We start from the raw sequence: 72,089 nt of genomic DNA, 5'->3' as shown, positions 1-72,089 counted from the left end.
ACGATTTATATCATAATCTGGTTGGCAGGCAGTGGCGGTGCGGTCATGGGGGGTGGTGAAATGACCGCACATCCAAACTCGTACTAAGTCCCAATGTACATTAGACAGACTGACAGCTATTGTTTTGAAGCAAACCTTGGATCGATACATTAACTGCCCCATATCCACTCAGCCTCCAGGGCATCGGTCGGTCCACTGTCACTCCATTCTACATAGGTCTGACAGGGACACCTCTGATGGAGGATCAGTCACCCCTGAGACAGATTGCAACAGCTATACCTCAGGTAAGTGGTAAATATGAGGGAATGCTTAGATGTCATACAAATGGCTACAACCATTTAGCCATGACACTTACTTTCCACCTTACTATCCCTGAAACTGTCAACTTTGGCTTGCGTGAATTCTCAATATCCACCTACAAAACAAAAATGGAGAAATTGCTTTAAAAATACAGAAACTACACACACTTCTAAATCTACCAGTATCATTTCACATTTAGATACCCTTACACACATATGTATGCATTTTCAGACCATGGAACACAGCTAGTCACCTAGCAGGTTTGATCTGCCTGGAGGTGAAAGGTTAGAAATGTTTCACAACATATTTCCAAATCAGATGCCATACATGTGATGTTTTGCAGCATAACAGAGGGATGCAAGCATTGGTACTAGGCAGCTAAAAGTGTGCCTGCCCTAGAAAAGGAGAAGAATGCACTGTAATACATTACATATGACACATTCCTGGCCTTTCACTTTCATGCAGCACAGCAAGGTGACTTGCTATGCAGTGCTCCTTGAAGCATTGATAAATGTGTCCCTTGGTACATACCTAATAGCCATGCCACACAGACATACCGTATACTTTGTGCAGTGTGGATAATGATCTGTATTGTGAATCTAGGTGTAGGGGCTTATATAGCAGTATATTGTGCAGTGTTTGTGCCATATGAGTGAGGAAAAACAGAAATAAATGATTAATCCAAATTACTGCTATGCATTACTTAGAGTCATGAGTGCTAGTTCCCTGTAAATTAATGCCAGGTGGACTGCGTTGTGTGACAGAGTGATACATCTGCCATCTGGTGTCACAAGTCATCCACATATTGCAACTATATTTTGATATTGACATGTACCATACCTAAGTTATCTACATTACTACATGCTGATGGTACATTAATACATACCTATGGGTCCTCCAATCTCCAAATCCAACAGGCCCAGCACATCAACTTCTCGGGCAATTACGTCTGCCCAATGACGTTTCAGTTAGGAGACGGAACACTCCTCATCAATCACCTTGCCCATGCACCACCGCACCCGCCCCCATCGATTCTTACAATATTTGAGTCTGTAGCCTTTCCTGACCTTGGCTCCTACAGCCAGCAGCTGTGGCAGGATGGGCATGACCATCCAGATTCAAAGATTCAACTCCTACATCCGTGAAATTCTTCCTTCTCCCCTTCCCAGCCATAAGCCCAACCTATCCTTAACTCGTTAACAACAAAAAACACTCCTTAAACCCTTAACTATACCTAATTTACAATTACCACAAATTGGACGAACAACCAAGAATACAAATACAAAAAACAACACTTAGGCACAAAGGCTACCCACAATATTATTCACACGGTCAGAACAGACACAGAATCTAACAAAAACAGCCAATTAACCACCAATCTCACATAGCACTCCACAAACCACTAGCACCAACCAACAGACACTAGCAGAATGTGAAAGTAGCATTTGTACTTACTGGTATGCAGCCACATGGGTGTGACAGCCAGGTTTCGACATTTGCAAAACATTTTTTGATGCATTCCTACACAAATGTACATTGCATGATGCAGTACTATCTCCCAAACAATGCACGCTCTGAATCTATAACAATGTATCTAGGCAGCAGCATATGTAGTGCCCTGCATAGACATGCAGCACATATGTTCGCTACTCAGTGTCCTATATAGTGCAATGCACAGAGCCACACAGTTGCACTTATTTAGGAATTATAAGGGCTATGCAATGGCGGCGATGCTTTGATGCTTATCCACGTAACAGAGGTGATGCACCAATTCTGATCCACACAACAGAGACAATGCGCTGGTTCTGATCTGCGCAGCAACCCCAATGTGTCAGTTCAACAGATGATGCATGCCTTCTGCTGGTTCAAACTTAGGGCCACTTCCAATGGTCCAGGACTGGGGTAGCAGAGTCCAGGTGCAGAAGCAGGGTGGTTGGAAATCTTTTGTGTCCCTGAGACTACAAATTTGGAGGCCAGCCAGCTAGCCCTTGAAGTCACTCTGGGTTCTAGTGATACAGACCCAATTCTTCATGCCCAGGCAGAGGAACAGAAGCCAGCAGGGCAGCACAACAAGGCAGCACTCCAAAGCTAATTAATCCCACAACAAGATTCATATGAGTTACCAGGGTACAAACCTGGATGTCAGTCACAGTCACATGTGCATTAAAAGGTTGATCCTGGGCCCTTTGCCCAACTCTTTTTGATTACCTTTTCAGCCCAATCCCTCTCTTCCTAAGATGCATCCAGGCCTCTTGTGATCTATCACTGAATCAAAAAACAGAGAGCAAGGACACAGCTTAGCTCTCCTATCCTCCAGTGTATGTCCCACCAATCTTGCAGCTTTGCTGGAGTATAAAACTCAGACTGATGGGATTCCTCTTCTCCTCATGTTTTCCCTAGGTAGGCATGGCCTTACCCAAAAAGGAACCCAAGGTCCTCCATGTTAAGTAGCAGTGTGTGGGAGGGCGGGTTTGATAAACAGGCAAGGAGGCTGAATATATTTTCCAAAACCACGTTGTTTATTGTCAGAAAAGGATTTTTGAATTTGTGCAGAGTCTATATCTCCCTGTTCTTCTCCAGATTCCCTCTGGGTTGAACTGGATGGGGCTTCCAAGGTAGATGTTCCGGGCTCCTCCTTGGTCTTGATGGTGTGTCCCCGGAGACTCGTAGAATAGGAGAGAAAAGGGAGCCGTCAGGTACTCTGTTTAAGTAGGAATTCAATCGCTTACCATCACCACACCGATAAGTGATTAAAGGTCGGTATAGAGCGTGTGCCCTGGGATAAACTTAGGATATGGTGATTCAAAGGGGGGGGAAAGAAACGTCTTATAAGCTGGAGTTTGAACATATGCCGAAGAAGGGAAAAGGGAATGAAAATTGTAAGTGCTCTCTGCCGGTATTGGTGCCTAAAAATACCACATTTACAGGGGAAAAACAAAACAGAACGTTTCCCCTGACAAAGACCTCTGTCACCCGAAGCCTCTCAACGCGCTACCCCTGCCCTTCAGCCGATACACCTCCCTTCTCCCGCTCACCCTCTCCCTTGTCCCCTGACACGTTAGGACTCACCGGCTCCGCCGCAACTCTCCTGTGTTGCGGCCGCTCTTCAGCCTCCTCCGGTGGGCACCACCACTCCTCAGTCCACTGGTCGTTAGGATCCTCGTCTTCTTCCCGGTCCTCATCAGTTTCCGCGTCTTCCTGGGTCGCCGCGTCGTTCTCGCCGGGTCTTCCGTAATCTCTGCTCTCCTTCCCTCGAACTGCTTCACCGCTATTGGACACCACCACCTCTTTCCTGGTTCGTCCCCCTTTCATTGGGACAGGAGAATCCCTTCCAGGTTCATCTCCACCCTCTTCCGGTTTCTTCTCGTCGTCTCTCTGTGAAGAGACAGCAGGCCCATTGGTTGTTGTCTCGATTCAGACTTCCGATCCCAGGATGCATTATGTTGATCCAGGACGTCGGAGTGTTCTGTCCAGGGTGACCCGAAGGTAAGCCCGGTGTCGTCCTCCTCACACAGTGCAAGTACTTCTGCCCTCAGTGTACAGTCACAGCACATTCAGTGTCCAGTACTGTAATCCACATGTATTATGCTACCCCAGCATACTCACATGCAGAATACACGCTGTCTGCTGACACTGTTCAGTATTACAATCCCTTTGTACTGTATGAGAGTGTGACACTTTGAACAGACACTACCAGCCCACACATTTACCATGGGTACACTGTCCTATATTTCACCCTATGTGTAGTGTATGTCTTGCATTGGCTCATGCATTCGGCACATGATTATATCACACACACACTTCTAGATCTACCTGTCCGGCTGGGGTGAGCAAATACACAGCATAAGAACTTTAGAAGAGGTGAGTGAGCCTGTAGGCCTCACTCCAGTAACCCAGGGTAGAATGGTCATGTACAGTACTACTGATCCCTACACGGTAAGCTGCCATCACCATGCTTGCACTGTTTTTCTCCTGGCGAAGGCAGTAGCATTCTACAACTATGAGGGTAGCTCTTTGGGTGCCCCCCTCTTGGACCAACAAGGCTGCGATATATGACGCAGGCCTATGTAATGGCGCACACACATATTCCATATGGGAATATACCAGCATTAGCAATCCAGACAACAATACAGTTGGGCATCCAGGGCAGGGGTACACAACTCTTACCATGCAGGGGAATTATCCAACCCAACCCCACCATTACACCATATCTCAATCATTTGTGTATGTAGACAACCATTTCTGCTTGCATTAAGACATGTGTGCTTAACACATTACACATCTCTCAAATTCTGAAGTGATGAAATGCTTGGAAAACCGCTTCTTTGTCTTACTCTTCAGATAAATGCTGCACATTGCTACTTCAGCAGTTTTGAGATGGGCCTTGAACCTCCTTGCATTGCTCTCCAAAGCATGGTAATGTGTAATGTATCAAGTGTGGGCAAATGTAGAACTTACATCAATCAGCTCTGGGAAGGTGTTACATGTGTGCTTTTTGTAGATCACCACACATGAATGAATGCAAATTTAATAAATGAAATTTTGATATCAACATCTGAGGCTAGGGCTTTAGCCATGGCAGATGTCTCCCATAATCTGTGATGATATGTGCTGTCACATTTATTACAGCAGAATTCTGCCACTGTGCCTGCTGGTCCACACATGCAACATACATCAATTTGAAGATTGACTCATTGACAGACTTATTGGGAGAGTTGTGATCCATAATACACTGAAGGCCACATTTCCCAAACTTTCATGCAGCATAGCACAGCAAGACAGCTTGCTGTGCTGCACTGCACTACGTAAGAGAGGGAGAACAGGAAGGCCTCCTATCTCCCTATAAATGGTGTGTTACCACCCTCTATCTTTTGTGAATTGCATTTCATCACATTTGCTTGCTGCTTTGATGTGTCCTTAGTTTGAAATATGCCCCATGTTTATCAACAGCTCGGAACTCAAAACTCATACATGTTGAGGCCTATGTCTAGTTGAAAAGATGTGAGTGTCAATATATGTATCTTGACATTCTCACAAACAACACACAATGAATGTGTTCAGACAAATATGTATTGGATGATAGGTTTACATATTTTCAGGTCATTATTACCATCATTTTAATGTTATTATGAAAAACAAATTAGCTACTAATTTATTACGTCTCACACAACTTGTCATTGTGTGCTCAATATCTGCTTTTGATTCATCATCCTCGTCATGTAAAGATGTGATTGCACACTCTCAGTCCCTTGGTACATTTGTCTTCAGACCAATGTCATGCGATATTAGACTAAAACTACATTACAAACCATAGGAGGTGAGTACATACCCACATCTCAGACGTTTCTAATATTGAAATGTTCATCTTATATTGATAATAATTAGGGACCACATAATTTGTCAGGTGATGTATTCAACATTGCAAAAATTGTAGTTCTGTCCACTCACACAGTGCGAGATTGCACAATACTTCTCACTGTGGGATTTTTCTTACTTCCATTGCAGAATCAGTGAGGGTATCACACACTGTGACATAATTGCCTACATGTTAGAGTAAGATACTATGACTATCTGCACATGACACAAGTGCCATACACAAACAAAGAGAAGGCTATAATGTCATACCTTACAACTTATATTGAATGGTTCTGCTTTCATTACCAATGAGTAGGCCATTCCCATATCTGCCATTCTGAAACTGCTCATTGATGGTACTGTGACGGAAGATGTATACATCATGTGCACTTTCAGGAAGTTTTGCAAGGAAATTGATGAACATGCCACAATGGTCTAATTGTGCTTACGGTTCCTATACAATGCAAAACCAAAGGGGATGATGGACGGAGTGTTGAACATTGCAAGCACTCACCCCCAGTCAACTGATCTGGGTTTAATCCATCATCATTCTTTAGCTCACTCCGACACCCCAGTTCAGACATGGCCATATGCAAATCAGTCTGACTCTGTGCCTCATGGGACAGTCCAGCCCGAACTGCCAAGCCATGTCTTCCCTGGCCCAGAAACAAGCATCCTGGGACCAGTTTCTGGCTAATCAGTCGTCATCAACCAGGCTAGCTTGAATCCAGTGGCAAAGTGACATAGGGACGCACGTCTGGGCATACCCTGCCAACTTAGGGGGAACAAAGCAAAACCAAAGGGGATGATGGACGGAGTGTTGAACATTGCAAGCACTCACCCCAAGTCAACTGATCTGGGTTGAATCCATCATCATTCTTTAGCTCACTCCACCACCCCAGTTCAGACATGGCCATATGCAAATTAGTCTGACCCTGTGCCTCATGGGAACAGTCCAGCCTGAACTGCCAAGCCATGTCTTCCCTGGACCGGAAACGGTTCCTATACAGCTGTGATATGGCTGCAAGGGCCGCAAATTGCACGTGTGGAATCAATGGTACCAATCACAAAAGGGAATCCAGTAATGTTGTAGACGCCTTGCTCGGTTTCCAGTTGGTGTTGGGTAGTTTCAAGGAAGAGAAGGTACTGGTGTGTGAGTTTTATTATGGCACCCAACACAGATAGGAGAAAGGCAGAGAATGCTCCCTGTGGAATGTCTACCAAGCTGACTGATGAGATTTGAAAGGATCCTGAGGTAAACATGTGTAGCACAGACAAAAATTCTATCTTCTCCAACAATTCCATGATGCACTTCCTCTTCAGCCTGTAAAGCTGTACAACCTCCTCCTCCTCGAGGACAATAAGCAATACTCGCTGAAGGAAAACATGCCTCATTTGCTGCCTATGTGGTTGTCTCCTAGCTACTCCCCACTGCAGTATTACATTATAACGAATTCCATGGTGTAGTTGAGCTTGCCATAGTGTACTGTGATGGTGAGGAATTTCTACTACAGCCATTGCTTTATTTACTACCCCTAGTTTGGTGATGCAGAGCAATTCTGATGCATTTCTATTGATATGTTTCTCTACTCCACGATGCATGGCACATGTACTGTTAAATATGGCTGCGTTATGATTGCTTTGGATTTTGCATGGGAACGCCTACATTGCATATATTAATTCCTGTATGTCCCAGCTGGATCCAGCGCAGCTTTTGCACCATCAAGTTCTAAAAGAAAAAATGATGCTCTTGAGCACTTGCGTCATTTCCTAAACTTGACTTATTTCTTGCGTCACCCTTGCATCTCAGTGCATAATGCAAGGGCAATGCAAACCCTTGATAAATATGCCCCAAAGTACCTAGTGCTGATGGCCATTACACTTGGCTTTCTCTTCTGGCAGGCTGTGGTACATGCTGCAGTATGATACTCTACCACTGCTCTTTCACCCAAACTTACACAGCAGGCCGCTCCTTCCTAGAGAGTACTTTAAGGTCATGCCCGACTCTATTCCTTTATAGCAATTGGATATGTTACATCATTTGTTGGGTCACCAACACCTGGCTTACTTGAGGTCTTGCATCCCTCTCAAACCCCCATGGCACTAGGAGACCTGCATCTCATTTAAGAGAGTATCAATTCCTGAATGAGGATGACTCTGTGTTATTCTTGAGCTGAGCACATGCCTCCCTGTTCTTGGATACCTCCCTGTTTTTGTTGATTTGACTCCTCTCAGTGACTTGTCTTTGGATCCTGAGACTTCCTACTCGAGCTGTTTTACGTCCGTTTAATCCTGATGTTGATACCTCATCGCATAAGTTTCTAAACATCTTCGACTACCTCCAATACGCTATATTTTGATTTATCAATTAATATCTTAGTGGCCGTGTTGGGAGCTATTTTTGATCTACACTGAAAATATTGACCCTCAGTGTGTACCACGTAGGAGCATCAAGTGCTTTCACTATTTAAAAATGATTCCTTTTTAAAATTGCTAGTTCTCTGATGGATTAACATTTTCTCTTTTAGGACTTACTTTCTCACTCCGTATTTTCTTTTTCGACTATTTGAACATTGAGTGTTTCCTTGTTTGTTTTCTGTATCAACTTTGACAGGGACCATTGTTTCTTATATTATATCTAAAGTAAATAACAGAATATAACACCATTACATACACAAAACAATATAACAACATAATTAAAACAGCAGGGATCAAATCAATGAAATAGTGAAACGGGAACACAGGAGCGACAGTACAAAACAATGTAACATTGGTATAATTAAAGACAAATACTTGGCAGGCAAAAGGAACACGATAGAATACATTACCATCACAAAGACCATATACCATTCAATGAACGTACACAAGGATTCCTGTCATGCATTACCGCCTCCGGGAGCCTGCTTTCATACTAGTGGGAAAAGGTGCTTGCACGAAGCACTAACTTGACTTACCAAGGACACGAAATGCCGCCAGCGAAAAATGTTTTGTGATCCGGTCTCAGGTATCCAGAAAGTGTGGTGATGTTCCTTTACCAGTATCCTTCTATCGAGGAAACTGTACTATTTTCATATTCTCGAGCTTTGGTATCAGGTCTTTCTTTGTCCTCTAAGTTACTACCATTTGATAATTAATTTCACATGCCTGTACCTTGAGCTCATTTCATTAACTGTGTTTGATGGTTTCATTGTATGTGTACTGAGTCATCCCCCGCCATATATATTGTGTATGTTTGAGCAGTGTTATGCAAAACACATTGACAGATGCAGAAAACACGACTTAATTGTCATAAAATGGCATTCAATTCATTGCGACCTCGATTTTCCACAACTGGGATTGGTATATTTATAGCAGCCTTATGTAAAGACATCGTATAACCCCCTGTTCGCTATGGCATCCCTTTCCAGAGCAGATGGGCTTCATTCGTTTTGATCATCCTGCATTGATGGCTCATCACAAAGAGATTCTCCCCGCTATTCAATTAATTGCTCTACACCTGCTCCACTCCTCGCAGTGGGTAGACAGAGACTATATGGATATTTCGAGAGGGGGAGCTGAAACAGTGCAAGCAAACGTCCTATTGAGGCATGATTTACGTGGTAAAATAGAGTCACGTGATAACAAAGTGCTCCGATACTAATACAGGCTCCATTTAGGAAGTCAAATATCCTACTCTTTCAAGCACTGTCTCAGTGTCAAGTAGTAGAGGATATATGTAAGAATATTTATCTGTATTTTTTTAGTTAAACCTTTAAAGATAGCGAAGACAAGATGCCAGTGTGAAACCACTGACCGATGCGTTTTAGATCTGGACTAATTGGCATCTCCATTATGAGAGTTTATGATGTGCCATGAGCCTTCCAAGCTGGTAAAACGTAGCATTCGGCAGCTGGTTTTCAAGACCTCCGCTGCCCTTGAACGTGTAATCTCTCTCACTAACCACAGTGAATGTTCACATGAAGGTGAATGTTATCACTGGACAGCCAGTGTGGGCATCCTCAGTCGGGCCCGCTTGAATGGGTCCTGTGTTCATTTGTTGGTCCCATGGGCTCTGTAGGTCTGTGAATAGATAAGAAAATGCACACACACAAACTTTACCTTACTAGCAACTACAGATGTCGAGATTGGCCTGCCTTTCACTGGTTTAGTGCATATTTCCCATCCTGGAAATACTGTACCTGTGCATGGTGGTAAATGGACAGTTCTTCTGGCGTGCATGCAGGCAGCACCCAGGAAAACTTTCCAAAAATATCACCTGTCATGAATATACTATACTGACCCTCTACAGCACAGAGCTCTTTAACTTTCAAGAGCAAATAATGGGGTACTAACTTGTGGCCACTTTAGCCTCAGGACACACCTAGTCTGATCCTAGCGAGCCCTTTACTTATCATGTAGCTGGCTCCATAGATTGGAGGCCATCATGAATATAGGCTAATAAGTAAGGGGGAGACACGCATCTGTGGATATGAAATATAGGCGGGAAAACAGGCATGCTTTACATTAACCGTCACCATCCAGCCTGTTCGAAAACATTAATTCCAGAGAAGCCGTAGGGCCTCCTTTTAGAAATTAATTTTCTCAACAAATCGATCAACTTTCATCAGATCTACGAAGCCAGAAGCTTTTGAGGGGGCTGATGATTATCATTTTTGTAGGGCTGTCCTAGTCAAATGGCCTGAAGTTCCCTATGCTTTGTAGAGTGTATTTCCTTCGCCCATATCTCAGTCTGCCGGGCCTTGTGCTTCTTATCATAGAAGGAGAACCATTTCAAGAGAGGCTCCCAAGGGGCATATTATCAAGAAACGGCATTAAAATTATCGCTGCTTTAGCGGCAGAAAACTGCCGCTAAAGCGTCGATAATGGGCTTGATAATATGCTCTATTGAATTCCCATAGAAGCCCATGTTCTGGTGTCAACATGGGCTTCTATGGGAATTCTCTGCGGTATATTATCAAGCCCATTATCGCCGCTTTAGCGGCAGTTTTCTGCCGCCAAAGCGGCGATAATTTTAATGCCGTGCTTGATAATATGCCCCCAAGTTCTGTCCGATGCTGCCATTGGGGAGAATAAAAACACATTCCTCATTCTCAGCTGATGTACAAAGAGGTCAATAAATATTTCTAAATCGTGGCGCACTAGTGGGAAGCCAGAATAGAGTGTATAGTAAATCTCACACCTCATTGTTCCAATACACTTTTTACTCAACCATTCTCCCCTCTGATACCTTGAAAAACCTTTTCAGGCAAACTGAGCCTTCAGGTAAAAAAAGGGTAAAATAGCGTAATATGTAATTTTGACAGATGTATATCTATGGTATAGATATTGCTGTGGATTGCTATGCTGCTTCAGTTTTGTCAAAACCTGAGATGAAGAATATATTTATGACCTACTGGGGGGAGAAACGGAAGGAAAGCACTGGTCAACTAGTTACTCGTATATTTTATAACAAATTTGTTGATGGAGATGGCTATCAAATCTATCTCAGTAATGTAACTAGAGCATCTCACCGGTTTGTATTGACCAGACTAAGGTTGGGTATTGTACATAATCTGGTAGCCTTCCCCTCCTCTAAGTTACATCCTGTTGGTCCCTGCCCCTGTGATGGCACCTCAGCACAAAGCACTTTACATCTACTTTTGATATGTAAACTGTACCCATCATTTACGAACACATTTTTTAAAACCAATTTTTGTAAAATATGGTGTACGTACCGTGCATGATTCAATGAAACTGCTTTTTAATATGTATGAAGTAGATATTTGTTTTTTTACTGCTACCTACCTTCTTAAATGTATCCAAGTAAGGAAAAGTATGATGTCTTAATTATCCGGATGGCTTAGTTGTATTACTGTACCCTGTAATTATTCTATATGGTGACGTTATGTAGTTTACATGTGCTTTTATGGTCATTTTTGCAATGTATCGAATAAAGCTTTATGACTGACTGACTGACAGATGTATTCATTGATGTTTTATGGTATGAATCAGGAATTGTATTTGTGCAGTGCCATACAGTGAGTTGTGTAACACAAAACCCCAGTTAAAAATGTGATACCAATTTGAGCCCTTTGAAATTCTCCTTTGTCTCTCATTGGCTGTGTTTACTTTTTTCACTGAATTTAGGTATCCTATCTTCCTCTTTTTTTAACATGGAGGTGGAGCTGATCAATGTTTACAACCTCACTAGGTCTGAGCTGCAAAGGTTCTGTGTTAAAACTGACACTTTCTGGTTGGCTGAGGTGGTGCCCAAGCCAGGAAGAACCAACCACTCCTGTCCGGGTTAGTTAAGTACACTCACTGTATAACCTGTGCTCACCCTTGGTTAGATCGGCACTGAGCAGTCAGGCTTATCACAGAGACAATTTGTAAAACATTGGCACAGCACTTTAACGCAATGAAGGCACTGGGAGTCACAAAGGAGACTTCACAAGTGGTGTATGTAAATAGAGATTGTATTCAACACACACATTAATTTACACAACATGAACATCATGTACTTCTGGCCACAAATTACACTTGGAAATATTATTAGCAGTACTAGGCCAAACAGTGTTAAAATGACATCAGTGATATGCAGACTTGGAAAAAATCCTATTATGTGGTGTGATATGTTGTCAGAACTGGGACCACCCTGGCAAATAACATAGTTGAAATCCACATATTTCTAACATACACCCCAGGTCACAACGAGATCAGATATCAGAAATATGTACAAAAAGGAATTTAGAACACTTTTCAGCAACACCGTGGGCCAAGGCTGCACGGGTTAAACCAGTGTAAAGATAGAGTATACGTTAGGAAATGAAAAAAACAGGTAAAACAACACCACTGTGTGGTGCAACGATTAGCAGGCTGTTCTCATGCAGCGCTCTCTTTGACACTCACACAGCACCGTAACATGGTGCAAAGCATATTGGCAAGTCCGTATGAAACACACTTGCACACACGTACTCAGCACCGTAACGCGGTGCAAATGATATTCAGCAGGTCTGTTGATAACATGAATGCAGACCCCGTGGCACAATCCCTCCAACACTTCTCAGTTACACCCCACTACTCTGCCCACAGGTTAGAGTCAATACCCTCTCTAGACTCTGATGCAGGAGGTCAAAAGGGCTTCCTGAAACTGTCAGGGAGGGGAGACCCTTTTGTATAAAAAAGGATAAGGGGATACATACTCCCTAGAACCAATGAAATAATGTCTATGGTATCCCTCTCCTAGAAAAGTCGATTCTCATGAGGAGGTTAAATGAGCCACGCCTAGGCATAGGCACCACCTCTCTTGGAGTTGGGAAAAAGGGAAGATATTTTTTTTATATAACCCTCACCCATTCTAATAGTGGGTGTAGTGACAGGATATTGATGTCTAAATATCAAATTGCATGAATATCAAGTCAAGAATATTGATGGTGGAAAATATCAATATAAGTTGTTAAAAATAGCGGTTTTTGTGTAATGTCAAAATATCAATTTTGTAAATATCAATGGTAAATACTTTGTTGTAATTAATATCGACTGTAATTTTTATCGTTTTGTTTATTGGTATTTTTTATAATTAGGTAGTAGTTCTTTTATATCTTTTAATTTATTGTTTCATGTTAAAATATTTGTTTTCATTGAATGGGATGTTGTGTTATAGTGTATAAGGGTGGGGAGTAATTTGAAAAAATGTATTTACATTTCAAAATAATTTTTACATTTATGTAACATTTTGAAGTTTTTTTGGGTGCTAATATTTCAGTGAAAACTGTATAAAATATGCTACAGAATTTTTTAAAATAAAAACATATTTAAATAAACATATGATAGGTTAATTATTTTAACATTTGTTTTATATAATTGTAATTTTTTTTTGTTGGTATTAATATATTTTTGTAAATATGGATCATTTAGAATTTTTACATTTTAAAAATGTAAATTGTAATTTAGAATTTCATATTTATATTTTCTTTATTTATTTTTGTGAGAAGGGGTATCTCAAACTTTCAATAATATTTGTGTTAAATATTGTATTTTATAATTTTTTTAAAACATTTTTGGACACATTTTTTAAAAGATTGTTTTACATTTTTACCTTTGATAAAAATTTAATTTTTGATACATTATTGTTTTTGGCATAGTTTTGAGATTTATTTTATTTTTATATATTTATAATGTTTGTATTATTTAGCGGTTTCCTTTAGTTTTTTGTGATTTGGAATAGTAATTGTTTGTGGGTTTATTATCCAGAACTTTCCCTGAGTTTAGTTGGTTTTGGAGTAGGAATAGTACCTTTTTTGCGGTTTATTATCCGTCATTTAGTTGGTTTTAGAGTTGGAATAGTAATTGTTTTTGGTTTATTATCTAGCACTTTCCTTGAGTGTGGTTGGTTTTGGAGTTGGAATAGTATTTTTCTTTGTTTATTGTCCAGCACTTTCCCTGAGTTTAGTTGGTTTTGGAGTTGGGATAGTGATTTTGTTATGGTTTATTATCCAGCACTTTCTCTGAGTTTAGTTAGTTTTGGAGATTAAATAGTATTTTTTTATGGTTTATTATCTAGCAGTTTCCCTGAGTTTAGTTGTTTTTTGAGTTGGAATAGTAATTGTTTATGGTTTATTATGTAGCATTTTCCCCGAGTTTAGTTTATTTTGGAGTTAGGAATAGTACATTTGTATGGTTTAGTATGTAGCTTTTTTTTAGAGTTTATATGTATATTGAAATCAAAAAGTAGACATATGTTATTTTTTATTATTAACATTTTTATTTGCAAACCCATGTAGTTTGTTTGATATTCACCATTAAGGGCCGGAAAGGGGAGTCCACTGACCTGGTGGACCTCAAGACTTCCAGAAACCCCCTAGGGATACTCTATAACAGCTGCCTCAAACCCCACTATAAGTGGCCTGAGGTGACCATATTGCTGGTGACAGATGATGCTGGGGAGAAGGAGAGTGAGCCTCTACCTGACCTGCTATCATGCAAAGAGAAGGATGGGTCAATGGAGAGTGTAAACCTCTCCCCCACCCTGACCTCAGAGCAGCAGAGGGACTGTCCCCAGTTGCTGAAACAATTTTCCACCAAATTTAACTCACTCCTGAGCTTACACTTCTGTGTACCAATGAAATTGATACTGGGGGCAGCCTGTCTGTCACAAATAAAATGTACAGGCTATCTGACATGGTGAGGACCAGCCTCAAAACAAAAGTCTTTGAAATGCTGGAATTGGGAGTAATTGAGCCCTCCTTAAGTCCCTGGTCCAGCCAGTGGTGTGTGTACTAAAGGCGGTCCCACTGGGCACCGCCCCAGAATTTTTGTTCTGTGTTGACTACCGAGGACTCAGCTCAGTCACCAAGACTGACACACACCACATCCCCCAAGCTGATGAGCTTATTGACAGGTTGCGGCCTGCCAAGTTCCTGAGCAATTTTGATCTGACTTGAGGGCCCGGGCAGATTTCCTTGAATGAGGGAACTAACGAGAGGTTATCCTTCTCTACCTCAGAGGGTCACTTTCAATTTAAAGTGTTCCCCTTTGGACTGAAAAGCAACCTTGCCACCGTCAAGAGTGAAAAAGGTATTAGCTGGGATGGAGGCCTTCATTGTTGCTTATTAAGATGACATAGTTGTCTTCAGCAGCACCTGGTAGGGCCACCTATTTTACCTTCAGGAAGTTCTTCAGACTCTGCAATAGGATGGCATGACTATCAAGGCCAGTAAGTGCAAATAGGGCAGGGGTCTGAGGTGTACTTGGTACACCTTGTAGGCGGTGGTAAGGTGCAGCCACTCCAGGCCAATATAGAGACTATTCTGGCCTGGCAGTCCCCAAAAAACTCAGATAGAGTAGGGAGCCTTCATAATCCTCGCTGGCTATAAAAGGAGGTTTGCGAAGGGATATGACACCATTCTTGTGCTCAAGGTCCCTGAAATTTACCATTAGTTTTCTGTCTAAAAAGATGCCTTAGAGCATGGTATTGAGCCAGTCCTATCACAGTGAAATGAGGACCGCCTAGACCAACATGTGGCATTCATCTCAATGACACTACTTCCCAGAGAACAGATGTGGAGTGCTATTAAGAGGAAAGCCTTTACTGTGGTCTGGGCACTGAAGAAGCTGAGACCATTCTTGTTTGGGACTCACTTCTGGGTTCAGACAGACCACAGGCCCTTCAGGTGGCTCATGAAAATGAGGGGTGAGAATCCAAAATCGTTGAGGTTGTCCAACCCCCTAAAGGGAGTGGACTTTGTGGGCGAACACCGCGATGGTTCAGACCATTCCAATGCTGGTAATGGTCAACCTAGGTTCCAACATTAGTGAAGAGAACCCCCAATGGGTTGGGTAGCTCTCCCCACTTTCAGTTGGGTGGGGCATGCATTAAAGCTTTTAGCTGTAAGTTGACCTTTCTCCAAAATGTTGCCTCTCCTCCTCCATTTTACTGAACTTATGTTTCTAGGTCTTAGGTCTAACCTTTGCTAAAGTGCTTTTGCTCTTCCCTAAAACATCATTAAATTGGTAAATACCCAACTGGAATATTTAACTTACTTATAAGTCCCTTGTTGAATAGCATACTATATACCAAGGGCCTGTACATGAAATACTACCAGCTAGCCTGCAGCACTTATTGCGCCATCCAATCAAGTAGTACCTTAAAACATGGCCCAAGCCTGCCGCTGCAGCCCGAATGCAGCCATGTTGATTAAAGCCCCCATGCAAGCCTTAATATCTACATTTTTATATTTTTCACCTCAAGGTAGGCCCTAGGTTGCCCATAGGGCACAGTGCTGTGTGATTAAAAGGTTGACCATGTACTTTTACATTTTACAGGTTCTGGTAGTGAAAAGATCCTAAACTTGCTTTTCACCACAGTGAGGCCTACCCCTTTCATAGGATAACATTTGAGAATCCTTACTATATGTAATAAGCTGTAATTTCAAGATGGAAGCAGGTAGCTATGTCATGGTTGGTGTCTGGAATTTTAATGAAGAAGCCAATTTAATGGTAAAGTCGTTTTTTATTACATTTTTGAAAACGCCACTTTTAGAAAGTTTGCATTTTTCTACCCTTAGCCCTGTTTATGCCTGCAGCTTGTTGTGGGTCACATGATAAGGTGTTACTGACAGTTAATCTTTTTAAATTCCTCCCAGACAGTCACACAAAAGAAGGATTTGGCATACCTGAATAGACCATCTGCTGGCAGGGTGGGGTTTGTGCTTATAACAGCCCTAATTGCAACTAAATAGAGTGCTCTGCCTTCACACAATGGACCACGCACCTCCATATTTTAACTTCAGCCAGCTTAAAGCCAGGGCAGGGGAGGCAGAAAATTCCCTGCACTTAAAACCTGGAACCTCTGACACCAACTCTTCAGTATACTTCGGTACCTGTGGAAACTCTGCCACTAAATCAACATTTCGCTATTAGCTTGGCACAAAAGCAGTCAAGGTAATCTTGTAGGCAATGTGTAAAGTATTTATTGAAGCACACAAAGAGTAGTAAAGTGAAAACACTCCTGCACCAATTTAGAAAAACAGATTTGATACCACAACGATAAAAATCCAGTCATTTTGACCGTAGTCATTTAAAGCAAAATCTAGTGCCTAAAAGATCAAAGTTCCAATTGCGAACATTTAATCAGGAAAAACCAGGTCATAGTTAAAAAATATAACCGACCACGATGGAGTGTGAGTCGAGTACAAAGAGTGGATTGGGCACACTTTGTGCTTACCTTTAGATTCAGAAGAACATTTTGACAAAACATCTCTAAGATGATAGAAGTTCAGCAGTACAAGGCTACAGGCAGCGTCCAAGGAGGAGATATTGGTGTTGGGGAGCCGCTGGATGAAGTCATGATGAAGATTTCATTGAACATAGTCTCTTTTTTGAAAGTGAAAAAATCTCCAGTTGGATGAAGCCGAAGGTTTTAGCCAACAAGAGTTCCGTGAGGCCAGATTCCCCATTGGTGAAAAAATGCTGCACAGGATTGGCTGCTGTGCAGAAGACCTTAGCAGGACCTCCCAGGAAGTCAAGCTAACCATTGATTCATCTCTGGCAGATCTACGAGAAAGTTGGACCCGGTCTCCTCTTGGTTTTCAGAGCAGTTTTTAGCAAGTCCCAAGTTGGGTCCAGGTGTAGGTTCACGATGGTTGGAGCCCTTTATGTCCCTAATGTTCTGAACAGGAGGCTGGCAAACAAGCCCTTGGAGTCACTCTGGTATTCCTGGGTTCATGTGATGAAGAAGGTGTCAAGCATCAGGGCAGGCCTCTGAGGGTTAAATGCAGGCTCCAGGCAGAAAAGCAGTCCTTCCAGGTGTAGGAAAGCAGTATTATGGAGTAAACAGCGGACCACAGCAGCAGGCAATCCTCTGAGAGTCCTTCCACAGGTTCAGAAAGTAAACCGAAGAGTGGGTCTAAGTGGACAATTAATATACCCATTACCTTCTTTCAAGTAGGAGTTTCCAGAAGTTTTCCTTTGAAGTGCTTAGAATTTCCTGACTCCCCTACCCTAGATCCGTGCTGGCTGCAAGGACAATGAAGCAGTGACAAGTCCTTTGTGTGAAGGCAGAGCACAGCCTATTCAGATACAAGTGGAGTGGTGACCAGCTCCTCCCACCATTCTGTCAGCAGATGGACCTTTCAGGCGCACCTAATCCATCTATTGTGTGACTGTCTGGGTGGAATTAACAATGTCAACATTTTAACTAAATCTAGTGATGTGACAGAGGCCAGGCTGTAGGTACCAAATAGCAAAGGGCAAGAACATGTCAACTTTCTAAAGTGCCTTAGTTCATGCACCAAGCTGCCACACTGCTTGTAGAAGAGAAATGCCAATGTGAACCATATCATCCGTTGTAAACCAAGTAATCCACTGTGAACCATCCAGTAAACTGTATTTTAATCCATCTCTGCATATAATTATAGAATCACTCCAGAGACAGCAGTATTGACCAGAATCCTTTATTTGCGCATATTCAAATGCCTTCTGACGCCCATCCAGGCTCCTACATTGGCACGTGCTGTCAATCAAATTTCGATACGGACACATTTAAAAACCCAATGCATTTCGAACAATTATGTTCTTCGTCAGGGGTTTGCTGTAAAAAATCGAAAACAGCTCTTTAACTGACCATTCAAACATAAACTCACTAAATCTCAAAAGATGTTATCGAAACTTGCATCAATCCAAGCTTAACCTCTTTGAATCTACCATACTTGTTATCACCCCCCCAAAGCCATAACTATAAAGGAAATTAAATTGAAGCCAACTCTCCCGAGTTTCCCACTACATGAAAATAACAGTTCCCCTGTTACCTTAAACGCGCTGAGTCCGGCATTCTCGACCTTTCCATGCCGCGCTGTTAACTGAAAGAGCAAACACCATTCTCTCTCCCCAATTGGCTCCGCTTATAACCGGTTCTCACACGTGTGCCTAATCCCATTTCTAAATTAAATTAAAAAAGAACCCTTACATCAAACTCACTTACGCGTGTGCAAAAACAAAATCCTACCAGTCCCATAATACACTCTACCCTCTAACAGAAACGAAGAAACCACCAATTAAAAAAAACGCTCACTGCACATGACTGTATAACATGAACATTTTACATGACATAAATCAAACATAACTTGCCGTGACCTAAACAGAAATTAAAAACCATCAGTGTGCTTGCAACACAAAAAAATGTCCCAAGAGAACAAACGTCATGTTGTTGATGCAAATACAAGTGCAAACAATCGGAGGCTGCCCCCATATTCTTAGATCAGTTAACGTGCCATATCGTCCATGAAGCACTCGAAATTTCTGCTGTTTCTCTGTCTCCGAGATGATGCTTTTCAATTAGTCAAATACGTTTTATTTGTCGTCCTTGTAAGCCTTTGGGGTGCATGCTCGCGTAGGGATGATTAAAAGTTGCTGAGCAAGAAAAGTACTAGCGGCTGCACACCTTCCTTTATGTCTTTAAATTTTTGCTGGTATTGCCAAAATTTTGCGTGCGAAACAGCGCCGTGTATCATCCCACCACAGAATATCATTAGATACTGCCAAAAAGTGCCTTAGTTCATGCACCAAGCTGCCGCACTGCTTGTAGAAGAGAAATGCCAAAGTGAACCATATCATCCGTTGTAAACCAAGTAATCCACTGTGAACCATTCAGTAAACTGTATTTTAATCCCCTGTGGGATGAGGGAATTGTGGTAAATAATTTAATTACCGGGACTTAATTTGATACAGAAACATAATAAAAATAGCTCAATAAATAAGAGGCAGAATCCGTGGTATTAGAGGTTCGGAATGGGCTTTATTCCAATGGACGATTCGAATCGGTGACTCCAAGTTCCATCACCACGGAGGTTCAGGAAGTGAAGCACACTTTATTGATAAGTAATTACTTTTATACAATAGGCATTACAGTGAAGCAAATGCAGGAGGCGTAACAATTGATAGTGTAGATAAAACATACATACGTAGCAAAAGTAGGTGTAACTGGGTGTAACTAAAGAACGTCATTAAGTGTGATGTCATAATAGGGTGGTTCCATGAAAGAATTTCGCAACGTTAGCAGAATTACTTGGCAGAAATGCGCGCGCAGCAGCATGACGTGTGATTGACGTGCAACTAGGGGGTGAAGAGGACTTGACATTTAGCTCTACATGTGGCGACAGATGTCTGGAGGGTCAAGTCAACCTAATCCCAAATCATATCTAACATCCTATGTTTAAAGAACTATGTTATCCAAAAGAGAGGTCTCTTAGAGTAGAATCTTATTCTATACTGCCTATACTGACTGTTAGTGCGTGTACAAGCGTCTAAGTGTCTACACTAGATGCGAGGGCAGAAGTCTTCCATAATAATAAGGCTATGAATTACTTGCATAAAGACAGAGAAGCCGGGCCTTTGCTCGGTAGCTGGAAGAATGTTTACTTAAACTACTAGACAGGAATGCATTGGGCAGGGAGCGGAGCAGATAATTTCGAAGGTGAAATACAGTTTCTTGGCAGGCAACAGGCTGATGTCAGGCATCGTGAGCCGCGCAGGGAATGAGACAAAGTTCATGGTCACAGATGCAGGCTCAGACTGGAGCTTCAGAGGCAGAAAGCAAGAAAAGCTTGATGACAGAATCAGGGCCTACTTGCCTGGACTGTAAAATGGCATAAGTGAACCATATAAAGCCGGTGGCCTTTCATACTTAGGAATGGAATATCCAGCCTATTCATGGCGGATCTGAAAGAGGACATGTTGACGGTGGACGCACATGAGTTTGCGTCTTCATAACTGGAACTGGAGGGAACATACATGTACTTGTGATTCATACATGAAACCGTTGGGGTCCAAGATAGGGGACATAACTGATCAGAAAAATCCATATTTCCACATTCCCTCCTTGTCCCCTACTTGCCCGTCAAGAGATATCAATCTTCATCAATCCATTGATCTGTTCATATAGCATCATTTGTTCTTCTTTTTTCTTCTGGGACGAATGAAATCTTGGTGATGGAATACACGATGTGGCACACAGACCACAAATCGCTGGTCCACATTGTAGGCATAGACAGCAACTGAATAGTATGAGAAAGCCAATACCTAGGAAGGATAGGACCTTCCATCCAAAGGTAGATAATACACTCCAAAACCAACCGGACCAAGTCCAGGTGCCTGGATTCTGGTGTATCTGGCTTACAATCTTATGAAGGCGAGTTATGGCTTTATATACAGATGGCGAATTTTCTGGAATGAAAATGCAACAACTTGATCCGATGACCCTACAAGCTCCACCCCTATCGGCCAGGATGACGTCAAGGACAAGACGATTTTGAAGCACAACAATCCGCATAGCAGACTGTTCTTCTGTTAAATTGCCTAAGGCGGAAATAGTTTCGTTCACTACTGCTTCAAGGGTTCTAGTTAATCTACGTATCAACTTACTATTAGTAACGGTACCTATATAGGGAAAGAGACCTTTATTGAAATCTGTGTATTTTTCCCATGCTGTTTCAGTATAATCGACTATTGGGACATCTCTCCTTTCTCTATTGTGTACTTAAATGAGTATTTCTGTGATAATCGGGAGGAGCTAGGAAAACAGGTGGCAAAAGGAATCCAATGTAGCAGGTACCATCCCAATCTAGAGGCAAACGTACATATGCCGTCTGACCACATATAAAATAGGAATGGCGGGAAGCTCTAAATGTCGACTTGCCTTGATCACTGAATTCTATTACAGTGGTGCATCTACTATGGCCCATATGTATGGAACCATTCTTTCTTACACATAATTCACCTTTTACTGGAAATACTGACATGGCGGGCAAAATTGGAGTAGCTTCGGATTCGATATTTAGGATCATAAGATTAGGCGTAAAATTACCTAATCCATAAACTTCATTTTCTAGATCAGTTCCTGTTCTCTTGGGAAGTCCCTCCTTGTTAGGGTAGCAGACTTTAAGTAAAACTAAGTTTAAATTTCCCCATACCCAGTTGTCTTGATAAACTGCAGAATTTGAATCTAGGGAATTAATTAAACTAAACCATGCTCCACAGGAGCCGTTGTGTGTGAATGGGTATGGAAAAAGAGGTAGAATTCCTTTATAATTCTGATAGGGAGGGAGTCGGCCACATATCCAACAATTTGTAGCATTGCTAACCTGATGGGAATGATGTAACATACTAATAAACGTATTATTGCGCAGCGCAAATCTATAAGACAACTCATGCGGAGGTAATTCACTAAAAGAATGTTCAGCAGTAACATTATAAACATGTCTAGAAATAGGATAATATATGTGCAACAATATACTTGCAGTAATTATTAAAAGACTTAAGAAAAACAAAATTAATAACGTCACTGTGCAATGACTACGCAGTGATTTACAGTATGCATGTCGTTTCAACATTTTTCGGGTTTTTTCTCTATTCAGGTCTAAGGGATACATGTCAGAGACAAATTCAACCGCTTCACCTTGGAGAGGACTTAAACAATCAAATTGCCTGACTGGTTAGACCTGAGTTTTAGTTTATATTGTTCGTGATTACTCATTTCAACCAAAGGAAGCTTTGAGTCAATGGGTGAAGACACACGAGGTGTGGTATTTACATCCGATGGTAGTCCATGAAATTTCTTGATATGACTTGAATGTACCCAGCCTTTCCTGCCTTCGATCTTCACGGCTGTCCTTGTGGTAAGCAATACGAGCTGAGGCGACCTCCACCTAGGATCCAGCTGAGACTTCCGATCAAAGTTCCTCACTAAGACCAGGTCCCCCGGAACTACGTCATGGGGTTTCACCTCAGTGTTGTCAGGAAAAGCTGCAGCTACCTGTGAACGACAAGATTGTAGTGCAGACATCAAGGAAGCCAAGTAATCTGTCAGCATATTACAGTCAATATCAGTTATTTTACGTGGTATAGGCGTCCCCCACATATTTGGTGGTCTACCGAAGATCACCTCATAAGGGGATAGCCCTGTTCGAGAGTGTGCTACCATTCTCATGTAAAAGAGTGCAACTGGTAACGCTACTACCCAGTCGACACCTTTCTCTCTGCATATTTTGGCCAATCTAATTTTCAGGGTCTGATTATGTCTTTCCACGAGACCTGCTGCCTCGGGGTGTCGGACGCAGTGAAACTTCCACTGATAACCTAACAAAAGTGAAACGTGTTTCATTAGTTTGGATGAGAACGGCTGGCCGTTATCTGAGTAGACAACACGTGGTAAACCGTATCGTGGGAAGAATTCTCGAACTAACTGTTTGGCAGTAGTCGGGGCAGTGTAATCTGAAACCGGGTATGCCTCTGTCCAACGGGAAAGAGCACAGACAACTACGAGAACATATTTGAATCCTCGACATCGTTCCATCTGGATATAATCCATCTGGAGGACTTCAAAAGGGTGATCAGGAGGCTGAAATCCACCCTGTTCTACGGGAATGCTTTTTCCTGGGTTGAACTGACAACAGATCATACAGGTACGAACTTTTTGTTTGGCTGCTGCTCGTAAATGTTTGTTGAACCAAATGTGTTGAATGCTGTCTAGCATAGCTTTTTCTCCTAGATGCGCTGGACTATGTACAGTGTTAATAATGACTTGGACCATTGAATCAGGAAGGAACCACACGGATTTTTCCTTCGTCATCCATCCTTGATCCGTTTGGATCCCTCCTAATTCAGTCCATTTCTTTATTTCGTCTGGAGTAGCATGTGTCTGTATGTCAATTACATCAAGAGTGGGATCCTTAACCGTCATACAATGTGTTGGCGTCGGGACTTTTGTCTTTGTCATGTCGGATGTTTGAGTTTGAGCAGTCTGTTTAGCTGTTCTGTCAGCTAGATCATTGCCTTGAGAAATGATATCAGTAACTTTCGTATGAGCTTTACATTTCATAATTGATATTGCAGTGGGTAGATGTATTGCATCTAATAAGGCATGAATGAGGGGTCCGTGCTGAATGTGGGCACCGTGAGAAGTTAAATAACCTCTCTCTCGCCACAGCACGCCGAAGTCATGTACAACTCCGAATGCATAACATGAATCAGTGTATATGTTGACTCTTTTATTTGTGGCTTGAATACAGGCTTGTGTCAGAGCGACGAGCTCTGCTGCTTGAGCGGACAAGGTATTTATGCAATTTGTTTCAATGATTTCAGTGTCTGTTGTGACTGCGTAAGCGGCCACTAACTCTCCTGTACTTGTTCTCATACATGAACCATCTACATACAACGTTAGGTCTGGGTCTGACAATGGGACATCTGTCAAGTCTTGTCTGGGTTTCGTTGTGATTGTAATAACATCAATACAATCATGAGCTAGTGGGTCTGTTCCGATTACGGGTAAAAGTGTGGCAGGATTCAATGTGTTACAACGTCTGATTTCTATATGTGGCTGAAACAATGTTAATTCATACCCTGTAAGTCGCGCTATAGTCAAATGTTGTGTTTGCGTTCGATTCACAAGAACCTCTACTGCATGTGGTACTTGAACTGTCAATGGATGTCCTAACACTATGGCATCGCTTTGTCTGATTGCTAAAGCTGTTGCTGCCACTGATTTCAGGCATGCAGGCAAAGCCTGAGCTACGGGATCTAATGTACTAGAAAAATAAGCACATGGTTTGTGGGATCCTGCCTGTTCCTGTGTGAGTACTGACAAGGCAGTACCTTCGCGTTCTGTAACAAAGAGTGTAAACTGTTTATTGTAACATGGTGTTGCTAAAACCGGTGCTTGGCATAAGGCTTTCTTTAGGCTTTCAAAAGCTTGTGCATGTTCCTGAGTCCAAGGGAGAACAGTCGATGTGGCTGCCTCCTGTGTTGTCAATTGAATGAGTGGTTTTGCTAGAAATGCATACTGAGGGATCCACTGCCTACAATATGAAGTGAGGCCTATAAAAGCCCGCACCTCCTTTTGTGTCTTGGGTATTGGCATGTTAGCTATTAACTGAATGCGGTCGGGTGTAAGCTGCCTTCCCTCCTTGGACAGCGAGTGTCCAAGATAAACAACTCGCTGGACACAGAATTGCAGCTTAGAAGGGGACACCATGTGCCCTTTTTCGGCTAGAAATTGTAAAACTGTCAGTGATGCTTTCTCACATTCAGGTTCGCTTCTAGCGGTGATCAGCAGATCATCGACATATTGAAGCAGGGCAGTGTTTACTGGCATGTGGATACTGTCGAGTTCTCGTTTCAGTGCTTGGCTATAGATGCTGGGGCTTTCTGTAAATCCTTGAGGTGCGCGTGTGAATTTAAAGCTACGTCCATTTAAACTAAATCCGAACAAGTATTGGCTTTCCGGATCTATAGGGACGCTGAAAAAGGCATTCTTGAGATCAATTACAGTAAAGAATGTTGCTTCAGAATCAATAGCTGTCAGTAATGACGAGATATCTGGGACCACAGGGAATTGTGGCACAATGCATTTGTTCAATTCGCGCAGATCAATAACCAATCGATATACTGGCGGGGCCTTTGGATCTGTTCGTTTAAGAATCGGAATTATCGGGGAATTACATACATTGGAGTCTGTTTCCACAACCACTCCTTGGGCAATGAGCTCGTCAATGATTTGTAGTAAAGCCACTACAGCATCTGGTGGTAACTTGTATTGTCGCATTCGTGGTAATACCACTCCTGCCCTTAGTGTAACTCGATATGGTGTAATATTCATGCAACCAACATCAGTAGGGCCTTGTGCCCATAAATGTGTAGGTAAAGTCTGCAGTCGGGGATCCATGTCTCGAGACACATAGTGACCTTTGAAATCACGTAAAAACAATCTTACTCCTTCCGGAGAACAACATATTATAGCTCCTAGAGCTTTCAGTGTTTTTATACCTAACAAGTTTTCTGGACATGATTTAGTAAGCAATAAATCTGTAGTTCTGGTCAAGGGTCCTATCGTAAGTGGAAGAGGCTGTGATACTTCATTAACAATAGGTTTTCCTGAAAAACCAAGGGAAATATTCTGTGAGCCTGAGAGGGGTGCCCCTGGAACTTCACTGTGTTTTATTGTTGTTCGACTTGCCCCTGTATCAAGTAAAAATGTTCTATCTTGGCCTAATAATTCACTATGTACATAAGGTCCTTCTTGGTCTACAGGGACCTCGATAAGGGGTAAGTCAACTTCCCTCTCTAGGCTGGTTCATGCATATCGTTGATAATCAGGATAGTCATACTGTGCGGTCTGGTACAGCTGTCGTGTCGTGGTTTGTGTGGCAGCAACCGGCAGCGCTGGTGCAGCTGGCACAAACTGTATAGACTGTTGTGGAGCTGGCATGGACTGTGCATGCTGCGGGGCTCCTTGTTCATTCTGATCCTGTCTAGGTGGCCGTGGTCTTTCCTGTGTTTTACCTGTGGCGATATTACGCTTCAGGACTGGGCAATCGTGTATGTAATGTCCTGGCTGTTTACAATAGTTGCATGTCCCTTTTACAGGTCCTGCTGACTCACCGGAATGTGTCGTACCCTTTTTATGTCCTTCAGCTGGAACTGTCTGAGAGACTAGCATTTTCATTTTCGTGTCTTTCATGCGTCTTTGTTCATGTTCTTGTTCCTCTCTAATTCTATTGTAATGGTACTGTAACATTTGTAACATTTGTGATGGGGTATTACCTTGCCAGGTACTCTCGAATTTTAATACTCTATTCTTCACTTGGGGCAAGGAATTTTCAACTAATTTTGTCACAAACAGATGTGGGTATGATTCGCTACTTGCTTTTATGCCACTATTTATACCAAAACATTTTTCAAATCGGGCATAGAAATCACTAGTGTCTTCATCTTGCTTTTGTTTACAAGCTGAGATTGCACCCCAGTCTTCCTTTTTCGTAGTTAATAAACGCGGCAGTACCTGTACTAGTAAACCTGGTAGTGCTTTAGTTTTGTCCCCAAGCCCCGAACCTGGACCTCGGGCCTTTTCTTCATTTTCTAATGCTGTCCAGTCTATCTTTTGGTCTCCCACCTCCCACTCGTTTTCCTTGAGTTTTTCATAAATGCCAGCAGGCATTAATACCTTTAATATTGTCATAATGTCGGGATAGGTATACTCTCCCATGAGTAACATGTCTTTAATTTCTCGGTGGAAACCCGCTGGGTCTTTGTCATGACTGGGTACCACTTTCTTCATTTCTAACAATTCTATTTTCGATATGGGCGTATATACAAATACACGTTTAAACTGATTGTCCTCGCCCTTTATTGGGTTTACTTCTCGTAAGGGATTCTGTCTGTCCATGTAATACATCGGTCTTTCCTTGATGGGCAGTGAGACATGTTCTGGGCATACAAAAAGAATGTACTGCTTTCTTGATTCTAGTATTTCTTTAATTAGCTTAGTACCTGAACCTCTCCATCTATTCGTGAGTAATTCAGTCAATATATCAGGTAAGGGACCAGGATCTGAATGTTGGCTTTTATATAGTATAAGAAGTTGTTGAATCATATAAATCCCAGCTAAACGCTGTTCATCTGGGGTGAGGTTCAAAAATGTGTGTGCTACTGTATCATCACCATATTTTCCGGGACTGTCAACCCAATGAACGGCTGACCTGGCTAATTCTTGTTCATCCATAGAATCGAGTAAATGATAACCCCTTCGTTCTCGCAGTAATTTGTCAGCGGCTTGGAACGAATGCTCGGGGGACCTTATATTTATTATAGGTGTTTGGAAATTCCTGTTATTATCTGGACATATCGGACGTATCGGGTCAGTAAAACATCTAGTACTATTACAAGATCTTCCTCTACCTACATAGGCTATGGTTTCTGACTGTCCTGTGGACAGTCCTGATAGTTCCTCCTCCTCGTTTTGTTCAAACTGGTCTACCGCTAATCTCTCTTCGTGTAGGCGTTCTATTTCTTTACGGATCTTTCTGCACATGGCTATTATACATTTTTGCCTATCATGTCTCCCTTCTGATATATTCTGGCTCCATCTGGTAAGAGTTTCCATTGTTTCCGGGTCTACCCCCGGTCGGTCTTGATTTCTGATCACACAATTTATGAGGAAACGTAACAGTTCCCCCTGTATTTCCACTTTCTGGTATTCCATAGCTCTGTTAATACATTCAGAATCTCGCCCTGTTTGGACAAAATGATATATATTATCTAGATGCATAGTCATTCCTGGTAGCTTCCCTAAATACACCGCAGCTCGTCTGATACGTAATGATGCCATGATCATTTCGTCCTCTTTGCCGGGCACAGGGTCATATCTACAATCTACAAGAAGTTCCTTAAGCGTGCGGGAATTTATGAGTTTGGGGGTACGTGGATGTGCTGACTCTTGAAAAGTAAGTTTATTTATTCTGGGTGGCGTAGAAAAAATGTTGGTAGCACCTCCGGTAGCCCCGTCTGGGGTATCGGGCGTGAAAGGATTCGTAGAACGCGATACAGCAACTATAGGTGTGGACACAGCTATAGAAGTAGCTGTAGGAACAGATGTGGAAACAGATGTGCTTGCCGGAACTTGTGTCAGGATTTGTTGTTGTAGAGATACAGATACAGGATCTTGGCGTTGAACCTCCCCGGCCGACGGTCTATGTGGGGCGGGGTTAGCATACTCGGGAGCTGCGTCATCTAAATATGAGGAAAGAAAAACATCTTCTGCGGTTCTAGGATGCCCCTTAGGATGTACTTTTATTGGAAATAATGGGGGTGGCAAGTCTTTTGGTATCCCCGGAGTAGCCTTAGGTAATCCCTCGGTCAGAAGGGGATACATACCCTTCATAAGGGCATTTCTTTGTCTGTCTACTTGTTCTGATTTCACTCGTGTACCTTCTTCAATTAATAGATTTTCTCGGACTTTATTTGAATTCTCTTTATTTTTCTCTTCCTGTCGGAGTGCTTTTTCTGTACGTCTATGAGATTCTTTGCGCCATAACTCAACGGCGTCTTTCTGTGACTGTCTGGCTTTCCTTTTCCATAACTCTACTTTCATGATGCACTCTGCATCCCAGGTCCCAGCTGCGGGCCACCTCTGACTTTCTGGTAATTCCTTGGTGTAGTCTACCCACAAATCAAGAAATAGTATAGCGTCTAAGCCGTGCTTATGATACATGAAGTACCCTGGAGTGTCCCTAGGAGGAATAGGAACAGCTTCTTCGAGTACCCCTTTTCTAGTTGTGAACTGTCTTAATTTCGAAAAGAGCGGCATATTGAGAACTGGTCTGATACTTGATCTTGAACAAACTTAATACAATAAACACAGTGATGAACAGTCATTCACACCACAATATGCAGGACGTATTAACACATTTAACATTTAACATTTAAATGAGCAACAATGATGATGACGATTCTAAGGAAACTTAATCACTAAACATAATACTCGGCATTAACTGAATTATTCTGAATTTATATACTTGATATACTAGATATACTGCTAAACAGTACAGATACACTGCTAAAACAGTGCAGACCGGATTTGTGTACCCAAACCCGTCTTGACCGGCACAACCTATGTGCACGTCAGAACGCCTCCCCAGTAATGGTACTCACCGGGTAGCTCGGAACGGAAGGCCTCGGAACGGAACTGAACTGAACTGGACCGGACTGGACTCGACTCGAAAACTTCGGACACTTCGGGACATCGGAAACCTCGGAACTTCGGAACTTCGGAACTTGGTGGGCCTCTGTATACCTCGGATCTTGCTCTCTCAGCTAGGCTCTGGTCGGGATACTTCGCACTTCTCACCGCCTCGTCTGGGTGTTGATCGCAGCCTCAGTCGCCCCCGCTTGACCGGAGGGAGATTCAGGAAATCCTGCTGGTACGCGTTGTTGTCCGTCCAGCTGTGGCAGGAGACCGGGCCTGCAACGCACCGCCGGCGCGTGAGATGAGAAAGTGTCCCTATTCGGGCGCCATTCATGTGGTAAATAATTTAATTACCGGGACTTAATTTGATACAGAAACATAATAAAAATAGCTCAATAAATAAGAGGCAGAATCCGTGGTATTAGAGGTTCGGAATGGGCTTTATTCCAATGGACGATTCGAATCGGTGACTCCAAGTTCCATCACCACGGAGGTTCAGGAAGTGAAGCACACTTTATTGATAAGTAATTACTTTTATACAATAGGCATTACAGTGAAGCAAATGCAGGAGGCGTAACAATTGATAGTGTAGATAAAACATACATACGTAGCAAAAGTAGGTGTAACTGGGTGTAACTAAAGAACGTCATTAAGTGTGATGTCATAATAGGGTGGTTCCATGAAAGAATTTCGCAACGTTAGCAGAATTACTTGGCAGAAATGCGCGCGCAGCAGCATGACGTGTGATTGACGTGCAACTAGGGGGTGAAGAGGACTTGACATTTAGCTCTACATGTGGCGACAGATGTCTGGAGGGTCAAGTCAACCTAATCCCAAATCATATCTAACATCCTATGTTTAAAGAACTATGTTATCCAAAAGAGAGGTCTCTTAGAGTAGAATCTTATTCTATACTGCCTATACTGACTGTTAGTGCGTGTACAAGCGTCTAAGTGTCTACACTAGATGCGAGGGCAGAAGTCTTCCATAATAATAAGGCTATGAATTACTTGCATAAAGACAGAGAAGCCGGGCCTTTGCTCGGTAGCTGGAAGAATGTTTACTTAAACTACTAGACAGGAATGCATTGGGCAGGGAGCGGAGCAGATAATTTCGAAGGTGAAATACAGTTTCTTTGCAGGCAACAGGCTGATGTCAGGCATCGTGAGCCGCGCAGGGAATGAGACAAAGTTCATGGTCACAGATGCAGGCTCAGACTGGAGCTTCAGAGGCAGAAAGCAAGAAAAGCTTGATGACAGAATCAGGGCCTACTTGCCTGGACTGTAAAATGGCATAAGTGAACCATATAAAGCCGGTGGCCTTTCATACTTAGGAATGGAATATCCAGCCTATTCATGGCGGATCTGAAAGAGGACATGTTGACGGTGGACGCACATGAGTTTGCGTCTTCATAACTGGAACTGGAGGGAACATACATGTACTTGTGATTCATACATGAAACCGTTGGGGTCCAAGATAGGGGACATAACTGATCAGAAAAATCCATATTTCCACAGAATGGTGGCACTAAGGAAGGGTGGCCGAAAGCACCGATCGTACTCTTAGGGTAAGTGCCACTCTCCCTCCTCTATGGTGACCGCGCTTTAACCCCCGTCCCTACCGATCACTCTCTTACTCTGTTCCTTTAATTCCAGAACGCTGATTAAACCCAAGCGACGATTCATCCCGTTCCTTGCAACCCTTAGAGCGCCTATTTCGATGCACGCTCTACCGCTTAATTACCTTCTTCACAATTGGTAAGATCGCCTTTCTCCCTTGTTTGCTTTGGTTCCCCATGTTTTCATACATCATGTAACTCGTCCCCTTCCTCCCATGGCCAGAATGATATCACAGTCAACAGCCCTTGGTACCCTGACGCTACCGCGCTCCGTGTGGTTCTTTCCATCGGACCTTCACCGTCCCTTTACTCCAGGTATCTTCTTACTTACCTCTCTATGGATTTCAATTGTTTTGCTTGGGTCCCACGACCAACCTTTCCTTTCCTTTCCTACTGTTCTTATAGAAGTACCTCTGAATCATCGTAACCATAGTCCTGATGATGACCTCAATGAAAAGAGGTTGAAACGCCGTCGACTCCACAACGACAATTGCGGCATTGAAAAGGGTCATTCATAAATAGAGTAATCATGTTTGTAACTGTAAATTCCTTTGTAAATACTTTTGTTTGACCCTCATGGTTTATCTGTCCTTCGCCGTTCCACGTTGTTGCCTAAACACTTATGTCACTGCACCTTTCACTCACCACTACACCCCCAGTGCACATATGGTTGTTATGGTTACTGTAAATTAGTTGTATTTTTTTGTGTTTCTATCTTCAAATAACAACCCTTCATCCTCCGCTTGGTCTCCCTTGTCCCTTCCTGTGCTATATGATTAATTCTCATATCTAACGGTTCCTTTACATGATTTACCAGTTGAGACATTGTCTTTTTGTTACTATACTACCTACCCGGTCTCAGCTGGGTTAACGGGTTTACTCCTGTTTCTGTTTTTCCTCTCCTGTGATTGTGAGCACATTTCTTAGACTCAGAAGAAGCTGCAGTAAAGTGTAAGATTATCACATCTAAGCCAAGGCCCTTTCAGAAAAATTAAGGGATCGTTACTACCTAGAATAAGTCATAAAAACCTCCATGAAATGAGTGCCCAATCAAAACAGAGATGCCCTGTTAGAAGAATCATACAGGACAGATATGACTGTACCTCTGACATGCGTCACAATTCATAGCACAATTTCAAACGGAGTAACCAAATAATGAATAAACATTAGTGCATTGTACAATCAGGAAAACTGAAATGGGAGAAACCTTTGTTCTCCTTCAAAAAGGCAAGAAACCTAAAAGACTGCCTTGTATTAACTTGCCTAAAAAAAGATACTGAGCAACCAATGAATACTGTGCTGAACACGTGGGACCTGCCAAATGTGATAGGATGCTACCCTTGTAGCAACTGCAGTGTATGTCACCACACCACTACCACAAAGATTCTGAACCGTGAACCAGGAATGACCCGGAATTTAAGCAAACACACAAATCGTAATTCTGTCAATGTTAGATACATGATTACCTGCCCATGTCAGCTATGCTACATAGGCATGACCAGTAATAAAATCAAGGTTCGAATCTGCGAACATCATAGCAATAAAAGATGTAAACGTAACACCACAAGGATGACTAACCATTTCTTTAAAGAGGGCCACACAACCAATGATTTAAGCTGGGTTATCATTGAACAACTTGAACCCAAACAGAATAATCACAGAGCCATCTTTTGGATGGATTTATCATTTGTTCACAAACATAAATGGACTTAAAGATAATATTCCATACAATGCTATTAATACTGGCTAACTAAATCTCTTTCATGTACAACCTAAAACGTCACACTTTATTCATATTATTTGTATGAGACACAGAAAGGCAATTGGAATTGCCAATGCCTTTCCCTAATAAACATGTTTTAATAGCCCAAAAGCACAGATTTTTGCCTAAACAAAAATGTAACTTAAGTACTCCATGACGGCACCACTTGCCTTCATGGTGTGCTCCACCTGCAGGGCACACGCAGAGGTAAACTAAGAGATAACCATCTGTTTCATCAAATAGAAACAGACCTCCTGTATCATAGTGTCACCACATGTGGAGATGCTGGATCAAAGTAATGCAGGCTTCCAAGTATTTAGCCAGCGACAGCCAAGACCGGCACATCAACAGTACCCCATGGAAGGACCACAATAGATTTACACATAGGCGGCTGACTTTTGGGGGGCCTGAGTGAGGTTTTGCTAATGATCTCTCAATCTTTTAAAAAAATGGAAAGAACAATCACTGATATTATAAGGCCTATGGTTAACCCTATGTTTTCATTTTCCATGGTGTGTGACTGCAGGTGTTGTAATGCAGTATACTATTCTGCACAAGCTATACCTAGTGCGAGTTGGCTTCATTTCCACAGCAGGCACCACCTCCCACTGGGATCCATGTCCCAAAAGTCTATTGCAAAAACAGTATGTTACTTACTTTGCAAGCCACTCATAGTCACCTTTTTGGGATTAAAGCAGGCTCACTGCTGTGGCATGTGCATTTTACTTTACATAGTTTAACAATTTCATTCACTATACGGGACAACCTTTAAACCCAACAAAACCTTTTATGTTTCTTTGACTGACTTGGATTTTTGACCAATGAATGTGTGACCACTGTTTGCTGACAATCACATGAGAGGTCACACATTCTGAATTTGCAGTGGCCACTCTGATTCGAAGTATGCCAGTTGAGAAGAATTATGATTAATAGGCACAAAATTATTCTCTCACTTGCATTCACAAAGCTTCTGAAGAAAAACAAATGCCTGCAAAGATAGTAGGGCCTATAATTTAGTATATTATTTTGGTTCTCACCATGTATGATGTAGATTTGAGTGAATGGTTAATGGCCCATTTTGAATGTGCCATCCATCATCCATGTTCGACATTGGCTTAGTTTTAGTAAATTAGCTGTGGTAGAAAATATTAAGATATGTTTTTCTTTGCTTACTTTATCAAATAAAAAAGGAAGGGTTCCTCATTATGTGTGATTGGTAAGTGTTCCAGAATTTGGAAATCGTGGTATCCACTTTAGCAGTGGTTATTAGTAGTAAAGTGCACAGAGTCCTAAGCCAACAAAAATGAGTTTAAGCAAAAATGAAGGGAAAAAGGTGAAATGTTTGGGGGAAGACCATCCCGAGGCTGACAGGTCTAACAAATATGTTTAACATCAACATTCAAAATTATATCTTTCATTTATTTATTTATACTTACATGTCTGTTTTTGATGGAAATTACACTTCATACTTTCTGCTTTTCTGTTGGGGTAATGTGATTCGAATGTGCCCTTATCTGTTGGGAAAAAAAAGTTTACTTTTATTTTAAATATTTGTCTGTTAGTAGTAGGAGTAGTATTAAATGAACTTTATTCGGTATATAAGTACCATCAAAGTGCACATGTGCATAAACATTACAAAAAATATTTCATAAAACCAATATAAAAGATGGTACAGCACAGTTAATTGTAAAAGAGTTGGCACCATTCAGAATTCAATTTTCTTTAAGCATTGTTCATGTGCCAGATGGAGACAAAAATCAGACAAAACTATGTGCAAAATTGAGCAATGCATACTTAAAAAGATACATAAAAAGAGCTTAAAGACAATCTTTGGCAATATATATATATATATAAAATCAATGTTAAAATATGAGAAAAACATCAAAAAGACCTAATCACTTGGGAGCACAGGCAATAATCTACCATGTTTGTATCATGCCGCCTGTAGAAATTTGCTGGTTGCAGTAGCTATTACCGGTGTTGTGTCACTCCTGAGTATTCTAAGGGCCACAATATATTTTGTGACGTTCAAATTTTTACATACGGTATTAATCCATTTCCAGCGTGGGCTATGTGCAAAGTGCCAAGACGAAAACGGATGTAGAGACTCTTGGCTAAAGGTGAGGAAATAAAATTTTTAAATTCCTCAAAATGAGGGAATGGCTTCATATCCAAGAATCAGTTTGTTAGTTTGCCAATTGAGTTAATATTTAAGTGGATATCTCATATATGGATCCAATAACTCGTTTTTACATAGTTAAGATCAGTTTTACATAGTCATTCTGGGTAGATCCACAGCCTTACAAATCCTAATGTCTTGAACCAATCTGAAGCAAATTTGACACAAGGGATGAGTTTGGCACCCCTCATACCCAAAAATTCTACAAGGCAATCTCGAAATTCCATCAGCTCAGGAGTGACCCATAATCTGATCCAGTAGATAAGTGGTCTAAGGATGGCCATATCAGCAATTCTTTTGAGCACAAAGTCATAAAACAAAGGAATTAAAGGTGTGCTACTGGGAACAGAGACCAGACTTCTGACAAATCTATTCTCTGCAGCAGTGAGTTGAGAAACATCAGTGCACCCCCAAGTCTCAGCTCCATATAGAGCTGCTTCTTGATCTTTGCGGCAGTAGAATTCCAAGGCAGGCAATACAGCACAAGAGCTTGTTTGTCTATGCAGTCTACTAATTGAATTAGCTTTGTGATCTAATAATAGTCAACTTTTCTTTAGCTGGACATTCCACTTCATGTTCCCCATTGCCTTGACTCCTCAGTAGTCAAAGCTCCTAACCCTCTCAAGTACCTCAACCCCAGCCGGTATGATTGGTTTTTGAACGCTCCCTTACCAAGTACCATATACTTAGTTTTCTTAGCGTTGAGCTCCAGGCCCCTTGCTGCACAGAAATTATTACATTTGTTAACAAGGAGCTAAAGCCCCTTGGGGTCTTGGAGATTTGAAGGGAATCGTCTGTGAATAAAATAATTGGTACCTTATTACCGTTCTGTAGAGGGAAATAATTTCTACAATTTTTCAGGACATCTACCACATCATTTATATAGAGGGTAAAGAGTGCAGGGGCAATAAAACATCCCTGGCGTACACCCTGCTGTATAGGGATATGCTTGGTTAACTCTCCTGCATGCCCGCACCACACCTGGGTAAAGTTAATACCACATAGCTGGGACATAAGATAGATCAAATTCCCTAGGACCCCATTGCATTTAAAACAGACCACAAGTGTGTACGGGGGTTGAGATCAAAGGCGCCTCTAAGATCAATGAATGCCACATAAAGACTCTGCTGTTGTCGTAGGGTATATTTCCAGTGTAGTGTCGTAAATCTGAAAATTTGGTCTACAGTGCTCATCTTCAAGCGAAACCCTGGAGGTTTGACATAATAGTATTAGTGTCTATCCAGTGATGAATCTTTTGGACATTATCTATTAGGCTAATTGGCCTATAATTAGATGCTATGCATGCGTCACCCTTCTTGTATATACCAACACTCTCAGCCCCCTTCCAGGACTTGGGTGTCTCTCCCCCTCTTGCTATGGGGTTCTGATTTATAGAGATCCCCTGGAATTGTATCAAATCCTGGCGCCTTAGCTGTTTTAATGCAGAGATGGCATTCATAGTATCTTCTAGACTGAAAGAGACAACTGTTCCATCAAGATGTAAAATGTTATGGCAGGACCAGTCCCTGGTTGCTATTGAAATACTGCATGAGCCCGGTATAGTGCCTACCTTAGGCTCATAAAGATCAGAAAAGTGTGACACCCACCTATCAGCTGAAATAAAATGTTGGTAGAATCTTGGTATTCTCTGTTCTGGTTTGTGGCACTGTGAGCTAGAATGGATTATTGTCCTTTGTTTTTACCGCAAGCAACATATCCTCCCAAATTCTGTCATCCCAATGATTTTTTGCATTTTTTCTGGAGGTTTCGTACATGCACCTAGCTTGGGCTATTTGATCTCTATCACCTTCAAGGACAGCGCACCTTAGGAAGTGTTTAGCTTGCTTGCAAGGGGAATCGAACCTTGTGTTTTTTTTGTCCCAGAGCTGGTATCTTGCTGGCCACAGTTTTATAAAAAAACCTGTTGGAGCTCTTTAAAAAGAGGATTATTTATGTGTAAAATTGGGATATCTTACACATTTGAATCTTCATAATTACCCAGTGAGTTAACATAAAGCCCATATATCTGGGACAGCAACGCTTGATTGTCATCATTTTGGGCCAGGAGACACAGCCCCTGCAGTTAGAGAGGACCAGATCTGGAACCTCTGTGTAACATGTACTCAGAGATCTTGTCAGTAAAGCTCCACCCAAAAATCAAACACCAGGGGGTCATGGTCACTGTCAGTTTGTCTATCAACTTTCATATCATCCAAAAGTGGCCAGAGTTTCACATCCAAAATGATGAAATCAATAATAGGGGTGGGCGGAATTTGCATAGTCGCACTACGCAAAGCTCCGCGAAACGGTAGAAAATCTCCACGAGCACGCAAAGTTCCACGAACATGTGGAATTGCTTGCTCCTCCCATTCGCGATGCTTTTTTCCTGTTTGCGAACGCTGTTTGCGTGATCTGGGGGGAAATATCTCCCAAACACGCATTTTGAAATCACGAACAAGCAAAAAATTCCGCGAAGCCGCGGATTTTGGAATTTTTGCCAATTCCACGTTCTCCGCAGAACGGAAAATTACCCAAATTCCACGAGGGGAACGGAATTTACCGCCCAGGCCTAATCAATAACAGTCGCATGGTGGTTATCTCTTCTAAAATTAGGAGCTCGATCGGGGTTAGATCTAGTGCGACCATTACAAGCCCTCAGCCCTCTACCCACTACTAAGCAACCAAGCTTAGGACCAGTTGCCGTGAAGTTAGTTTGTGGTTTCCCCGTCAATGCTCTAATACCCCACTGCTCATCCTCGTCTTCTGTAACTTCATTTATATAGGAGGATGGTTCATAGAATGTGTTAAAATCACCGGCCAGTATTACTTTTATATTTGAATGAAAAGAATAGTCAAAGTGGGAAATTCGATATTAGCATCGCTAGATCTAACATATATATTTAAGAAGGCTAAAACTAATTGTGATGGTAATGAGTCAGTGATCCCCATTAAATCTAAACATGATATCTGTATCACCATATATGACTTAAAGACGTTATTCCTAACAAGAATCAGGAGGTCTCCAATGGCCCTTTCATAGTGGTTAGGGGGTTTAGTTCAACACTATAACTCGTAAATCCATCAACAAAGATTTTTTTCAATTGCCCAGGTCTCCTGAAATATACAAATGACATGTTCACCAATATATAACAACCACTCGGGATCTTCTAGTTTAGCAGCAATACCTGCCAAGTTCCAGGAAATAAGATTTATACCAATGTATGACTGGGTGCCTATGCGCTCTATTACATGCAAAGGGCCTCAGTTAACATCCAGAGGTGTAATAATTATATCATTTAGCCCACACCCATCCTCCTTATTGTCACTAACTAAGCTACCAGCTGATCTGCTCGGACAAGTAGAAGCATCGGATGAAATTTCCCCTCCATTTCTGTTAGGATACACACATTTTATCAATCTAGGCACTCCAGCATCACTCCTCCCCTTTTCTGCCCAATCAGTAGGCATGTTCAGGAGGTCAGTTATTGCTCCTAAGGTTTCTACACAAGGTAAAACACAATTACTCTGAGTGTGCATTGCACTCAGTCAATCGACTGCATTCAGGTTTGAATTAGAAACTTGATGGCCAGCTTGTAGGTGTGAGATATCAGATTGCGTTATGGAACTTCCCAATTGTCTGCTAGTTGAAAGAGACAGCTTTAATCTAATTCCCATCGCATCATTACACATGAGATGACAGGTGCGCATTTCAAAATTTATGAGCTTTTCACTTAGCTCGTCATCACATAAAATAACCTGGATGCAATCATAGACTGAGGTTTCTGAAGGGCACCGTCTAGCACTCAAGATATCTGATCTGATTACAGAAAGGCACTTGCGCTTAATTCTAAGCCAGAATATTACTTTGTTAATTAAACCATCAGTATCTTCATAAGCTCTTGGCTTGAGTTTGGGGGCTCGTGTCATGTAAATTACATTACTAGAATCTCGATAAGACTGTCTTCGCAAAGAATCAATTGGAGGCATTGATAAGTAGTCCTGCCGTAAGCGAGAGTAGGTACATGTAGAACATCCTGATGAGGAGGACAATTAGCGTTGGCACCTGCCCTTACTCTCTTGTGAAGATTACCATCCCCTGCTCCAGTGATCATACTATTTGAGGCTGTTAAATTATGGCACCTTGTAGATCGTGTAGAGTAATCTGTAGTAGAAATACTTGAAAATTGAAGGATTGCTGGTGGCTTAACAGTATTTAATTTAAAAGCTGAATTTTGAGTCTGGACCAGCCTAGTGGTGTCTACTGAGGCTTTCTTGTGGATTTTGTTCACTAGGCAATTTTGAAGAGGTCAGACTGGGTCTTTGTTGCAGCAGCATAATAAACGTCTTTGTTGGAGCAGTGAGACTCGATCTACCAAAGAAGTAATCAGACTACTCAGCTGATCCAATTTTAGTGCTAGAGTTGATGAGGTTGTGGGCTCAACCGGTTTCACCAGCCTAGATTGACATCCAATTTCAAATGGGTCCATTTGCAACTGAGATTAAATTTGCCGCTCAACATCTCCTGAGGTTTGAAGGGCAGCAAATTGATTATGGCACGGAATACTCAGGTCAATAATGACCTTGGGAGAGAGTGGGCAAGGGATTTTAGTGGGCAATAGCACAGGATCTTCTTCCCCAGTCTTAAATTTCACCAATGAAGGGGTTAAATCATCAGCAAAAGCCGTTATTGTACACTGATTGTGGGGTGCAGCAGAGCAAGTTTGGGAACTAAGGGCTAATTCCTGCAGTTTTTTGTCTTTAGCATTTTTAACATGTCTGGGACCCTCAACACAACACCCTTCCCGTTTTCAGAGCCTGCTGGGTTTAGTAGGGATTCACCTTCTTCTAATAATAAACCAATGTATGCCAGTGTATCAGTATTAGAGCACAGATAAGCTGTTTTCTTTTTATGGCCTAATTTCCGGGCTTCCTTGGCACTGGTTTCAACTCTAAGTCGATCACATACCTTCCTTTTATCCATAATTGGGGGTTAATTCAGTCAGCATGCACAGCAATACGAACGCAGGGGCAAGGAATATGAAATGTCAGACTTACTTGTCCTTAACATCAGCCAGATCCTTCCAAGACAGAGCAGTCCTAGCCAGGCCCCCTGGCCCCACACTGCAATAGGATCTTAACTTGTGCTAATAAGATATATAGTCCCAAACAGATAGTAATTCCTGGGTATCGGTTGTTAGAGAGGGGGCCCAGTCCGGTCACGTCCGGTCAGTGACGAGCAAGGACGGGCCCGCCTGGGGTTCGCTTGGGTGCGGCCTGTGCACGTCCCACTCAGCGGGATGCCTCCTTCTGGTTTAAGCGCCTCCGGGCACAGAGTGGCATGTCAGTAGCAGGGGGAGCCTGGGAAATGGAGTCCGCTGTTGCTCCTGTGGCTGGCTTCCAGCCCTGGTAGCAGCGATGTATCCCGGGCAGCGGGATGCCTCCTTCTGATTTAAGCACCTCTGGGCACAGAGTAGTGTGTCGGTAGCAGGGGGAGCTTGGGAAATGGAGTCTGCTGTGGCTCCTGTGGCTGGCTCTCACCCCAGGTAGCAGCGGTAGCAGCAATTTACTTGTTACTAGTAATTGGGGGCTAAGGAAATTTTAACTGTTTAAGCATGAGTTTTTCCTTAGTAAATAGTAGTATGACATTTATGTGCAGTTTGTTTTTTTGTAAGTTGCATTAATTGGTTTGTAGCATTCATATTTAGAAATATAAAAGTTGTATAGTGTTTAGTTATTGTTTATTTCAGTATTACAAAGGATGTAGGGCCTGATTACATGCCAGTTGGACCACATTCCGTGGCCCTGTTGGATCCGGTCGGACCGCCAAAGTAATCTTCAGAGGCAGTCGTTCGATGGCTGGATTACGTTGCATACAGCCTGCTGACTTTGACAGCCTTCCTCCGACTACCGAGTTGCCTGTCGAGTTGGAACAGCTGACATAGGGCTGTACAGGTACATCTGACAACCATCAGGATTACAATGTGGGTTTCCGCTGACGCCACTGTGGCCGCCCGACCACCTGCCTTGAGTCGTCAGAAATGGATACTTACCCGATTCCACTATCCACTGTGGACTCAGGCGTGTATCCCTTCCTCCAGGTTTCTCTGCACATCAGTAGCTGCACCCCGAAGTGGACGGTCCTAGGGGTAGCAGAATTCAGGTAAATCCTCATGTGGCATGTATCCTCATTGACTGGACTCCCCACATGTGCCATGCATGTGTGTACAAGAGCACATGTTTCTTGTGTGTGTTTGACCACTTGCAGCCACATGTCTGGGGAGCAGGGCACTGCCGGTGATGAGACCTCCATGGTAGCAGCGGTTGCATTGTAATATGATGGGCAGAGCTTTTCCGGCATCGGAATCGGACCTCAGCCACAGCGTTCAGACAGGCGGTCAGACCGGTATCATAATAAGACACTTAGGGGCTCATTATGATGGCGGGAGGATCATCACCACCGGGCCAGTGGTGGCAATCCTCCCGCATTGTGATGGCGGGAGAATCGCCAAATTAGGATGGCGGTGGTAATCACATTGGTTCTGCGGCGGACGGAAAGTCTGTCCGCCATGGTCCGACAAGGTGGTCCTTTTCCACCCGCCTTGCGGGACCCAATTTCAGGGCATCATTGCCGGGGGGCCGTGCAGTCACCGCCGTAGTGATTATGATGAGCCCATCCGCATGCATTTTTGCGGTGGAAATTCCGCCACAAAAAGACAGGTGGAGACTGGCTTTGGGTGCCTGTTGCGGTCCCCCTCTGTGGGGGGGTGCATTGGGGCAGTACCCTTGGTACCCACATACATTTCCATGCAAAAGGTGGGAGGCACCGCATGGTGCCAGCCACGTTGTGCATGGAAATGCACATCGTGGCATTTTCGCATTGCGGACGGTGCTGCAGCCAGCAGCACTGTCTGCAATGTGAAAAGGCCAGGATGCGCCCACCAGTGTGGCGGGCGCATCCTATTTGGGCTGGTAGAACCACCGCACGTCTGGCAGGTGGTCCCTTCCCGGTCTCGTCAGTCCGCCCACCATCATAATGAGCCCCTTAATTAGTCTGTAAGTTAATATAAATTCATATATTACTTACATTTGAAGGCAGTTTTTCTATTCTGTTTGTCAATATTCTCTGGAAAATTTAGCAATTTCTTGTCATCCTGCAGCTTTTGTAGATTTTGGAGTAGTAATTATTTACATTTTATGTGTTTTTAAATTGTTAGGTAAATTGGTTGCTTAATTTTATTTGTTAAAATTGTTTGTATTGTGATTTTATTGGTTAGTGTTTTTTAGTTGTAATTTTTTTGTTAGTTCTTGCCTTTCATGGTGGTCTTTAATTAGTGTTTATCTTCTAAATTCATGTAGTGTTATATTTAATTTCATAAGGATTTATGATTTATTTTTGTATATCAAAATTAATTACTTATTAATTACGTGTTAATAGTTCTATATACATTTCTGAATTGATATTTTTATGATTTGATTTAATTTGTTGGGGTAATTTATGTTTATTTATATTTATGTTTGTAATGTATGTTAAAATAATTATCACATTTTTTAACCTCTTCGATGCAAGTGATGGAGCGGTTCCGTCATGCGCGTCGGTTGCGCTGTGCGCATGACGGAACCGATCCGTAATGGCCCCGCCCACGCACGGAATCCACACCGCGCTGAAGGGGTTAATGGATGTGGATCTGGAAGTGCAGGTGTTCGGCAGTACTGAGGGTGTCTTCGGTGTTGGTTGAGATTCTGAGGGTATTTCTGTGGACAGCGGCGACTCCTCCTCCCGGTCTGTTGGTGCGGTCTCTGTGGGTGATCTTGTAACCATCCAGGATGGCTATGGCAACGTCAGGTGCCAATGAGGTGTACAGCCACATCTCCATCAGGAAAGCGACATCCGGGGAGGATGAGTCAAGCAGGTCCCAGAGTTCGACGGAGTGCCTGTGGACAGAGCGGGTTTTGAGCAGTATGCATCTGAGGTGGTAGTGGCCTGCCTTGGTGTGGGGGCAGGACGTGCTGTCATACATTGGCTGGTGAAGCTGCAGTTTCGGCAGGTGAAGGGTTCGTGGGTGTGCTTCGGGGTGGCCTGGAAGCAGGCGGTAGATCGGCTGGCGTTGAGTGCGTAGAGAAGGGTGGCGTTGTAGCGGCGTCTGGTGTCGTGGTGCTCACGGGTCCAGGGGGTCTGGCGCTGGGTGCGGTCCAGGCACAGACGGGCTTGCCTTAGGGGCACCTTGGGCGCATCAGTGGTGTGCGTAGCAGTCGGCATCAAGTTGGGGAGGAGGGCGGAACCAGAGGTAGGGTAGGGGGTGGGGCCGCAGGGGGCAGCGGCAGGAAGAATGCCCAAGAGAAGAAACACAGTAAATTACAGTGAATGCAGTACCAAAAGGTTGCATTCTTCAATAAGAAGGCATTTCAATTAAATGTATCATCTCTCTGAATGATATTGAAGCTCTTCCAGGCTTTAAAGTAATGACTAAGGCCCATTTTACAAGTTTGGTGGTTTGACAGCCTGAGCACTGCATCCGTATTGTTCAAGCCACTGCTCCACCGGCGATCTACCACCCTCCATATTATGAGTTATGCTATCTGAAACGCTGACCACGGCCAAGGCAGTCGACCCGGTGGAACCATAGTGGTCTGCAATGTTGGCAGTGCATCCAAAAACACCACCAAGTCCTCGGTTCAACCGCCGGGCGTATTACGACTACCCAGTCATGCTCACTGTCTCACAGCAGTACTCAACAACCAGCGGTTACTACCACAGTACTACACACCTGATGTGGTTTGGCAAGTGACACGTCTGCAAATCACATTAAAAAATACACCCCATCCTGGACCAGCATCCTTTGCTTCCAAACTGCAGCACAGCAAGGCAAACAGACATTTTCTGCATTTTTAGATAAGGCACCACTTTTTCATCTTCCCATTTAGCACTCTGCATCACCTCTGATTTTCTTTTTGCCACCTTCTTACCTCTATCATTTGTATGTTCTTCATTCATATACTCACTCACATTTTTGATTCCTCAGCATGTCTGGGGAAAAAACAAGCTTCAGATTAAACTCAGATCTATGACTGGGGGTGAATGTTTGACAATGTCCAACATTCCGTCCATCATCTTTTGTATCTGATTAAATCTTCTACAACTATTGAATGTCAACAAATATCAATTAACCAACTTCAACTCCACACAAATAAATTACAATATTAATCTCTATCTATTTTGATCCATTCTAGGTCCCCATTTACACTAACAACATGGATGCAGGTTTCTCACTACCAACATTAACAATGTTCTCTATCTCTTAACAGTTGAATCCACCACTGCACCAGCACAGAGGCTGGAAATCGAACGGAGTTCCTCTCCACCTATAGATGAAGTATCCAGTGATGACAACGCTCCTGATGAGGTGGACGTGGATGACCGCTGTGGCCGTCTGGTCAGCCTGGTCAGATGCCAACAGTGGGGCTCACTGCGCCCACTGCAATATAACCTCACCACTTCTGAAACATCACTGCCAACCACTGCCCCCCAACCTGTGCACCTAGCACTGTCAGTACCATCCTGTGCACCCCAGTCCTGGATTCTTTGATGTCTAACACCACCCCAGTCATGGAGGAATCAGGACCCAGTGGTAGGGTAAAGTCTACATCATCAGCTTTAGCCATATTGCCTTCCTCAGAAAAGGAATCCTATATCAACTAAATAAATAAACAGACACATGCAGGTACAGCAGTTTCTGACCACAGAGTCAATTTAACCTAGTGCTGCTTACATCTCTTTGGAATGTCACAAACAAATGTCAGTGATTTCTTACAAGCACTTTGATCTACAATGTGGAGACACATCCATTTCATAAACAATGAAGAATTAACCTATCTGGAAGCAGGATAGCATGAATTAGGCACAAAACAACATTGTGTTGGATAGCATGATGGCACACATATTGCATTAGGATCAACGCACCACAAGAAAAGAGTCCAATGGAAGCCAGGTAACTTCCAAACACTGAGACAGACATTCCCAGGACCAATCCATGTCCACTTCCTATGTCTGAACAATATCATATACCTGCTAATGTCACAACTCTGAAAGGTTTAAATGAAGATGCCAGGCTGAAAGCACCTAAAAAAGACCAAGACAGAGAGATTAGCTAAGAAAGTGTACATATGACACACATCACATTTCCAACTTCTAGAGAACATAGTCCAAAACAACATTTGCAGCTGAACAAAGCTACATTTACAAAACAAACACCTTTCCCTAGACATTGCAACACCCATATATTCCTAGTATGTAGCATTGACATCCTCCTCACAACATCAATACAAAACTTGAAATAATGGTCAAAGTCATCACATCTCACACCATGCTTACACTCTGGAACAGTAGTTCTGGATGACATCATGATGCAAGTCAGCTCCTTATTCATCACCATCACCACCATCATCATCTTCATTTGTCATTCTAGGATCCCAACCGAGTGGGTCTTCATGGCCTGCTTCCTCTGTGATATATGGTATGTTCCGTCGCAGGGCAATGTTGTGGAGTATTCAGCAGGCCAAGGTGATCTTACACATTTCTTGGGTGAGTAGAGAAGGGCTCTCCCAATCCGGGCCAGGCATTTGAATCTGGCTTTCAGGAGCCCAACAGCCATGCTCTTCCGTGGGCCTCATCGAAGTGGACTTCCCCTGGCATTGCCAACAACCATGGCTGGTTGGGATATGCTGAGTCTCTTAGATGGAGACCGACAGAATGTCAACATTTAGTTACACACTTTCAGATTATACTACCTGACATTTCATACACAAAGTTAAAACAGATCACTCTTACCTACAAGCCAGGCCCTCTCCAATACTAGTTGTGACATCAGCCGGGCAATGGGTCTGTTCTGCACTGCATAGGTATTGTAGGCAGAGCCTGGGAACTGGGCACAGATGTTTGAAATATACAAACCCACTAGGCAGACAACTTGCACATTGATAGACTTGTAGTGCTTCCTGTTACTGTACACTTGCTCTCTGTAGTGGTACATTGACCCAATTCAGGAAGGACCTCAAGACCTGGATCTTCAACTGAACCTCTACACCCAGAAGGATCAGCAGCTCCCACACCTCAGCAAATTGAGACCCTCACTGGTGAGTAGCCATGCTATAAAAAACCTCATTGATTGAAGCCAATATATGTGCCATTAAAAGATCCAAAAACATGTGGGATGTGTCTATAGAAATCCACCTTCACAGTAACTAAATCCTCACATCCAGAGAATTGGATGTAGCTGCCTACGTGTCTCAACATTGCTGTAAACACCTCTGTGAGGAACCGAGCATAGGTTGTGACATTCCACCAGAATTAGCAGCAGTGATTTGAAATGAGCCTGTGACCAAAATATGCTAAACTGACATGAGTTTCACTAGTGGTGGTACTGATGTAGGATTATAAAGGTGAGATAGGAGGTCAGGCTCCAACTGATGACATAGATCCATGATTGTTTGCCATTAAGCGTAACTATGTGATGATGTGTCATTCTTCCATGGTGTGTAGATCTGGAAATGGGCGGTACAGAGGATGTTGGCATTTGCTCCCTTTCCCAGGGTACCTATGTAAGGAGTAACATAGAAATGTATTTTGGTTACAATGTGCAGATTTCCCAACCGCTGACATGGCAACTGCTTGACCTCACTAAAAAGACATGTCAAACATTGGCCGCCAGCAGAAGTCCCCCATGCAGTGGGTGGTCACATACATGGTGGTTTCAGTCATAGCCTAACGTTGGGGATAGTGATGGTTGCAGTCCAATGGCTGTGTGCGGCGACACAGATGACGGTGTACTTGATGTACATAAACATGGTGGTTTAAAAAACTGCTCACTTGCCTGCTGACACTGCTTCTACAACACCTTCTCCATTTTAGCTGCTGTATTTCACCACTGGGAACAACATAGCACAATGTACAGGGAGTTGGCCTGGGAGAGATAGCTGGGAACCCTGGTAGATGAGGCTCTTCCCCTGTTTTCTCAGCTCTATGATTCAGCAGAGGAACAGGTAACTATTTCAATTACAGGTATTCACTCTGTTGAATCTCTTCCTTTCTGTTCCCCTAGGCTACAATATAGCTCTGAGTACAGTAGCTACAATGAGTGCTCAAGAAACATCATGGCATATGTGAATTGTTATGTTAGGGATCATACCATGAGCCGTGTTTGTATACAGTTAGAAGTGTTTGAGGATGACGTTAGCCAAGTGTACCTTCCAACTTATCACTCAGCCCATATCAGACTTTGTAAAACAGTTGTCTGGGAGGTAGCTATACCTCAAAAACGCTTTCAGAGTGCCAAACAACCATATGGTTACATATGGAATGGCTAGAAGGTTGACCTTTCTGCACTGAAATATGAGGTTCATGTGGGATAAGAAGCCTCAGCCTGAAGAGAGCAAGGCCTGACATTGATATGTGGGCAGTCTGGTCCATAGCTCAGCCTGGGTCGGAGTTGCTGTGGTAAGAGAACTAATGCACAGAGTAATGTCACTGTAGACTTGCAGATCCATGGATGTTCTCAGAAAGAGTTATCTGTCACACTAGTAGCCCTCATAGCGTTATAAGGAGAATACGAGGCATGGTGACTAGGGTGATCCCCTAACCTAATACTTATTTCCATTGAATCACAGTGTTAATATGAGTCTGTCAATAATGACTGTCCCTTTACAAGCACCAGTCTATTGACTCTTTTCTAATTGTGTTGCTTCCACTGTACAGGCCTATAGCACATCTGAGACATGCAAAGTGTTGAAACTGGGTTACTTTTGAAGTGATTTAGAAATGTGAATCAATTGCTTGGCTACAATATTCCCTATCACACAACACAGGCAAGGATCTGTAGACTGTCATCACTGTTACAGTGCCTCATGTGGCAAAAGGGGGTCCTGTGATGGCAGTACATACCACAAAACCTTACTTTGACTTACTATGATAATCAAAAAAGTAGTCCATAAGTCCACACAGCCCCAAGAGAGGTAGCTCTTGGTGTCTCATAAACCAGTCCTCACCTTGTGACCTTAGTCTTAAGATGTTGTGCATACCATGCTTCTCGCATTTCTGTCCTGGAAGACAGAAGAGTCCTGTCCATATCCAATTGTCTCCTTTTGAGCAGACACCTGGCTGAATTAAATGAGTTATCATCTTATGTTCTAGTAAATTTGCGTGACAATTTTGCCACACAGGCAACTGTTTTTGCTTTTTTGAGGAGTAATATACCCTCACTACTGTCTCTCATGTGATGCTGGCATTATTGCAAGGGACTTGACAGAGTTCACAGTACATACAGCGACTGTACTACTTTTCCCATTGGCAAGTAGTAGTTATACAGTGAAATGTAATTTCAAACATCACTGGTGCTATCAGCATTAGTGTCTACATGTTGGCCAGTGTGAATTTGGCAGCTGATGTTTCATGTGCAATAGGCTTTCAATACACTCATTTACTAAATGGTGACATGTATGAGGGAGTGAAATGTGGAACTATGGGCATCCTATGCGAGTGTCTACACTGATCCTTCCAAGGCGATCTGAGTATGCAATACCAAAGAGCGATGTGATTTTCTTGCCCATTGGGAATCTACTGATACCACATCTTCATGTCATAGATGTTCAGGGACACCCAACACTTTCAAAGGTGTATTGGCTTGTGAATATACAATCTCTGACCGGTGTCATCACCTGTGCCAAGCAGGAGTGGGGATGTTCATATGGCTATATGGAGTGTTGTGCTGTGTGAAGTCAGAGTATCTATTTCCCAAATATTAGGACCGCAATGTATTCAGGGAACTTTATCAGCTAAATGTGATACATAGATAAACTACATGTGCACAGCTTACATTTGACTTTTCAGGTACTGGACACATGATGTAAGTTGGAGTGCAAAGTGTCATAAGTGTGCAATAAAGATTTGCATATGACATGATGTCTGCCACAACTGTTAGTACATTGGTGTACCAATTGACCTTTATGACATCCTGATGTGTCATGAGTAATAGTCAGATTTGTTTCATTCTGGGCCGTGTGTGAGCATCATGTAAATCTCGCACTTGGATCCATCATATTTGGTTCCATCTTTTTACAATGGTATACAATACATGCCAAAGTATGCAAGGTGATCAAATATCCTAGTATGTACATGAGGATGGAGTGTAGAGTATTCGATCAATGCATTTGGGCTTGTCTGGGGTTCTGGCATGAGTGGAACCAACTGTTTTCAGCTTATGGAGCATGCTTGCATGTGGTCATGCTCAGTTAGAGGCCCATGGACTTAATCAAGAAGGTGTTGTGATATGTGGACTGGTTTAATGTTTTCTGTGCATTTGTGATGGTCATGAGTGGAAAAGCAGTTGCAATAAACCCATTCTGCATTTCAGATACATCCAGGGCAAGTGAAAGAGACGGGACCAATGTCAGTGGGCACACAGCTTGTCACAGCAATTCTGAATGTGATATATCAGACAAGGAGGGGCCCAGCGACCAGGAGGGTGTGAGGAGTGCCCACAGGAGATCAGCTCAAGCACATCTTCATCTGATTTATCCTCTGTTGGACACTCCTGAGTGTCTGAGTGTCTGCCATCCCCAGTTCTATCACCATCTCCCTGTTGTCCCACAACAAGTTGGTTGTTCTCATTCCCCTAAGAAGGAAGCAGCCTCCTTTGCTCCAGGCACCTGTGTCCTCGCCCCTGTTAGTCCCATTGCCATGAGTGAGGAGGCTAATGACCTACTGAGGAGCATCTCTGTGGGTCAGACTACAGTTCTTAATGCCATCTAGGAGCAAGGCAACACGCTGACCCATGTGGTTGCCTGCCTGGAAGTCTTTCACACTGCCATGCCTGCCCTATAGAGATCTTTTCAGGCTCTGGCCTCCTCCCTCATGGCAGCTCTCCTCCCATTCCAACCTTCCACCAGCCCTCCTGCCCCTTCACATGCCCTATTCCCAATCATATTCCAAGCATGCACACACCTAAGCCTGCACACACTTCAACAGACACAAGCACCATACACAAACCCAAGACATCCAAGAAACTCAAACAAACTCCAAGAAAGCAGGCACTCACCTCCCTCACCACACCCATCATCCCCAGCATACCCTCAGGCACCATAGCAACTGTTACAGAGTCCTCCACAGCCACACCCATAACCACAGACCTCCCAGCAACACACACTGACCCTTCCCCAGACACACCAATACCTGCAGACACTACACCAACACACACTGCCCCTCCACAGATACAACCATGCATGCACACACCCCACCAGCACACACTTCCCCTACACAGACACAACCATATACATAGACACCACATTAACACATACTGCCTACTCCACAGAAACAACCATAAATGCAGACACTGCACCAACACACACTGCCCCCTCTACAAGCACAACCATACACAATGCTTCCATCAAAAAAATGCATATACTCATAGTCACCCACACAACAGCCACCAACACAACACACACTGCAGAAAGCAGACCCATCTCCAAGTTTTACTCCCTCTTTCTCCCAAACCAACCTCCCTTCCAAATACTCTACCTATTTTGCCTGTGAACCGGACCTGTTTACACGTTCCATTGCTCCTGTGAAATCCAACCCCCAAAGTAAAAATCATACCTCCTACAGCAAAAAGTATCCCTTCCCTTCCCACTGAAAAATGACTGTCCCTTTCTCCCGAACCCAGCCCAAAAATGGAAAAAAGGAATATAAACCTCCTTAAACTGAACCCACCCCAAACCTCCCCAAACCCAAGATGGCCCCCGCCCAAGGGGAAACCCACCCCTCCCTAAACCTCTTCATCCCCTTACCAAGTACCATCTTCCAGCCTGCTGTGCCCAATGGATGCCCCTTTGTGAGGACATTCCCTGGTAGTGTCAGTAAGGGCAAGTTACGTCTTACAGCCTTGTGCTGTGGCACAGTTTCATAATATGGGCTGGCCATTGGCATTTGTTTCCTTTGCTGAGTTATTTGAGTTTGAATAAAAAATAATATTTTGGAAGACATTGGTCCTGCCATCACATTTTTATTTGATGTTGTTGTATGGTTAGTTGAGTGTGAGTACAGTTGTGTTTGTTTGACCCCTGATTGCTGCTCCAGTTGAACTGGTTACTATGATGTACCCTTTGAGCAGTGCTGGAGTTAGACAGGACAAGGGGAAATATTGGATGGATAGCTATGTGCGATGGCATCCAAATAGGGAAGACATCGCATTGGGTGACATGTTATGTGGCAAGTATTTCAGCTTTTCCTGGCCACTGTCAACATCAGTTAGGTTGCACTTCTCCTTATGATGTAGGTTGGATATGTCAAATAAAATGCACTTGTGGTATTTATTTTAGGTAAAGGCGCACAGAGAACGTTCACATATATAATTGTTTAGAACTAAATAAGCTACGGTGCTAGAAGGTGAGAAGAACCACCCTACTTCCCATATTCATGGGCCTTAGCCCTCTGTAGTAGACAACAATCCTTAGCACACGTAATAAATTATAGATGTCAATACGTATAGCGCGTTTCCACATGAGCTTAATACAAAAGTAAATAATGAAAGAGATTTGTCTTTCTTCTTCTTGGTTGTTCTTTTTAACCTCTTCAGTGCCCATGACGAGATAGTCTCGTCATGGAGCACGGTTGCGCTGTGCCCATGACGAGACTATCTCGTCATGAACCCCACCCACTAGTGCAACGCCCGGCACAGGAGGGGGAAAGGGCGTGGCACTGAAGGGGTTAATAGATGCAAATCTTCTCAATTGTTCTTTAACAGCCACAAGCCAACAAGTGTTTCGTCGCAACTAGGGAGCGTTGTCCCGCGACTTTTTCAAGGCTATTTTCCGTTAGAATATATCATTTAATCGGCGGTGATAATTCCAGGCCGCCAGAGGTTTCTGGTGTGGTGGCGTCACATGTATCAAAAGTACTTGTGATCCTGTTCTTTTCTATTCGGTAACTCTCAGTGCTTATTCGACTGTTGGGGATATCCTAACGTGACGCCTGCCCAAATTCGTGGTGCCGAGTGCGCTCGGTTGGATATGTATTAGGTATGTTGAAGTTAGATATTTGTGGTGTATCAACACATGGAGGATTTCAGCATGTCATACCTCTATGTGGACATGTGTCCATTTTGTAGTATGTACCTTACAGCTACTTCATCAAGATGTGTGCCACATGCTGTTAGCACTGTGTTTGCTTTCATACGTTTCACTTATCCATTGCCTACACATGATTGGGACTTCCCTATGATATTGGAAGTATATACTTCAGTTCCCATGCCCAGTGCACATGGAGTTTGTCAGCCATGTTCAAAATGTGCTGTGACCCAGGGTCCCAGCCTTTCAGGTTCCCCCCATTAGAGGCATAGCTATCCTGCAGACAGTGTTACTATTGTGCCCTTAAAATGCTTCTCACACTGATTCTATGTACTCCCATTGACTGGAATTGCCTTTTTATGTGGATGATATGTTAAAGTACAATATAGAAGTTGGAGAAGTGTAGCTCACTGGTTAGAGGAGGCATACCCTGAAGCAGAGGTCAGACCTGGGACCAGGGTTCGATTCCCGACGCGGCAGGGTTTGGAGCCCAATTGTCCACGGACTCGATAATTCTCGCTTCGGTGCCTACTCTAAGCATGAGTTCACACTATGCAGCTCTGGGCAACAAGCTTGCTTAATCTCCACAACGGCCCCCTGCGGCGGGATTCCTGGCTTTCACCTTGGGGATGCCCAGTACGGGTTATCTCACAGGGAAAATCCAGGACGGGTTCCCAATGCAAGCGCCGAGATGCCCAAGGGTAATTTGAGCGCTATATAAGACCATACATACATACATACATACATACATATAGAGTTGAAGCAGAGAAGGAGTGTTTGACTTAACTGATGCATCCATGCAGATGTTTCTTTAACATCAAAACAGAACCTGAGATGTGCACAATCATGGGAGTGTGTCACATTCACTATAGCATATTGTTTAGAGTTGGAGTAACAAGGCCTCATGGTTATGGGAGTCAGTTCAATGTCACTTTAGCAAGACTTGAGTAATGGTAGGCTGCATGACTTGTGAACTTCAGTAGTGGTATGGGAGACAAGTACGAAGGGGCAAAGGTCATGTGTGACAGAGAATAATAGGTGTGATATTGGTGAGGATGTGGTATTGTGGAACACAAAGTAATGCACACATCACTATTACTGCATCTAATTTGCAAACACTTGTCCAATTGTGTACAATGTGCCTATGCAGTACCAGGGTGTTGGCCTTGGAGGACATCCTACAGATGTATTTTAGATGATTGTAATGAAACAATCCCGACAGAACGTCTGTTAATCTGTAAATTACTTGAGGACCCCCAACTCCCTTGCCTGGTCCATGGCCGTTCATCGTTTTGCAGAGGAGTCTATCACAACAAGCTTATGACTTACCTCTGAATTCCTCCATGAAAGTCTGGGTTTTGAAGGTGGTCAAGGAGGTAGAGCAACAGCAGGACATGAATGATGGGCTCCATGACACTAAAAGGCACATACAGGTGAGTTTCAGCCCTATATCTCACCCTTTCCACTGTCTAAGATTTAGTGGTTGAACTGCCATGGTCATGCAGGCTGTAAAGTGACCCATAATTGGGTGGATGGTTTCAGTGGTGGTCCAAGGCTGCCACAGCCTCAATGGCTGTGCCAGCAGTTCAGGAGCAGCCTTTGGAAAGTCAATCAATTCAACTTGTAATAGAGCGGTTAAATTGCCCAGCTCACCATGCACAGACCGCCGATGCGGCAGTTCACAGGACCTCGAAACTCGTAATAAGCACCTAAATGAGTGCAAATCATGTGACAAATAAAAAGCATGTTTTGACTACCTTTTCACATTTTAGAGCTAAATAGAGCACTCAGAAACATCCTCCATCTACCAAGGTTTTGACAGTGTTGCTGCCTTTGTCAGAGGCAAGGAATACAATTCTGAAAAACCTGCGTTCAAGCCATTCATGGATGTGGCATTAATTCCGTTCAGCCTTGAGCATTTTTACCATGGACACTATCAAAATTATTGTATGAAGATGAAAGCCATAAATATCAGCAGTTCTGCAGGTGCTGAATGGCATCCTTTTAAAAGTCCTGAGAAGACAACTCAGTGTGCTGTAATGCAAATACAGTCAATAACCAATCCCAGCACTTGATTATGCAGCTATAACACAGCAGCAGTGAGAAATCGATACTATTTCTTTTAAAAAAGGACTTCCAGAAATTCCAGAATCCTACCTCCATCCAACAAAGAAAAGAGAAGGAGATTGATAGCCAAGATTACTTGCTAACAATTCGGACAGTTTCCCATTGTATAAGTGGACCAAATGATGGTTGTGGAGGTACACTGAATCCTTACTGAACATAGTCTTGATAGTGGTAAATTTTATTCATGACTATACAAATTCAAGTGTCGTCCCTGGACACTTTGGGGTGACTGTGATAGTTCCTTTTCCTTGTGCCAAGCAGAAGTCACTGCTTGTGCTGAATATATTCTATATGTGACAGGTCTACAGGTTCTGAAAACAGCATCATCACAAGCATGGTCTCTATTAGGTTGGGCTCTTATCTGTCAGCAACACTAATGTTTCTTACCTGTTGTTCATATATGATTTCATGCTTGTTTGTCATATGGCCAATAAGCTCCTGGTATCATTAGGATTTTGTAGCTGCTCACAAATTAGAGGTTTATGCAATCGTCAGGAAGTCTATAACCACTGAGTATTTTCACTGTGCAAAGCACAGAACTGGTTTCAAAACTAGACTAGATATATTTTTGCTTATGGTTGGATGGTACTACAGTGGGGATTATTGAGAGTATTTATAACAATTTAGAAACCATAGTGGCAGATATTGGTGGGACAGGAGCTGGCTGAATAGAAGGGATTTGCACTTCCTCAGGCCCTTTGTCAATGTGAACAATGACTGGTTCAACATCCTGTCTAGAAAGTGTCCCCTCTATGTCATCTTCTTCTGTGGCGGGGCTTGGAGAGTATGGGGCAGTGGAAGATGACATAGCAAATGTGATGTTTAAGATTAGCCGCTCAGCCTCATCCTTTTCAACATATACATGAAACCGCTCATCCACATCATCTGATCACAAGATATCACCATCATCTCCCACGCCGCTAACTCTCCACTCATCCTCTCCCTCACAGACAAGACAAAAATCATCAGATCAAACGTCACCAACTGCTTGACCATAGTAGCAGACTGGATGCAAATCAACTGCCTGAAGCTTAACCCTGACAAAAAGTGCTGGTCCTCAGCATTAAGACCTCCCCAAGGAATATCACTGGGTAGTTGTTGGAGCAATGACCAACACTCACAGCCACAGAACATGCAAGACATCTAGCGATCATCCAAGACAACAAGCTCAACATGTTGGCTCAAGTCAACCTAGTATGCACCTCCTGCTTCCACATCCTACCAATGCTGTAAAAGAACTTCAAATGTTTCCCTCAGAACACCAGACAGATGTCACTCCAGCACTCATCACCAGCAAGCTGGACTACAGCAACACTCTCTATGCTGGAATCTCCAAACAACTCCTACACAGACTCCAGCCCATCAAGAACACAGCTCCATGACTCATGCTCAACCTCTGACAACACATCAAGCTACAACGCGCTACACCACATGAACCTTCACTGGCTCTCAATTCACAAGCGCAGTGAATTCAAACTTCTCTTCCACACATACAAAGCTGTACACAACACAGGATCAGAATACCTGAACAGCCACATACACTTTCATCAACCCACCAGACCCCTACGCCCCTACTCACTCACACTCTCTCCCTGCATCTGCAAAAGTGAAAAATGGAGGTCGCTCATTCTTCTAAATTGCATCCAAGAAATGGAACAACCTCCCTCATTACATAAGAGCCTTCTCTTTACTTCTTGAGTTCTGCAAGAAGCTGAAGAACTGGCTGTCAATATAAGCATCTTTTAACCGCATACCTGCACACCTTGCTCATGAGCTTGGACACCATCTCGGGTTATTAGTACACTACACAGATCAAAAAAACATAACAAGATGGAAGAGAAGCCACAAATCCTGCTGTGTAGCAATCTATGCTTCCTGCTCTGTTCATAACTCAGTGAAAAGCTATGTAGGGTATTATTCTACACATTTTCTTTGCTGTAATTTTCTGTTTTCTTGGTGGACAATTTCAATTGTGACTTACAGACTCGGTTGGCTCTCTCCTCAGCAGCTCCGCTATGCTGTCACTGTGCTATGCACACCTCTGACCTACTCCTGGTAGGTTTGTGGATGCTGCCTGCCCGCTGGTGCCCATTTCTGCTGCCTGCTCCACCTGGGATCTAACCCGTTATTAGCCCGCTCCACGCTCTGCCCTTCGCCTGCAGCCCCTTAGCATCCACCACTGTTTTTATTTAATTTAATTTAATTTGATTATTCCTTGCCTCCGTTTCCCACTGCTACTGCCCCTGCTGCCCCTCCCTAGATGGTGCCCACTCTGCCTCCCAGCTGCACATCCCTCCCCTTTTCCCTATTTAATGGTCATTCACCGCTACAACACAGCCGCCCTCCTCTCACTCAACCCTGGTAGAAACGACGACTGCCAGCAGGTCACGCTTCATAACTCAGTGAAAAGCTCTGTAGGGTATTATTCTACAAATTTTCTTTGCTGGGATTTTCTGTTTTCTTGGTGGACAATTTCAATTGTGACTTACAGACTCGGTTGGCTCTCTCCTCAGCAGCTCCGCTATGCTGTCACTGTGCTATGCACACCTCTGACCTACTCCTGGTAGGTTTGTGGATGCTGCCTGCCCGCTGGTGCCCATTTCTGCTGCCTGCTCCACCTGGGATCTAACCCGTTATTAGCCCGCTCCACGCTCTGCCCTTCCCCTGCAGCCCCTTAGCATCCACCACTGTTTTTATTTAATTTAATTTAATTTGATTATTCCTTGCCTCCGTTTCCCACTGCTACTGCCCCTGCTGCCCCTCCCTAGATGGTGCCCACTCCGCCTCCCAGCTGCACATCCCTCCCCTTTTCCCTATTTAATGGTCATTCACCGCTACAACACAGCCGCCCTCCTCTCACTCAACCCTGGTAGAAACGACGACTGCCAGCAGGTCACGCTTCATAACTCAGTGAAAAGCTCTGTAGGGTATTATTCTACAAATTTTCTTTGCTGGGATTTTCTGTTTTCTTGGTGGACAATTTCAATTGTGACTTACAGACTCGGTTGGCTCTCTCCTCAGCAGCTCCGCTATGCTGTCACTGTGCTATGCACACCTCTGACCTACTCCTGGTAGGTTTGTGGATGCTGCCTGCCCGCTGGTGCCCATTTCTGCTGCCTGCTCCACCTGGGATCTAACCCGTTATTAGCCCGCTCCACGCTCTGCCCTTCCCCTGCAGCCCCTTAGCATCCACCACTGTTTTTATTTAATTTAATTTAATTTGATTAGTCCTTGCCTCCGTTTCCCACTGCTACTGCCCCTGCTGCCCCTCCCTAGATGGTGCCCACTCCGCCTCCCAGCTGCACATCCCTCCCCTTTTCCCTATTTAATGGTCATTCACCGCTACAACACAGCCGCCCTCCTCTCACTCAACCCTGGTAGAAACGACGACTGCCAGCAGGTCACGCTTCATAACTCAGTGAAAAGCTCTGTAGGGTATTATTCTACAAATTTTCTTTGCTGGGATTTTCTGTTTTCTTGGTGGACAATTTCAATTGTGACTTACAGACTCGGTTTGCTCTCTCCTCAGCAGCTCCGCTATGCTGTCACTGTGCTATGCACACCTCTGACCTCCTCCTGGTAGGTTTGTGGATGCTGCCTGCCCGCTGGTGCCCATTTCTGCTGCCTGCTCCACCTGGGATCTAACCCGTTATTAGCCCGCTCCACGCTCTGCCCTTCGCCTGCAGACCCTTAGCATCCGCCACTGTTTTTATTTAATTTAATTTAATTTGATTATTCCTTGCCTCCGTTTCCCACTGCTACTGCCCCTGCTGCCCCTCCCTAGATTTTGCCCGCTCCTGCCTCCCAGCTGCACATCCCTCCCCTTTTCCCTATCTAATAGTCATTCACCGCTACAACACAGCCGCCCTCCTCTCACTCAACCCTGGTAGAAACAACGACTGCCAGCAGGTCACGCTGAACACAAGCCACGGACAGTTCCCTTGGCACCACTGCAACCAGACCTTCCCCACCGCCCCACCGCCAACACTGCCAACGCCCTAAGATGCATCGTCCTTAACATGCGCTCCGTGCACAGACACACCATAAATCTGGAACCTACTCAACTCACTCTCGCCTGATGTAACCTTTCTCACAGAAACCTCACCATCATTCACCAAAACTTCCTCCGCCTCAGCACCTCAAGCGAAACCTTCCCCGCTGCCGAACACCTGTGCTTCCAGGTCCAGGCCAGCCACAATTCCACACTCCGCAGCACCCTCGCTTACAGACCCCCTGGGCCCCTTCACCAACACCATCACTGACCTCATTGCACCCCACACCATCACGGCAATGGACTACATACTCATCGGAGACCAAAATCGGACTAAAACAACTCATCACCACATCGGCCCACAAGGCAGGAAACACCTTCGACCCCATCTTTACAGGGGGAAGCAGCGTCCACATCAGCCACACCATGCAACCCCCGTGGGCAGACCACCCCTGCATACACTTCTTTGTCGACAAACCCAAGGCACCCAAAACTGACCGTGCCTCCGCGAAGGAACTGGAGCAGTGTCACCGACTCCACCCTTAACCGCGACATCCCCACAGTGGCAACCAATGCGAACCTCGCAGCCTGGGAATTCCACACCTGGATCTCCAACTGTGTAGTCAAGCTCGCCCCGCTATGCATTACCAACAAACAAAGCCCCCAGAAAGTCGCCTGGTTCACCACCGATCTCCAAGAAGCCAGCTACACCTGCAGGCACCTGTAGAAAAATTGGAGAAACAGCAAGACACCTGGAAACTACACCACCTACAAGGACGCCATGGCAGACTACCACCAATGCATCAGAACTACCATAAGAACTTTCATCCACAACAAAATCCTCTCCAATTCTAGCAACTCTAAGGAACTCTTCAGCGTCATCCAGGAATTCACCAACCCCCGCAGCGAAGCTTCGGACATCACCACCTCCCAAGACCTCTGCGACAAGCTCGGAATCTACCTCCACCTGAAAATGAAAAACCCCTATTACAACTGCAACAACCATACGCCTGACTCCGCAGCCAGCACACCCTCCGGCTTCACCAGCCAGTCCACCATCTCTTCCTGGACACCGATCACAGCCACAGAGACCACCTCGACCATGAAAGGCAACTACTCAGGGGTCCCCACCTACCCCTGGCACCACACATCTACCAAAGAGCCGCCACTGCCATCGCACCCAAACTACAACACACCATGAACACCACCTTCGAGACCCCCACCTTCCCCAATGACTGGAAACGCGCTGAAGTCAGGCCCCTGCTCAAAAAGTCCTCATCCGATCCCACGGACCTCAAGAACTACTGGATCATCTCCCTCCTCTCCTTTGCAGCGAAAGTTGCTGAGAAAACCATCAACTCAGAACTTACAAAGTTCATCAAAGACAACGCTGTACTCAACCTGTCACAATCTAGATTCCGAAGCAACCACAGCACAGACACCACCCTACTCACTGCCACAGACAACATCCGCACCCACCTCGACCAAGGCCACACCACAACTAACCCTGGGCGTAGTTCGCGAAGTAGCGCTACGTGTAGCTACGCAAAGTGCACTTCGCACTACGCGAGCTATGTGAGCTACGCGTAGCACTTCGCGAACTGAGTAGTTGCCTGTTTGCACTGTGCAAGATGCCATTTTCAATGATTGCACAGTGCGGACAAGCATCCGGCACTGTGCAATCATTGAAAACGGCATCTTGCACAGTGCGAGCTGTAGTTTTCTGCCGCTCGAGTAGATTTTTACTCGCGCGGCAGCTTTCTCAACGCGGACTGGTAGATTCTCATCGCGAGCGGTCGCAAGCATACGCGACCACTCGCAATGAGAAACCTGACCTCCCCGATTTGAGAATCTCGTTGGGAGGTTTATTTTCCACGCTCGCGATCGGCAACTTGATGTTGCTGATCGCGAACGAGGGAAAAAGTCTCGCCGTAATGTCATTTTGCTTGCTCGCAGTCGCCAACTTGACGTTGAGGACTGCGAGCATGCAAAAAATGACCGCTGCACTACGCTACGCTATGCGTGTTTGCACTGTGATACGTGCAATTCGTGTAGTGCGAAGTTGCGCAAACTTCGCAAACTACGCAAGCGTAGCGTAGTGCTTTGCCCAGGCTTAACCACAACCCTGATTCTACGCGACCTATCGGCAGCATTTGACACTGTCTCCCATTGCACACTTGTAGCCAGACTACACGATGCCAGCATACAAGGAACTGCCCTCGACTGGGTCCGGTCATTCCTCACCGGCAGAAGCCAAAGGATCAGACTGCCAGCCTTCCTCTCTGAACCCACAGAAATCAACTGTGGAGTCCCACAGGTGTCATCACTCAGCCCAACCCTCTTCAAAATCTACATGGTCCCACTTGCCGCCATCGTCCGACAACACTGCCTCAGCATTGTATCCTAAGCCAACGACACCCAGCACATCCTCTCCCTCACCAAGGACCCCGCCACCACCAGCCTCAACTTCCAAGAAGGAATGCAGGACGTCATAGCCTGATGACAAACAGCTGCCTAAAGCTCAACACTGATACGACAGAAGTCAGAAGTCCTAGTCCCCGGAACCCCCCCATCAGCATGGGACAACACCTGGTGGCCCACCGCCCTCGGCAGCCCACGGACCCACACGGACGATGCCAGAAACATCAGCATTGTACTCGACTCCTCACTCTCCATGGACCGACAGCTCAACACCGTCAACTCCAGCTGCTTCAACACCCTCTGCATCCTCAGTAAGACTTTCAAATGGATCCCCCGAGTCAAGGAAGACTGTCACCCACACACCCATCACTTTCAGGCTGGACTACAGAAACACCCTTTACGCCGGCATAAACAAGTCTCTACTCCGCAAACTCCAGACGATACAGAACATCGCTGCCAGACTTGTTCTCAGCATCCCTCGACATGAGCACATCAGCCAACGCCTATGGAAGCTCAACTGGCTCCCACTTAGGAAGAGAATCACCTTCAAAATTCTCACCCACGCCAACAAATCACTGGACCCCAATCCTCAACCACAGAATCACCCTCCACATACCCAAAAGAAACCTCCGATCAGCCAACCTCGTCCTCACCAAAACACCATGCATTCGCAGAGCCAAAGCAGGGGGAATAGCCTTCTCCTCCATCACAGCCAAGATCTGGAATGAGCTCCCAATTTACATCAGACACGCCCCTCCCTGAACACCTTCAGGAAGACTCTCAAGACCTGGCTCTTCAGCTGAACAGAACTGCTGACCCCCCCAGTGCCTTGAGAATCTCAAGGGTGAGTAGTGTGCTTACAATTCCATGATTGATTGATTGATTGATTGATTGATTGATTGATTGATTGACTTTAAGGTCTCTGTCTTTTCTGCAGCATTGAGATACACAGGTGTTTTTGGTGGCACTGTAGCTCCAGAAATAATCCTCAAATTTCCTATCTTCACGTCGAAGCAGCAGGTACAATGCCAGTGCTCTTTTTAAGGGTGACAGTATTCTCTTCACATACTGTTATAGGTTGATTGAGTGGAATCTTCTTCACTTCTAACTCAGCACTTTCACGAGAGGTCTCTAGACTCCAGTTTCATCAAATAACAGACTTGTTACACTCTTGCCAACTTCCAGGTAGAAAATGATAAAGGAAGAATCAACTGATCTGCGAGATATCGACCGGACTAACCCTTGATGTGTTATATGCACTGTTACAGCTAGTATCCAATGCTTTGTGGTGATCGTTTACTGTATTTTGCCTGTACCTAAAATGGCCGCTCCACGAGCACTGCAGAGATTATCTTTCCGGCTCTGGATATGTAAGCGTGAGGAGCCAGTGCTATCAGCTTTTGATGAATGAATGAATGATTACGGTCTTATATAGCGCATAGCTACCCGGAGGCATCCCAGCGCTTCAGCTCGACTAGATCTCAGAAGAATCAGGCAAACAGGAAGGTTTTCAACCTCTTCCTAAACCTAAGGTGGTTAACTTCCATTCTGATAGGATCGGGAAGGTTGTTCCAAAGGGTGGCGGCTAGAAGGGAAAAACGCCTGCCTCCCATTCGCACTCTCCTGGTTTTAGGGATTGCAAGCAGCTTCTTGTTATCAGATCTTAGGGCACGTCCAGGATGATATACGTGGAACATTGATTGAGTCAAGGATGGTCCTATTTTATTAATTGCTTTATGGACCGTAATCAAAGCTTTAAACTCTACTCTCTGCTGGACAGGCAGCCAGTGGAGTTGACGCAACGCTGGCTTAGCCGAAGTCCGGCGAGGGACATTCAGCAGCATTCGAGCAGCGCAGTTCTGCACTGTCTGCAAGGTTCTAATAGTTGCTTGTGTGAAACCTAAATACAACGCATTCGAATAGTCCAGGCGTGAAAGAATCAACGCCTGCACTAGTATTCTCCTGGCCTCAAACGGAAGAAGCTTAATTATCTTCCTAAGTAGTCTAATGATGGCATAGCAAGTTCCTGCCACCTTGCGAGCCTGAACACCAAAGTTTAGGGCTGGGTCCAACCAGACCCCTAAGCTCTTAATTTGTTCTTTAGGTGAAGGCGGAAGGCCAAGATTAGACGGCCACCAGCCCTCTACCGTATTAGATGGTTTATACCCCAGCAACATCACCTCAGTTTTTGCTCCATTCAGCTTTAAGAACGATCGATCCATCCATTCTTGTACTTTGTTGAGACATAAGGAAAGATTCTCAAATGGAGCATCCTGGGAGGCCAGGGAGATGATAAGCTGCGTATCGTCCGCGTACGTTACCAGCTGTACTCCCCAGGGCAGTACCACCTCAGCCAAGGGCCTCATATAAATGTTAAATAGGGTAGGGCTGAGGGATGAACCCTGGGGAACACCGCACTGCAGACGCATTTGGGGGGAGCAGGCATCGTCCTCAAAGACCGCAAAGGTCCTATCGGACAGGAAAGAGCGCAGCCATTTTAGTGCGCCTCCCCCGACACCTACTTCCATCAGTCTGTGAATCAAGATGGAATGATTCACGGTGTCGAAGGCGGCACTAAGATCTAATAACAGAATGGCTGCGCTGTTTCCATTGTCCACAATCTTCCTAGCTTCCTCCACAACAGTAATTAGGGCTGTTTCCGTGCCCTGCTTAGCTCTAAATCCTGTCTGAGTGATATGGAGGGAATTGCTGTTTTCAAGGTAAGATCCCAGCAGCGAGTTGACGTGCTTCTCCGCGAGCTTACTGATAGTTGGCAGTAAGGAGATAGGGCGATAATTGGCCCAATCTTCCGGGTTTAGGTTTGGCTTCTTCAATAGTGCCTTCACTTTTGCCTGCTTCCAGGAAGGGGGAACCGTACCTGATGCCAGTGAGGCATTAATCATCTCTTGAATAACCGGGGCCACAGTATCTGAGACCAAGTTCAGAATGGTAGGGGGGGCGGGGTCCGCCGGAGAGCCTGATTTCAGATTTTTCAGGAGGGACATAGTTGTAGGACCAACTAGCCGGGAGAATTCATCCAATCCGGGGTTACCGGTGTCCATTGAAGGGGGCAGGATCGATTCACTGGGCATAAGTTTAAATGAAGAAAAGATGTTATCCACCTTATTGGAAAAGAATTGTGCTAATTCATTGCAGCGCAAGTTTGCCAACCCAGGGTCATTAATGGGAGCAGGGGGAGTAACCAAGGATTTAAAGATTTTGAAAATTTCCCTGGGAGCATTGGAGGCCAAATCAATTTTTTCCTGATAGTAGGTTGACTGGGCAGATTTAATTCCGTGTTTGTATTTCTTCAGGGCCAATTTATAGGTGTCCTTACTAACTTCTGAGTAGTTTTTCCGCCATTGTCTCTCCTGTTGCTTACATTGGCGTTTAAGGGCTTTCAATTCTAGAGAATACCATGTTTTTTTATTATTGCCACTTCTGTGAGAAAGTTCGCTTTTGGGGAGGGTGGCATCCAGAGAGGACGTTACCCATTGGTTGAATTGTGTATCAGCTACCAAAGGGTCCTGGGTCAGTGTTGGTAGTGTTTCCATCAGTTTCTTCCTCCAACTCTCAGTTGGAAGTTTAGACCAAACCCGTATGGACCTCTTCGTCATGTTGGAGGGTCCAGGCAATACCGATGGGGCAAAGGAGAGGAGCAGCAATTTATGATCGGTCCAGGGAGTATCAATTAATTTCTCAAAGCTAAGAGTATCCAGATTGGTATAACAATGGTCAAGGGTATGTCCAGCTCTATGGGTAGGGCCTACCACTAATTGCCTCAACTGGAGCACTTCCAATCCTGCATTCAGACTGATGCAAGCTGGTGAGTGTGCCTCGTCTGAGTGGATGTTAAAATCACCCAGTAACGTGAAATTAGCGGTGGTACTAGCGTAATTAATAGCGCTAATAGGGAGGTCCTCGCAGAATTGGCCATAGGGACCTGGTGGCCTATAGAGCAGGAGGCCCAACAAGGTGCAAGTGGAGGAGAAGGAAATAGCACATGTTAAGCTTTCCGCACCTTTTATTGCTGCATTTTCAACCCTGCATCCCAGTGTGGATTTATAAATAATGGCAATCCCTCCCCCCCTACCCTTTGGGCGGTCGTGTCTCAAGATAGAATAGTTGTGTGGTAATGCTCAAACGAGATCTGAGTCTGAGCTATCGCTCAGCCATGTCTCCGTCAAAAATAACACATCTAGATCTCGTTCCTCTGAGAGCGGGGAAAGCTCGGTGGCGACAATTTAATAACGCAAGATGATACAGACACAGCCTGTCTCGAGTGCTGATGGAATTCTCAAGGGTGAAGTTGTAATTACATCCGGTACAGGGTGAAATATTCCTTATATGTGTTCGCAATTTACTACAGAGCAGGCTGTCCGTACCTCTGAGTCTAAGTAGCTCATCCCGGCTGTACCTAATCAGAGGACAGAGGCGGTCTGTTCTGGCAGGATCCCTGGCCCCTGGGCCCGTCCTGGCCCAGACGGGCTTTCCTTAGGCGCTCATTTGGCGCGAGGATGGCGCATCTGCTCTGCGCGTCCGCTGCGCGGAGGCATACCTGTATGCTTAAATACTAGCCCCGAGTGCCTTGCAGTGCCTCAACAACTAGTACTGCACCCAGCCTGGGAGATACCTCCCTAAGATGGCCGCCGCGTTCCTTCCCCTCGCCTCCTAAGATCGAGGCCGGACTGAGCCCTTAATCGGCTGAGTCTCGCGTGAGGGTGAGGTCAAGGTAATTTAAAAGTGCCAAAAGCAAAAATAAGCATTAACACAGGTTAAAACGAATAATTTTAAAAATGGTGCTTTGAGCAGAATTTAGTCTAAATGCAATCACAATATCAAGTGTGTGTGTGTGCAACTCCCGGCATCCACCTCAGGAGAAATAGCGAGTCTCGCGAGCCAACTGTGCTCCTACTTAAATACTAGCCCCGAGTGCCTTGCAGTGCCTCAACAACTAGTACTGCACCCAGCCTGGGAGATACCTCCCTAAGATGGCCGCCGCGTTCCTTCCCCTCGCCTCCTAAGATCGAGGCCGGACTGAGCCCTTAATCGGCTGAGTCTCGCGTGAGGGTGAGGTCAAGGTAATTTAAAAGTGCCAAAAGCAAAAATAAGCATTAACACAGGTTAAAACTAATAATTTTAAAAATGGTGCTGAGAGCAGAATTTAGTCTAAATGCAATCACAATATCAAGTGTGTGTGTGTGCAACTCCCGGCATCCGCCTCAGGAGAAATAGCGAGTCTTTTGAGGAGCAATTGCTAACAGGGCCGACCGCAGATTCCTGTTGCTCTGCAGCTGTACGGTGCCTTACTCTAAAATGGTGGCCGTTTAAGACGATGTAGATTGGTTTATCTTCCTGATGAGATCGGGCTTGGTGTAATAGGTGTTTAAACAGTGGCAAGGCTGCCTGAGTGTACTGTGACTGGGCTGTGGAGCACTGCGGCGGTGGTCCACCATAAGGGACGTCACCCTCCTAATGAGCGGGGGGCTTTAAATCGGCCCACGCTGATTCAAATGGTGGCAGGGGCACCCCTGCACTTCAAGAGATTGGATTGCTCCTGGGGGTCTTGCCTGACGTGTCCGATTTTAACATGGCGGCCAGAAGCTCTCGCTCAACCCTAAACCCGGCGCTACTCATCCAGATGCAGGCGTGTCCCCGCTCGAGGCCCCCCTCGAACGAAAGACTAAAATGGGTACCGGCTGTTTCTAACTCCAAGGTCAGAATCCCTGGCCTGACCCCAAGATGGCTGCCACAGTTTTCCCTACTACCAGACTCCGACCAGACCTTGATCACATCCCCCATCGGCCTATATGGTAGCCCCAGCTCCTTCTCTGGTTTGTTTTTACTCCCTCCCCCCGCCTCCTTCTGTTACCTCTATCCTTGTAGCCTATGTATCTATTTAAATCTGTTTTTCCCAAACGTTGAGACCTGAGCAACATGGCTGATGCCCGGTGGAATTGCTAGACAGCTAAGGAGAAGATTGGCCCTGGTTTCCCCCTCAACCGTCACCTACCCAGCCGGACATTGGACACAGTTCTTCCTTGTATCCCTGCTATGGCTCCTTCCTCCCCTCCTTTCCTACAAATTCTCTCAACCTTGTTGTTTGTTTCCTGTACCTTACTACACTATTGTAACATGTCATTTGCAACACAATGTTCCTCTGGTATAGCACTCTGATATATCCGGGTCTAGCCAGCGCTATATAAACCTTTTTAGATGTACCTTGTAATGTAACGATCTTCTGGTTAAGTGCTCTGTTACCTCCAGGTCTAGCCAGCGCTATATAACCTTCTCAAATCAAATAAGCTAAAAACTGTTTTTCCTGAATGCTGAGACCTGAGCAACATGGCTGATGCCCGGTGGAGCTGCTAGACAGCTAATGAGATTGGCCCTGGTTTTCCCTTTGACTATCACCTACCCAGCCGGACATTGGGCACAGTTCCTCCTCGTCTCTCTGCTTTTACTCCTTCCTCCCCTCCCTCCTTTGAATTCTTGAAACATTGTTTATGTGTACTGTACCTTACTCTGCTCTTGTATCTGATGTAACTTTTAACGCAACACTCCTAAATGTAAAGCGCTCTGATACCCTCTTGGGTCAAGTTTGCGCTATATAAAACTTTATAAATAAATAAATACAATGAAAAAAAGAATGCCAGATGTGGCTTTTCTACTCAATGCAAAACAAGTAACACAAATCTTTAATATGTATAAAATAATTGGCAGGCTGAGCCATAAAATAGAATACAAATTCCACCATAAAAAACTCCTATTACTGAAATATAAACAATGTTTTTTCCAATGCTATTAATTGCCTTTTATTGCAAGTTGCTACAGTGAGTGCGATGGCATACTCCCATAACATGCACTGAAGTCTATGGAAAAATCAAAAAACAAATCACTTAGGTAATTACAGCTAATAGCTATGACAAAGCAGCCCAAATATCCATTCCAGGAAATGTTAAAATGAGCAATACTATGTTATGTACTTGAAGGGTCTACGGCCCCTACTTAAGACTATCGGGGAGAATGAGAAACATTGATTAATATATTTAAAAATAAAAACCATGATCCTCTAGGATCAATAACCATGGCAAAAATGTTCTAGCCAATTCTATCAAATTAGCAATATTTAGTGTCCTTACAGGCCCTTGGAGAATGAAGGGAGGTCCGGCAAATATTGCCTTCTTCATTTAAAATGATAACCATGGCTCACCAGGCCTCATACTCTTGGCAAGAAATATTAAAAACTCTTTACAATGAAAAATAATATGTTGTACCTCTCTAGGGTCAATAGACATATGTTTGCTCAGGCGTGCAAAAGTCAATTAAATCAATTGAAATAATAGCCATAGCCTTTAGTCCTCCGGGGACGGAAGCTGAACCTCTGGTTCTCTGAAAGATTGCAACTCAACAGGCTGAGTATAGGGATTTAACACAAGAAGGGGCCAAAAAACAGATGATGGCCATTCTGCACCATGTCTGCAAGATGGGTGACAAAGCCGGCAGGGTCCAGGCATGGCGGAGTAGGAGGGAACAAGAAGTTCCCTGGGTACAGACAATTCTTAGCCATACTGGGGCAGCTCAGGACACTGATGTCCTTGTATTAACTGATTTGCTCGCTATTCTGAAGAGTTTTATAGGGTTAGACAACCTGGCTCAAATACCAATGCACAATATTTGGCCGTGATCGTAGCTCCAGTGTTGGATGTGGAGACCCATGACTCACTAGAAGAGAAGCTTACACTTAATGCAATCCTGGCCCCCATCTCCAAGCTGAGAACTGGAAATACCCAAGGGTCCAATGGGATCCCTGGGGAATTTTACAAACAATATGCAAATAAATTCAGGTCCCACCAGCTGAATATGTTTGAGGCAGACTGAGATGTGGGGAGCTACTACAGGACCTGCGGAGAGCCACCATTTTGGTTCTCCAGAAGGGAGGTAAACCCAGGCACAATTGCAATTCCTACCGTCCGATCTCTTTAATTGATGTTCAGGCCAAACTACTGGCCACAGTCTTGGCCACTTTATTTCGACAGCTAATAACCTCCCAATACACTGGGATCAGTCAGGATGAATACCTGGCAGGTCAACCTGACTCAACGTGAGATACATGGGTAAATAGCAAAAGATAACACAGACGTGCTTAAGACCACATGTCTTCTCTCTCTAGACGCAGAGAAAGCATTTGACCCACTCCATTGGCCCTTCCTTAAGCAGACATTATTGAGGTTTGGCTATGGCCCCCAATTTAGAAAGTGGTTGCAGGTGCTCTATGAAAACCCAGTCGCGAAAGTCAGGGTCAATAGGAAAACATCTGCTGAGTTCCCAATCAGCAGTTGAACCACCCAAGGCTGTCTCCTATAGCCACTTTTATTAACCCTAATGTTGGAATCCCTTGCTTGTGCTGTGTGATTACGCCATGAGTTTGGAGGCTTTTGCATCTCTGATGCAGATAAACAGGAAGAAAACAATCTCACAATATGCTGATAATACTTGTTTGTTTCCATGAGGAACAGGGTCAAGAATGATTTCCATAAGGCTGGGTCTGAAGTGCTGAGGCAATGTGAGTTGTGGGATGAGTGTCTAAAATGTTTCAGCAATCTGCCCATCATCTCCTTGTGCTTCCTTTGTTCACCCTAAGCAGGGTATGTCCAGACGTGGGTCCTTTGCTCACTTTGCCACTGGCTTCAAGCAAGCATGGCTGATGAGTGGTGATACCCTGAAACCAATTCCAGGATGCTTGTTTCTGGTCCATGGAAGATCTGGCTTGGCAGTTTGGGCTGGACTGTTCCCATGAGGAACAGGGTCAAGACTGATTTGCATATAGCTTGGACAGAACTGGGGTGGCGAAGTGAGCTAAATAATGATGATGGATTCAACCCATATCTGTGACTGGGAGTGAGTGTTTGAAAAGTTTCAGTGCTCTGTCCATCATCTCCTTGTGTTTGCGATATTCTTTTATATGTCATTAACCCAGTGACCACTGACCCAATGATTTAATGACTTTGAATAAAATAGAAGTCTATGGGCCCTGACATTGTCCCGATGGACACTTACAGGTCTCTTCCTGACCAATGGGCTCCCCTCCTGACTAAGGTTTTAAATGTAGCAGGGGAAAGTTTCATACCTCCATCTTGGTCCAATTCATTAATTGTGCCTATTCTCAATGAGGGCTCAAGAAATTACCTGAAAGTCTATCACCCTATTCTTTTGCTTGATTCCTCAGCTAAGCTACTAGGAAGGATTATTTTAGAAAGACTAGAAGCCTGGGCCAATGAAACTGGTATTTCAACAAATGCCCAATAGGGTTTTACAAATGCCTGGGGATGATTGAACAGTGCCTTATTTTGAAATTTCTGATAGGAAAATATACTAATGCTAGAGACGGTTCCTTGCATATGTGTTTTGTAGATCTCAGCTGTGCTTTTGATGGAGTTGACCACATAAAATTACGGAAATGTATGTATTTGCTCTGAATAACACCTTTACAATCTATGTGGGAGAAAAAGATCTAAAAATTAATTGAGGGAAACATTTACCATCAGCTGTAGACACATTTGGGGAAGGCTAAGCTCCTTTTTTTATAACGGGGAACAAACTCTTAAATGCTAAAAACGTTAGTTACTTAGCAATTAAGTTCCACTCAAATGGGGACTGGAAACATCATAAGGAGATCATGTTAAGCAATAATGAGGGAATTCTCTGGTTAACCTTCAGGTCAGGCGTTACGCCGATCATCGAGATGCTGACTTTATATAATGTTAGATCAGTTTTAGCAGCCACATACTGTGCAGGAATCTGGGGTGTTGAGGAAAATGACTTAATCCAAAAACAAGAGAACAAGGGCCCGATTCACAGAACTAACTTAAGACAAAATCTTAAACTTACTACCAGTTTGGTATTCACAGAAGGCACTTACTCATTTTGGTATTCACAGAAGGCACTTACTCATTTCGGTATTCACAGAAGTTAGGAGTCCTAACTTTAGGACTCCTAAATGCCTTCTGTGAATACCGAAAGTCTTAAAATTAGGATTTTTCTCCGTTTAGGAGTAGTAAAGTTAGGAGTCCTAACTTTACTACTCCTAAACTGAGAAAAATCCTAACTTTACGACTTTAGGTATTCACAGAATGCATTTAGGAGTCCGAAAGTTAGGAGTCCTAACTTTACTACTACTAAATTGAGAAAAATCCTAATTTTAAGTCTTTCAGTATTCACAGAAGGCATTTAGGAGTCCTAAAGTTAGGAGTTCTAACCTTACTACTACTAAACTGAGAAAAATCCTAATTTTAAGACTTTCGGTATTCACAGAAGGCATTTAGGAGTCCTAAAGTTAGTAGTCCTAACTTTACTACTACTAAACTGAGAACAATCCTTATTTTAAGACTTTCAGTATTCACAGAAGGCATTTAGAGTCCTAAAGTTTTGAGTCCTAACTTTTCTACTCCTAAACTGAGAAAAATCCTAATTTTAAGACTTTCAGTATTCACAGAAGGCATTTAGGAGTCCTAAAGTTATGACTCCTAACTTTTGTGAATACCAAAATGAGTAAGTGCCTTCTGTGAATACCAAAATGAGTAAGTGCCTTCTGTGAATACCAAAATGGTAGTAAGTTTAGGATTTTGTCTTAAGTTAGTTCTGTGAATCGGGCCCCATGTTTCTAAAAAGACTCTTAGGGCCCGATTCTGATGTTGCTTGGAAAGCTCTCCCTACGACTCGGATCCGGAGGGCTTTCCGAGTGAAACCTGCTCCAGGAGTCCAGACAAGCAAGTACGATGCTGCTGTAGGCTGACGGACTCGGTTTGCTCGGACTCCCGTTGAACTCAATGGGACAAAACACCATATACAGACGCGTACACAGGCTCCCATAGCAGAAAAGGGGTCGGTAGGGAAAAGCAAACAACCTGTGGCGGGCACTGTATGGTGCCCACCACACTGTGCATGCTTGAATCAAGGGAAGCATGGGCACCCCCTGTCACCGAGTCGGAAGGCCACGGGAGAAGGGGGGCCTGCTATGGCCCCCCCAAGTACACTTCCAACAGCCGTTTTGTCTCGCTGAGACCTAGGCGAAGTGGCTGTCCACATCTTACATCATACTTGTCCGGTCGGAAATTGGCTCCATTGTGTGGCACAGTTCGGCTAGGGATGAGACGTACAGAGCGGTTCGGGTCTGTAAACGATTCGGTTGGCGCTCATGCGATCTCGGACCTGTGTAAAATTCGTTCAGAA

Source organism: Triturus cristatus, chromosome 5_2 (assembly GCF_964204655.1).
Source record: "Triturus cristatus chromosome 5_2, aTriCri1.1, whole genome shotgun sequence".
Classification (NCBI taxonomy): Eukaryota; Metazoa; Chordata; class Amphibia; order Caudata; family Salamandridae; genus Triturus; species Triturus cristatus.
The sequence above is the reverse complement of the archived record's forward strand: the minus strand, read 5'-3'. Positions refer to the sequence as shown.